General features: G+C 51.9%; 13 non-coding genes across 13 annotated transcripts; all 13 read left to right on the forward strand.

Moving 5' to 3' along the window:
- Positions 1–4,345: 4,345 nt before the first annotated feature.
- Positions 4,346–4,422, forward strand: TRNAN-GUU (transfer RNA asparagine (anticodon GUU)). The gene has a single exon. It is a non-coding gene; the product is annotated as a tRNA-Asn (tRNA).
- Positions 4,423–34,113: 29,691 nt separating this feature from the next.
- TRNAN-GUU (transfer RNA asparagine (anticodon GUU)) lies at positions 34,114–34,190 on the forward strand. The gene has a single exon. It is a non-coding gene; the product is annotated as a tRNA-Asn (tRNA).
- A 1,181-nt stretch (positions 34,191–35,371) lies between these two features.
- On the forward strand, positions 35,372–35,448 carry TRNAN-GUU (transfer RNA asparagine (anticodon GUU)). The gene has a single exon. It is a non-coding gene; the product is annotated as a tRNA-Asn (tRNA).
- A 1,980-nt stretch (positions 35,449–37,428) lies between these two features.
- Positions 37,429–37,505, forward strand: TRNAN-GUU (transfer RNA asparagine (anticodon GUU)). Its single transcript has one exon. It is a non-coding gene; the product is annotated as a tRNA-Asn (tRNA).
- A 1,842-nt stretch (positions 37,506–39,347) lies between these two features.
- On the forward strand, positions 39,348–39,424 carry TRNAN-GUU (transfer RNA asparagine (anticodon GUU)). Its single transcript has one exon. It is a non-coding gene; the product is annotated as a tRNA-Asn (tRNA).
- An 800-nt stretch (positions 39,425–40,224) lies between these two features.
- On the forward strand, positions 40,225–40,301 carry TRNAN-GUU (transfer RNA asparagine (anticodon GUU)). Its single transcript has one exon. It is a non-coding gene; the product is annotated as a tRNA-Asn (tRNA).
- A 1,980-nt stretch (positions 40,302–42,281) lies between these two features.
- Positions 42,282–42,358, forward strand: TRNAN-GUU (transfer RNA asparagine (anticodon GUU)). Its single transcript has one exon. It is a non-coding gene; the product is annotated as a tRNA-Asn (tRNA).
- A 1,842-nt stretch (positions 42,359–44,200) lies between these two features.
- On the forward strand, positions 44,201–44,277 carry TRNAN-GUU (transfer RNA asparagine (anticodon GUU)). Its single transcript has one exon. It is a non-coding gene; the product is annotated as a tRNA-Asn (tRNA).
- Positions 44,278–45,459: 1,182 nt separating this feature from the next.
- TRNAN-GUU (transfer RNA asparagine (anticodon GUU)) lies at positions 45,460–45,536 on the forward strand. Its single transcript has one exon. It is a non-coding gene; the product is annotated as a tRNA-Asn (tRNA).
- A 2,423-nt stretch (positions 45,537–47,959) lies between these two features.
- TRNAN-GUU (transfer RNA asparagine (anticodon GUU)) lies at positions 47,960–48,036 on the forward strand. Its single transcript has one exon. It is a non-coding gene; the product is annotated as a tRNA-Asn (tRNA).
- Positions 48,037–49,871: 1,835 nt separating this feature from the next.
- On the forward strand, positions 49,872–49,948 carry TRNAN-GUU (transfer RNA asparagine (anticodon GUU)). The gene has a single exon. It is a non-coding gene; the product is annotated as a tRNA-Asn (tRNA).
- A 2,420-nt stretch (positions 49,949–52,368) lies between these two features.
- TRNAN-GUU (transfer RNA asparagine (anticodon GUU)) lies at positions 52,369–52,445 on the forward strand. Its single transcript has one exon. It is a non-coding gene; the product is annotated as a tRNA-Asn (tRNA).
- Positions 52,446–59,879: 7,434 nt separating this feature from the next.
- On the forward strand, positions 59,880–59,956 carry TRNAN-GUU (transfer RNA asparagine (anticodon GUU)). Its single transcript has one exon. It is a non-coding gene; the product is annotated as a tRNA-Asn (tRNA).
- Positions 59,957–67,905: the final 7,949 nt, after the last annotated feature.

A 67,905-nucleotide genomic window follows, 5' to 3' on the forward strand; every position in this document is an offset into this window, starting at 1 on the left:
GGTACGAGCCCACCCGGTGGTGGTGCGGCGCTTTTTTCTTTGGGCTGATAGCTCTGAAGAAATGTTCTGACAGTGGTGTGAGTGGAGCACGACTGTCTCCGTGGCGCAATTGGCTAGCGCGATCGGCTGTTAACCGAAAGGTTGGAGGTTCGAGCCCTCCCGGGAGTGGTGTGTTGCTTTTTTTATTTTGGGCTGATAGCTTTGAAAATATGTTCTGATGGTGGTGAGTGTGGAGCAGGACTGTCTCCGTGGCGCGATTGGCTAGCGCGATCGGCTGTTAACCGAAAGGTCGGAGGTACGAGCCTACCCGGTGGAGGTGCGGCGCTTTTTTTTCTTTGGGCTGATAGCTTTGAAGCTATGTTCTGATGCTGGTGAGAGTGGAGCACGACTGTCTCCTTGGCGCAATTGGCTAGCGCGATCGGCTGTTAACCGAGAGGTTGGAGGTTGGAGCCCACCCGGTGGTGGTGCGGCGATTTTTTTCTTTTTGGCTGATAGCTCTGAAGAAATGTTCTGACGGTGGTGAGAGTGGAGCACGATTGTCTCCATGGCGCAATTGGCTATGCGATGGGCTGTTACCTGAAAGGTTGGAGATTCGAGCCCTCCCGGGAGTGGTGTGTTGCTTTTTTTTTGGGCTGATAGTTTTGAAGATATGTTCTGATGGTGGTGAGAGTGGAGAACGACTGTCTCCGTGGAGCAATTGGCTAGCGCGATCGGCTGTTAACCGAAAGGTTGGATGTTCGAGCCCACGCGGTGGTGGTGCGGTGGTTTTTTTTCTTTGGGCTGATAGCTTTAAAAATGTTCTGATGGTGGTGAGAGTGGAGCACGACTGTCTCCGTGGCGCAATTGGCTAGCGCGATCGGCTGTTAACCGAAAGGTTGGAGGTTCGAGCCCACCCGGTGGTGGTGCGGCGCTTTTTTTCCTTTGGGTTGATAGCTCTGAAGAAATGTTCTGACGGTGGTGAGAGTGGAGCACGACTGCTCTTCGTGGCGCAATTGGCTATGCAATCGGTTGTTAACTGAAAGGTTGGAGGTTCGAGCCCTCCCGGGAGTGGTGTGTTTCGTTTTTTTCTTTGGGCTGATAGCTTTGAAGGTAGGTTCTGATGGTGGTGAGAGTGAAGTAGGACTGTCTGCGTGGCGCAATTGGCTAGCGCGATCGGCTGTTAACCGAAAGGTTGGAGGTTCGACCCCACGCGGTGGTGGTGCAGTGCTTTTTTTCTTTTGGCTGATAGCTTTGAAGAAATGTTCTGATGGTGGTGAAAGTGGAGAACGACTGTCTCCGTGGCGCAATTGGCTATGCGATCGGCTGTTAACTGAAAGGTTGGAGGTTCGAGCCCTCCCGGGAGTGGTGTGTTGCTTTTTATTCTTTGGGCTGATAGCTTTGAAGATATGTTCTGATGGTGGTGAGAGTGGAGCACGACTGTCTCCGTGGCGCAATTGGCTAGCGCGATCTTCTGTCAACCGAAAGGTTAGAGGTACGAGCCCACCCGGTGGTGGTGCGGCGCTTTTTTTCTTTGGGCTGATAGCTCTGAAGAAATGTTCTGACAGTGGTGTGAGTAGAGCATGACTGTCTCCGTGGCGCAATTGGCTAGCGCGATCGGCTGTTAACCGAAAGGTTGGAGGTTCGAGCCCTCCCGGGAGTGGTGTGTTGCTTTTTTTATTTTGGGCTGATAGCTTTGAAAATATATTCTGATGGTGGTGAGAGCGGAGCAGGACTGTCTCCGTGGCGCAATTGGCTAGCGCGATTGGCTGTTAACCGAGAGGTTCGAGGTACGAGCCCAACCGGTGGTGGTGCGGCGCTTTTTTTGGGCTGATAGCTTTGAAGAAATGTTCTGATGGTGGAGAGAGTGGAGCACGACTGTCTGCGTGGCGCAATTGGCTAGCGCGATCGGCTGTTAACCGAAAGGTCGGAGGTTCGACCCCACGCGGTGGTGGTGCGGTGCTTTTTTTCTTTTGGCTGATAGCTTTGAAGAAATGTTCTGATGGTGGTGAAAGTGGAGAACGACTGTCTCCGTGGCGCAATTGGCTATGCGATCGGCTTTTAACTGAAAGGTTGGAGGTTCGAGCCCTCCCGGGAGTGGTGTGTTGCTTTTTATTCTTTGAACTGATAGCTTTGAAGATATGTTCTGATGGTGGTGAGAGTGGAGCACGACTGTCTCCGTGGCGCAATTGGCTAGCGCGATCTTCTGTCAACCGAAAGGTTAGAGGTACGAGCCCACCCGGTGGTGGTGCGGCGCTTTTTTTCTTTGGGCTGATAGCTCTGAAGAAATGTTCTGACAGTGGTGTGAGTAGAGCATGACTGTCTCCGTGGCGCAATTGGCTAGCGCGATCGGCTGTTAACCGAAAGGTTGGAGGTTCGAGCCCTCCCGAAGTGGTGTGTTGCTTTTTTTATTTTGGGCTGATAGCTTTGAAAATATATTCTGATGGTGGTGAGAGCGGAGCAGGACTGTCTCCGTGGCGCAATTGGCTGGCGCGATTGGCTGTTAACCGAGAGGTTCGAGGTACGAGCCCACCCGGTGGTGGTGCGGCGCTTTTTTTGGGCTGATAGCTTTGAAGAAATGTTCTGATGGTGGAGAGAGTGGAGCACGACTGTCTCCGTGGCGCGATTGGCTAGCGCAGTCGGCTGTTAACCGACAGGTCGGAGGTTCGAGCCCTCCCGGGAGTGGTGTGTTGCTTTTTTTATTTTGGGCTGATAGCTTTGAAAATATGCTTTGATGGTGGTGAGTGTGAAGCAGGACTGTCTCCGTGACGCAATTGGCTAGCGCGATCGGCTGTTAACCGAAAGGTTGGAGGTACGAGCCCACCCGGTGGAGGTGCGACGCTTTTTTTTCTTTGGCCTGATAGCTTTGAAGATATGTCCTGACGGTGGTGAGAGTGGAGCACGACTGTCTCCATGGCGCAAGTGGCTATGCGATCTGCTGTTAACTGAAAGGTTGGAGGTTCCAGCCCTCCCGGGAGTGGTGTGTTGCTTTTTTTGGGCTGATAGCTTAGAAGATATGTTCTGATGATGGTGAGAGTGGAGCACGACTGTCTCCGTGGTGCAATTTGCTATCGCAATCGGCTGTTAACCGAAAGGTTGGCGGTACGAGCCCACACGGTGGTGGTGCGGCACTTTTTTTCTTTGGGCTGATAGCTTTGAAGATATGTTTTGATGGTGGTGAGAGTGGAGCACGACTGTCTCCGTGGCGCAATAGACTAGCGCGATCGGCTGTTAACCGAAAGGTTGGAGGTACGAGCCCTCCCGGGAGTGGTGTGTTGCTTTTTATTCTTTGGGCTGATAGCTTTGAAGATATGTTCTGATGGTGGTGAGAGTGGAGCACGACTGTCTCCGTGGCGCAATTGGCTAGCGCGATCGGCTGTCAACCGAAAGGTTAGAGGTACGAGCCCACCCGGTGGTGGTGCGGCGCTTTTTTTCTTCGGGTTGATAGCTCTGAAGAAATGTTCTGACAGTGGTGTGAGTGGCGCACGACTGTCTCCGTGGCGCAATTGGCTAGCGCGATCGGCTGTTAACCGAAAGGTTGGAGGTTCGAACCCTCCCGGGAGTGGTGTGTTGCTTTTTTTATTTTGGGCTGATAGCTTTGATAATATATTCTGATGGTGGTGAGTGTGGAGCAGGACTGTCTCCGTGGCGCAATTGGCTAGCGCGATCGGCTGTTAACCGAAAGGTTGGAGGTACGAGCCTACCCGGTGGAGGTGCGGCGCTTTTTTTTCTTTGGGCTGATAGCTTTGAAGATATGTTCTGATGGTGGTGAGAGTGGAGCACGACTGTCTCCTTGGCGCAATTGGCTAGCGCGATCGGCTGTTAACCGAGAGGTTGGAGGTTGGAGCCCACCCGGTGGTGGTGCGGCGATTTTTTTCCTTTTGGCTGATAGCTCTGAAGAAATGTTCTGACGGTGGTGAGAGTGGAGCACGATTGTCTCCATGGCGCAATTGGCTATGCGATCGGCTGTTAACTGAAAGGTTGGAGGTTACAGTCCTCCCGGGAGTGGTGTATTGCTTTTTTTTCTTTGGGCTGATAGCTTTGAAGATATGTTCTGATGGTGGTGAGAGTGGAGCACGACTGTCTCCGTGGCGCAATTGGCTAGCGCGATCGGCTGTTAACCGAAAGGTTGGAGGTTCGAGCCCTCCCGGGAGTGGTGTGTTGCTTTTTTATTTTGGGCTGATAGCTTTGAAAATATATTCTGATGGTGGTGAGAGCGGAGCAGGACTGTCTCCGTGGCGCAATTGGCTAGCGCGATTGTCTGTTAACCGAGAGGTTCGACGTACGAGCCCACCCGGTGGTGGTTCGGCGCTTTTTTTGGGCTGATAGCTTTGAAGAAATGTTCTGATGGTGGAGAGAGTGGAGCACGACTGTCTCCGTGGCGCAATTGGCTAGCGCAGTCGGCTGTTAACCGACAGGTCGGAGGTTCGAGCCCTCCCGGGAGTGGTGTGTTGCTTTTTTTATTTTGGGCTGATAGCTTTGAAAATATGCTTTGATGGTGGTGAGTGTGAAGCAGGACTGTCTCCGTGACGCAATTGGCTAGCGCGATCGGCTGTTAACCGAAAGGTTGGAGGTACGAGCCCACCCGGTGGAGGTGCGACGCTTTTTTTTCTTTGGCCTGATAGCTTTGAAGATATGTCCTGACGGTGGTGAGAGTGGAGCACGACTGTCTCCATGGCGCAAGTGGCTATGCGATCGGCTGTTAACTGAAAGGTTGGAGGTTCCAGCCCTCCCGGGAGTGGTGTGTTGCTTTTTTTTGGGCTGATAGCTTAGAAGATATGTTCTGATGATGGTGAGAGTGGAGCACGACTGTCTCCGTGGTGCAATTTGCTATTGCAATCGGCTGTTAACCGAAAGGTTGGCGGTACGAGCCCACACGGTGGTGGTGCGGCACTTTTTTTCTTTGGGCTGATAGCTTTGAAGATATGTTTTGATGGTGCTGAGAGGGGAGCACGACTGTCTCCGTGGCGCAATAGACTAGCGCGATCGGCTGTTAACCGAAAGGTTGGAGGTACGAGCCCTCCCGGGAGTGGTGTGTTGCTTTTTATTCTTTGGGCTGATAGCTTTGAAGATATGTTCTGATGGTGGTGAGAGTGGAGCACGACTGTCTCCGTGGCGCAATTGGCTAGCGCGATCGGCTGTCAACCGAAAGGTTAGAGGTACGAGCCCACCCGGTGGTGGTGCGGCGCTTTTTTTCTTTGGGTTGATAGCTCTGAAGAAATGTTCTGACAGTGGTGTGAGTGGAGCACGACTGTCTCCGTGGCGCAATTGGCTAGCGCGATCGGCTGTTAACCGAAAGGTTGGAGGTTCGAGCCCTCCCGGGAGTGGTGTGTTGCTTTTTTTATTTTGGGCTGATATCTTTGATAATATATTCTGATGGTGGTGAGTGTGGAGCAGGACTGTCTCCGTGGCGCAATTGGCTAGCGCGATCAGCTGTTAACCGAAAGTTTGGAGGTACGAGCCCACCCGGTGGTGGTGTGGCGCTTTTTTTCGTTGGGCAGATAGCTCTGAAGAAATGTTCTGACGGTGGTGAGAGTGGAGCACGACTGTCTACGTGGCGCAATTGGCTATGCGATCGGCTGTTAACTGAAAGGTTGGAGGTTGGAGCCTTCCCGGGAGTGGTGTGTTGCTTTTTTTTCTTTGGGCTGATAGCTTTGAAGATATGTTCTCACGGTGGTGAGAGTGGAGCAGGACTGTCTCCGTGGCGCAATTGGCTAGCGCGATTGGCTGTTAACCGAGAGGTTGGAGGTACGAGCCCACCCGGTGGTGGTGCGGCGCTTTTTTTTCTTCTGCCTGATAGCTTTGAAGAAATGTTCTGATGGTGGTGAGAGTGGAGCACGGCTGTCTCCGTGGCGCAATTGGCTAGCGCGATCAGCTGTTAACCGAGAGGTTAGAAGTTCCAGCCCTCCCGGGAGTGGTGTGTTGCTTTTTTTGGGCTGATAGCTTAGAAGATATGTTCTGATGGTGGTGAGAGTGGAGCACGACTGTCTCCGTGGCGCAATTTGCTATCGCGATTGGCTGTTAACCGAAAGGTTGGAGGTACGAGCCCACACGGTGGTGGTGCGGCACTTTTTTTCTTTGGGCTGATAGCTCTGAAGAAATGTTCTGACGGTGGTGAGAGTGGAGCACGACTGTCTACGTGGCGCAATTGGCTATGCGAAAGGCTGTTAACCGGAAGGTTGGAGGTTCGAGCCCTCCCGGGAGTGGTGTGTTGCTTTTTTTTCTTTGGGCTGATAGCTTTGAAGGTATTTTCTCATGGTGGTGAGAGTGGAGCAGGACTGTCTCCGTGGCGCAATTGGCTAGCGCGATTGGCTGTTAACCGAGAGGTTGGAAGTACGAGCCCACCCGGTGGTGGTGCGGCGCTTTTTTTTCTTTGGGCTGATAGCTTTGAAGAAATGTTCTGATGGTGGTGAGAGTGGAGCACGACTGTCTCCGTGGTGCAATTGGCTAGTGCGGTCGGCTGTTAACCGACAGGTTGGAGGTTCGAGCCCTCCCGGGAGTGGTGTGTTGCTTTTTTTATTTTGGGCTGATAGCTTTGAAAATATGCTTTGATGGTGGTGAGTGTGAAGCAGGACTGTCTCCGTGACGCAATTGGCTAGCGCGATCGGCTGTTAACCGAAAGGTTGGAGGTACGAGCCCACCCGGTGGAGGTGCGGCGCTTTTTTTTCTTTGGCCTGATAGCTTTGAAGATATGTCCTGACGGTGGTGAGAGTGGAGCACGACTGTCTCCATGGCGCAAGTGGCTATGCGATCGGCTGTTAAGTGAAAGGTTGGAGGTTCCAGCCCTCCCGGGAGTGGTGTGTTGCTTTTTTTTGGCTGATAGCTTAGAAGATATGTTCTGATGGTGGTGAGAGTGGAGCACGACTGTCTCCGTGGCGCAATTTGCTATCGCGATCGGCTGTTAACCGAAAGGTTGGAGGTACGAGCCCACACGGTGGTGGTGCGGCACTTTTTTTTCTTTGGGCTGATAGCTCTGAAGAAATGTTCTGATGGTGGTGAGTGTGGAGCAGGACTGTGTCCGTGGCGCAATTGGCTAGCGCGATCGGCTGTTAACCGAAAGGTTGGAGGTACGAGCCTACCCGGTGGAAATGCGGCGCTTTTTTTCTTTGGGCTGATAGCTTTGAAGCTATGTTCTGATGTTGGTGAGAGTGGAGCACGACTGTCTCCTTGGCGCAATTGGCTAGCGCGATCGGCTGTTAACCGAGAGGTTGGAGGTTGGAGCCCACCCGGTGGTGGTGCGGCGATTTTTTTCCTTTTGGCTGATAGCTCTGAAGAAATGTTCTGACGGTGGTGAGAGTGGAGCACGATTGTCTGCATGGCGCAATTGGCTATGCGATCGGCTGTTAACTGAAAGGTTGGAGGTTACAGTCCTCCCGGGAGTGGTGTATTGCTTTTTTTCTTTGGGCTGATAGCATTGAAGATATGTTCTGATGGTGGTGAGAGTGGAGCACGACTGTCTTCGTGGCGCAATAGGCTAGCGCGATCAGCTGTTAACCGAAAGTTTGGAGGTACGAGCCCACCCGGTGGTGGTGTGGCGCTTTTTTTTCTTTGGGCTGATAGCTCTGAAGAAATGTTCTGACGGTGGTGAGAGTGGAGCACGACTGTCTTCGTGGCGCAATTGGCTATGCGATCGGCTGTTAACTGAAAGGTTGGAGGTTGGAGCCTTCCCGGGAGTGGTGTGTTGCTTTTTTTTCTTTGGGCTGATAGCTTTGAAGATATGTTCTCACGGTGGTGAGAGTGGAGCAGGACTGTCTCCGTGGCGCAATTGGCTAGCGCGATTGGCTGTTAATCGAGAGGTTGGAGGTACGAGCCCACCCGGTGGTGGTGCGACGCTTTTTTTTTCTTCTGGCTGATAGCTTTGAAGAAATGTGCTGATGGTGGTGAGAGTGGAGCACGGCTGTCTCCGTGGCGCAATTGGCTAGCGCGATCGGCTGTTAACCGAGAGGTAAGAGGTTCCAGCCCTCCCGGGAGTGGTGTGTTGCTTTTTTTATTTTGGGCTGATAGCTTTGAAAATATGTTTTGATGGTGGTGAGTGTGAAGCAGGATTGTCTCCGTGACGCAATTGGCTAGCGCGATCGGCTGTTAACCGAAAGGTTGGAGGTACGAGCCCACACGGTGGTGGTGCGGCGCTTTTCTTCTTTGGCCTGATAGCTTTGAGGATATGTCCTGATGGTGGTGAGAGTGGAGCACGACTATCTCCGTGGCGCAATTGGCTAGCGCGATCGGCTGTTAACCGAGAGGTTGGAGGTTCCAGCCCTCCCGGGAGTTGTGTGTTGCTTTTTTTGGGGGCTGATAGCTTAGAAGATATGTTCTGATGGTGGTGAGAGTGGAGCACGACTGTGTTCGTGGCGCAATTTGCTATCGCGAGCGGCTGTTAACCGAAAGGTTGGAGGTTCGAGCCCTCCCGGGAGTGGTGTGTTGCTTTTTTCTCTTTGGGCTGATAGCTTTGAAGGTATTTTCTCATGGTGGTGAGAGTGGAGCAGGACTGTCTCCGTGGCGCAATTGGCTAGCGCGATTGGCTGTTAACCGAGAGGTTCGAGGTACGAGCCCACCCGGTGGTGGTGCGGCGCTTTTTTTTGGGCTGATAGCTTTGAAGATATGTCCTGGCGGTGGTGAGTGTGGAGCACGACTGTGTCCATGGCGCAAGTGGCTATGCGATCGGCTGTTAACTGAAAGGTTGGAGGTTCCAGCCCTCCCGGGAGTGGTATGTTGCTTTTTTTTGGGCTGATAGCTTAGAAGTTATGTTCTGATGGTGGTGAGAGTGGAGCACGACTGTCTCCGTGGCGCAATTTGCTATCGCAATCGGCTGTTAACCGAAAGGTTGGCGGTACGAGCCCACGCGGTGGTGGTGCGGCTCTTTTTTTCTTTGGGCTGATAGCTTTGAAGATATGTTTTGATGGTGGTGAGAGTGGAGCACGACTGTCTCCGTGGCGCAATAGACTAGCGCGATCGGCTGTTTACCGAAAGGTTGGAGGTACGAGCCCACACGGTGGTGGTGCGGCACTTTTTTTTCTTTGGGCTGATAGCTCTGAAGAAATGTTCTGACGGTGGTGAGAGTGGAGCACGACTGTCTCCGTGGCGCAATTGGCTATGCGAAAGGCTGTTAACCGGAAGGTTGGAGGTTCGAGCCCTCCCGAGAGTGGTGTGTTGCTTTTTTTTCTTTGGGCTGATAGCTTTGAAAATATGCTTTGATGGTGGTGAGTGTGAAGCAGGACTGTCTCCGTGACGCAATTGGCTAGCGCGATCGGCTGTTAACCGAAAGGTTGGAGGTACGAGCCCACCCGGTGGAGGTGCGGCGCTTTTTTTTCTTTGGCCTGATAGCTTTGAAGATATGTCCTGACGGTGGTGAGAGTGGAGCACGACTGTCTCCATGGCGCAAGTGGCTATGCGATCGGCTGTTAAGTGAAAGGTTGGAGGTTCCAGCCCTCCCGGGAGTGGTGTGTTGCTTTTTTTTGGCTGATAGCTTAGAAGATATGTTCTGATGGTGGTGAGAGTGGAGCACGACTGTCTCCGTGGCGCAATTTGCTATCGCGATCGGCTGTTAACCGAAAGGTTGGAGGTACGAGCCCACACGGTGGTGGTGCGGCACTTTTTTTTCTTTGGGCTGATAGCTCTGAAGAAATGTTCTGACGGTGGTGAGAGTGGAGCACGACTGTATCCGTGGCGCAATTGGCTATGCGAAAGGCTGTTAACCGGAAGGTTGGAGGTTCGAGCCCTCCCGGGAGTGGTGTGTTGCTTTTTTTTTCTTTGGGCTGATAGCTTTGAAGATATGTTCTGATGGTGGTGAGAGTGGAGCAGGACTGTCTCCGTGGCGCAATTGGCTAGCGCGATCGGCTGTTAACCGAAAGGTTGGATGTACGAATCCACCTGGAGGTGGTGCGGCGCTTTTTTTTCTTTGGGCTGATAGCTTTGAAGATATGTTCTGATAGTGGTGAGAGTGGAGCAGCACGACTGTCTCCGTGGCGCAATAGGCTAGCGCGATCGGCTGTTAACCGAAAGGTTGGAGGTACGAGCCCTCCCGGGAGTGGTGTGTTGCTTTTTATTCTTTGGGCTGATAGCTTTGAAGATATGTTCTGATGGTGGTGAGAGTGGAGCACGACTGTCTCTGTGGCGCAATTGGCTAGCGCGATCGGCTGTCAACCGAAAGGTTAGAGGTACGAGCCCACCTGGTGGTGGTGCGGCGCTTTTTTTCCTTGGGCTGATAGCTCTGAAGAAATGTTCTGACAGTGGTGTGAGTGGAGCACGACTGTCTCCGTGGCGCAATTGGCTAGCGCGATCGGCTGTTAACCTAAATGTTGGAGGTTCGAGCCCTCCCGGGAGTGGTGTGTTGCTTTTTTTATTTTGGGCTGATAGCTTTGAAAATATGTTCTGATGGTGGTGAGTGTGGAGCAGGACTGTGTCCGTGGCGCAATTGGCTAGCGCGATCGGCTGTTAACCGAAAGGTTGGAGGTACGAGCCTACCCGGTGGAAATGCGGCGCTTTTTTTCTTTGGGCTGATAGCTTTGAAGCTATGTTCTGATGCTGGTGAGAGTGGAGCACGACTGTCTCCTTGGCGCAATTGGCTAGCGCGATCGGCTGTTAACCGAGAGTTTGGAGGTTGGAGCCCACCCGGTGGTGGTGCGGCGATTTTTTTCCTTTTGGCTGATAGCTCTGAAGAAATGTTCTGACGGTGGTGAGAGTGGAGCACGATTGTCTGCATGGCGCAATTGGCTATGCGATCGGCTGTTAACTGAAAGGTTGGAGGTTACAGTCCTCCCGGGAGTGGTGTATTGCTTTTTTTCTTTGGGCTGATAGCATTGAAGATATGTTCTGATGGTGGTGAGAGTGGAGCACGACTGTCTTCGTGGCGCAATAGGCTAGCGCGATCAGCTGTTAACCGAAAGTTTGGAGGTACGAGCCCACCCGGTGGTGGTGTGGCGCTTTTTTTTCTTTGGGCTGATAGCTCTGAAGAAATGTTCTGACGGTGGTGAGAGTGGAGCACGACTGTCTTCGTGGCGCAATTGGCTATGCGATCGGCTGTTAACTGAAAGGTTGGAGGTTGGAGCCTTCCCGGGAGTGGTGTGTTGCTTTTTTTTCTTTGGGCTGATAGCTTTGAAGATATGTTCTCACGGTGGTGAGAGTGGAGCAGGACTGTCTCCGTGGCGCAATTGGCTAGCGCGATTGGCTGTTAATCGAGAGGTTGGAGGTACGAGCCCACCCGGTGGTGGTGCGACGCTTTTTTTTTCTTCTGGCTGATAGCTTTGAAGAAATGTGCTGATGGTGGTGAGAGTGGAGCACGGCTGTCTCCGTGGCGCAATTGGCTAGCGCGATCGGCTGTTAACCGAGAGGTAAGAGGTTCCAGCCCTCCCGGGAGTGGTGTGTTGCTTTTTTTATTTTGGGCTGATAGCTTTGAAAATATGTTTTGATGGTGGTGAGTGTGAAGCAGGATTGTCTCCGTGACGCAATTGGCTAGCGCGATCGGCTGTTAACCGAAAGGTTGGAGGTACGAGCCCACACGGTGGTGGTGCGGCGCTTTTCTTCTTTGGCCTGATAGCTTTGAGGATATGTCCTGATGGTGGTGAGAGTGGAGCACGACTATCTCCGTGGCGCAATTGGCTAGCGCGATCGGCTGTTAACCGAGAGGTTGGAGGTTCCAGCCCTCCCGGGAGTTGTGTGTTGCTTTTTTTGGGGGCTGATAGCTTAGAAGATATGTTCTGATGGTGGTGAGAGTGGAGCACGACTGTGTTCGTGGCGCAATTTGCTATCGCGAGCGGCTGTTAACCGAAAGGTTGGAGGTTCGAGCCCTCCCGGGAGTGGTGTGTTGCTTTTTTCTCTTTGGGCTGATAGCTTTGAAGGTATTTTCTCATGGTGGTGAGAGTGGAGCAGGACTGTCTCCGTGGCGCAATTGGCTAGCGCGATTGGCTGTTAACCGAGAGGTTCGAGGTACGAGCCCACCCGGTGGTGGTGCGGCGCTTTTTTTTGGGCTGATAGCTTTGAAGATATGTCCTGGCGGTGGTGAGTGTGGAGCACGACTGTGTCCATGGCGCAAGTGGCTATGCGATCGGCTGTTAACTGAAAGGTTGGAGGTTCCAGCCCTCCCGGGAGTGGTATGTTGCTTTTTTTTGGGCTGATAGCTTAGAAGTTATGTTCTGATGGTGGTGAGAGTGGAGCACGACTGTCTCCGTGGCGCAATTTGCTATCGCAATCGGCTGTTAACCGAAAGGTTGGCGGTACGAGCCCACGCGGTGGTGGTGCGGCTCTTTTTTTCTTTGGGCTGATAGCTTTGAAGATATGTTTTGATGGTGGTGAGAGTGGAGCACGACTGTCTCCGTGGCGCAATAGACTAGCGCGATCGGCTGTTTACCGAAAGGTTGGAGGTACGAGCCCACACGGTGGTGGTGCGGCACTTTTTTTTCTTTGGGCTGATAGCTCTGAAGAAATGTTCTGACGGTGGTGAGAGTGGAGCACGACTGTCTCCGTGGCGCAATTGGCTATGCGAAAGGCTGTTAACCGGAAGGTTGGAGGTTCGAGCCCTCCCGAGAGTGGTGTGTTGCTTTTTTTTCTTTGGGCTGATAGCTTTGAAGGTATTTTCTCATGGTGATGAGAGTGGAGCAGGACTGTCTCCGTGGCGCAATTGGCTAGCGCGATTGGCTGTTAACCGAGAGGTTGGAAGTACGAGCCCACCCGGTGGTGGTGCGGCGCTTTTTTTTCTTTGGGCTGATAGCTTTGAAGAAATGTTCTGATGGTGGTGAGAGTGGAGCACGACTGTCTCCGTGGTGCAATTGGCTAGTGCGGTCGGCTGTTAACCGACAGGTTGGAGATTCGAGCCCTCCCGGGAGTGGTGTGTTGCTTTTTTTATTTTGGGCTGATAGCTTTGAAAATATGCTTTGATGGTGGTGAGTGTGAAGCAGGACTGTCTCCGTGACGCAATTGGCTAGCGCGATCGGCTGTTAACCGAAAGGTTGGAGGTACGAGCCCACCCGGTGGAGGTGTGGCGCTTTTTTTTCTTTGGCCTGATAGCTTTGAAGATATGTCCTGACGGTGGTGAGAGTGGAGCACGACTGTCTCCATGGCGCAAGTGGCTATGCGATCGGCTGTTAAGTGAAAGGTTGGAGGTTCCAGCCCTCCCGGGAGTGGTGTGTTGCTTTTTTTTGGCTGATAGCTTAGAAGATATGTTCTGATGGTGGTGAGAGTGGAGCACGACTGTCTCCGTGGCGCAATTTGCTATCGCGATCGGCTGTTAACCGAAAGGTTGGAGGTACGAGCCCACACGGTGGTGGTGCGGCACTTTTTTTTTCTTTGGGCTGATAGCTCTGAAGAAATGTTCTGACGGTGGTGAGAGTGGAGCACGACTGTATCCGTGGCGCAATTGGCTATGCGAAAGGCTGTTAACCGGAAGGTTGGAGGTTCGAGCCCTCCCGGGAGTGGTGTGTTGCTTTTTTTTTCTTTGGGCTGATAGCTTTGAAGATATGCTCTGATGGTGGTGAGGGTGGAGCAGGACTGTCTCCGTTGCGCAATTGGCTAGCGCGATCGGCTGTTAACCGAAAGGTTGGATGTACGAATCCACCTGGAGGTGGTGCGGCGCTTTTTTTTCTTTGGGCTGATAGCTTTGAAGATATGTTCTGATAGTGGTGAGAGTGGAGCAGCACGACTGTCTCCGTGGCGCAATAGGCTAGCGCGATCGGCTGTTAACCGAAAGGTTGGAGGTACGAGCCCTCCCGGGAGTGGTGTGTTGCTTTTTATTCTTTGGGCTGATAGCTTTGAAGATATGTTCTGATGGTGGTGAGAGTGGAGCACGACTGTCTCTGTGGCGCAATTGGCTAGCGCGATCGGCTGTCAACCGAAAGGTTAGAGGTACGAGCCCACCTGGTGGTGGTGCGGCGCTTTTTTTCCTTGGGCTGATAGCTCTGAAGAAATGTTCTGACAGTGGTGTGAGTGGAGCACGACTGTCTCCGTGGCGCAATTGGCTAGCGCGATCGGCTGTTAACCAAAAGGTTGGAGGTTCGAGCCCTCCCGGGAGTGGTGTGTTGCTTTTTTTATTTTGGGCTGATAGCTTTGAAAATATGTTCTGATGGTGGTGAGTGTGGAGCAGGACTGTGTCCGTGGCGCAATTGGCTAGCGCGATCGGCAGTTAACCGAAAGGTTGGAGGTACGAGCCTACCCGGTGGAAATGCGGCGCTTTTTTTTCTTTGGGCTGATAGCTTTGAAGCTATGTTCTGATGCTGGTGAGAGTGGAGCACGACTGTCTCCTTGGCGCAATTGGCTAGCGCGATCGGCTGTTAACCGAGAGGTTGGAGGTTGGAGCCCACCCGGTGGTGGTGCGGCGATTTTTTTCCTTTTGGCTGATAGCTCTGAAGAAATGTTCTGACGGTGGTGAGAGTGGAGCACGATTGTCTGCATGGCGCAATTGGCTATGCGATCGGCTGTTAACTGAAAGGTTGGAGGTTACAGTCCTCCCGGGAGTGGTGTATTGCTTTTTTTCTTTGGGCTGATAGCATTGAAGATATGTTCTGATGGTGGTGAGAGTGGAGCACGACTGTCTCCGTGGCGCAATTGGCTAGCGCGATTGGCTGTTAATCGAGAGGTTGGAGGTACGAGCCCACCCGGTGGTGGTGCGACGCTTTTTTTTCTTCTGGCTGATAGCTTTGAAGAAATGTGCTGATGGTGGTGAGAGTGGAGCACGGCTGTCTCCGTGGCGCAATTGGCTAGCGCGATCGGCTGTTAACCGAGAGGTAAGAGGTTCCAGCCCTCCCGGGAGTGGTGTGTTGCTTTTTTTATTTTGGGCTGATAGCTTTGAAAATATGTTTTGATGGTGGTGAGTGTGAAGCAGGATTGTCTCCGTGACGCAATTGGCTAGCGCGATCGGCTGTTAACCGAAAGGTTGGAGGTACGAGCCCACACGGTGGTGGTGCGGCGCTTTTCTTCTTTGGCCTGATAGCTTTGAGGATATGTCCTGATGGTGGTGAGAGTGGAGCACGCCTATCTCCGTGGCGCAATTGGCTAGCGCGATCGGCTGTTACCCGAGAGGGTGGAGGTTCCAGCCCTCCCGAGAGTTGTGTGTTGCTTTTTTTGGGGGCTGATAGCTTAGAAGATATGTTCTGATGGTGGTGAGAGTGGAGCACGACTGTGTTCGTGGCGCAATTTGCTATCGCGAGCGGCTGTTAACCGAAAGGTTGGAGGTTCGAGCCCTCCCGGGAGTGGTGTGTTGCTTTTTTTTCTTTGGGCTGATAGCTTTGAAGGTATTTTCTCATGGTGGTGAGAGTGGAGCAGGACTGTCTCCGTGGCGCAATTGGCTAGCGCGATTGGCTGTTAACCGAGAGGTTCGAGGTACGAGCCCACCCGGTGGTGGAGCGGCGCTTTTTTTTGGGCTGATAGCTTTGAAGATATGTCCTGGCGGTGGTGAGAGTGGAGCACGACTGTGTCCATGGCGCAAGTGGCTATGCGATCGGCTGTTAACTGAAAGGTTGGAGGTTCCAGCCCTCCCGGGAGTGGTGTGTTGCTTTTTTTTGGGCTGATAGCTTAGAAGTTATGTTCTGATGGTGGTGAAAGTGGAGCACGACTGTCTCCGTGGCGCAATTTGCTATCGCAATCGGCTGTTAACCGAAAGGTTGGCGGTACGAGCCCACGCGGTGGTGGTGCGGCACTTTTTTTCTTTGGGCTGATAGCTTTGAAGATATGTTTTGATGGTGGTGAGAGTGGAGCACGACTGTCTCCGTGGCGCAATAGACTAGCGCGATCGGCTGTTAACCGAAAGGTTGGAGGTACGAGCCCTCCCGGGAGTGGTGTGTTGCTTTTTATTCTTTGGGCTGATAGCTTTGAAGATATGTTCTGATGGTGGTGAGAGTGGAGCACGACTGTCTCCGTGGCGCAATTGGCTAGCGCGATCGGCTGTCAACCGAAAGGTTAGAGGTACGAGCCCACCCGGTAGTGGTGCGGCGCTTTTTTTCTTTGGGTTGATAGCTCTGAAGAAATGTTCTGACAGTGGTGTGAGTGGAGCACGACTGTCTCCGTGGCGCAATTGGCTAGCGCGATCGGCTGTTAACCGAAACGTTGGAGGTTCGAGCCCTCCCGGGAGTGGTGTGTTGCTTTTTTTATTTTGGGCTGATAGCTTTGAAAATATATTCTGATGGTGGTGAGTGTGGAGTAGGACTGTCTCCGTGGCGCAATTGGCTAGCGCGATCGGCTGTTAACCGAAAGGTTGGAGGTACGAGCCCACCCGGTGGTGGTGCGGCGATTTTTTTCCTTTTGGCTGATAGCTCTGAAGAAATGTTCTGACGGTGGTGAGAGTGGAGCACGATTGTCTCCATGGCGCAATTGGCTATGCGATTGGCTGTTAACTGAAAGGTTGGAGGTTACAGTCCTCCCGAGAGTGGTGTATTGCTTTTTTTTCTTTGGGCTGCTAGCTTTGAAGATATGTTCTGATGGTGGTGAGAGTGGAGCACGACTGTCTCCGTGGCGCAATTGGCTAGCGCGATCAGCTGTGAACCAAAAGTTTGGAGGTACGAGCCCACCCGGTGGTGGTGTGGCGCTTTTTTTTCTTTGGGCTGATAGCTCTGAATAAATGTTCTGACGGTGGTGAGAGTGGAGCACGACTGTCTACGTGGCGCAATTGGCTATGCGATCGGCTGTTAACTGAAAGGTTGGAGGTTGGAGCCTTCCCGGGAGTGGTGTGTTGCTTTTTATTCTTTGGGCTGATAGCTTTGAAGATATGTTCTCACGGTGGTGAGAGTGGAGCAGGACTGTCTCCGTGGCGCAATTGGCTAGCGCGATTGGCTGTTAACCGAGAGGTTGGAGGTACGAGCCCACCCGGTGGTGGTGCGGCGCTTTTTTTCTTCTGGCTGATAGCTTAGAAGATATGTTCTGATGGTGGTGAGAGTGGAGCACGACTGTCTCCGTGGCGCAATTTGCTATCGCGATCGGCTGTTAACCGAAAGGTTGGAGGTACGAGCCCACACGGTGGTGGTGCGGCACTTTTTTTTTCTTTGGGCTGATAGCTCTGAAGAAATGTTCTGACGGTGGTGAGAGTGGAGCACGACTGTCTCCGTGGCGCAATTGGCTATGCGAAAGGCTGTTAACCGGAAGGTTGGAGGTTCGAGCCCTCCCGGGAGTGGTGTGTTGCTTTTTTTTCTTTGGGCTGATAGCTTTGAAAATATGTTCTGATGGTGGTGAGTGTGGAGCAGGACTGTCTCCGTGGCGCAATTGGCTAGCGCGATCGGCTGTTAACCGAAAGGTCGGAGGTACGAGCCTACCCGGTGGAGGTGCGGCGCTTTTTTTTCTTTGGGCTGATAGCTTTGAAGCTATGTTCTGATGCTGGTGAGAGTGGAGCACGACTGTCTCCTTGGCGCAATTGGCTAGCGCGATCGGCTGTTAACCGAGAGGTTGGAGGTTGGAGCCCACCCGGTGGTGGTGCGGCGATTTTTTTCCTTTTGGCTGATAGCTCTGAAGAAATGTTCTGACGGTGGTGAGAGTGGAGCACGATTGTCTCCATGGCGCAATTGGCTATGCGATGGGCTGTTACCTGAAAGGTTGGAGATTCGAGCCCTCCCGGGAGTGGTGTGTTGCTTTTTTTTGGGCTGATAGTTTTGAAGATATGTTCTGATGGTGGTGAGAGTGGAGAACGACTGTCTCCGTGGCGCAATTGGCTAGCGCGATCGGCTGTTAACCGAAAGGTTGGATGTTCGAGCCCACGCGGTGGTGGTGCGGTGGTTTTTTTTCTTTGGGCTGATAGCTTTAAAAATGTTCTGATGGTGGTGAGAGTAGAGCACGACTGTCTCCGTGGCGCAATTGGCTAGCGCGATCGGCTGTTAACCGAAAGGTTGGAGGTTCGAGCCCACCCGGTGGTGGTGCGGCTTTTTTTTCCTTTGGGTTGATAGCTCTGAAGAAATGTTCTGACGGTGGTGAGAGTGGAGCACGACTGCTCTTCGTGGCGCAATTGGCTATGCAATCGGTTGTTAACTGAAAGGTTGGAGGTTCGAGCCCTCCCGGGAGTGGTGTGTTTCGTTTTTTTCTTTGGGCTGATAGCTTTGAAGGTAGGTTCTGATGGTGGTGAGAGTGAAGTAGGACTGTCTGCGTGGCGCAATTGGCTAGCGCGATCGGCTGTTAACCGAAAGGTTGGAGGTTCGACCCCACGCGGTGGTGGTGCGGTGCTTTTTTTCTTTTGGCTGATAGCTTTGAAGAAATGTTCTGATGGTGGTGAAAGTGGAGAACGACTGTCTCCGTGGCGCAATTGGCTATGCGATCGGCTGTTAACTGAAAGGTTGGAGGTTCGAGCCCTCCCGGGAGTGGTGTGTTGCTTTTTATTCTTTGGGCTGATAGCTTTGAAGATAGGTTCTGATGGTGGTGAGAGTGGAGCACGACTGTCTCCGTGGCGCAATTGGCTAGCGCAATCTTCTGTCAACCGAAAGGTTAGAGGTACGAGCCCACCCGGTGGTGGTGCGGCGCTTTTTTTCTTTGGGCTGATAGCTCTGAAGAAATGTTTTGACAGTGGTGTGAGTAGAGCATGACTGTCTCCGTGGCGCAATTGGCTAGCGCGATCGGCTGTTAACCGAAAGGTTGGAGGTTCGAGCCCTCCCGGGAGTGGTGTGTTGCTTTTTTTATTTTGGGCTGATAGCTTTGAAAATATATTCTGATGGTGGTGAGAGCGGAGCAGGACTGTCTCCGTGGCGCAATTGGCTAGCGCGATTGGCTGTTAACCGAAAGGTTCGAGGTACGAGCCCACCCGGTGGTGGTGCGGCGCTTTTTTGGGCTGATAGCTTTGAAGAAATGATCTGATGGTGGAGAGAGTGGAGCACGACTGTCTCCGCGGCGCAATTGGCTAGCGCAGTCGGCTGTTAACCGACAGGTCGGAGGTTCGAGCCCTCCCGGGAGTGGTGTGTTGCTTTTTTTATTTTGGGCTGATAGCTTTGAAAATATGCTTTGATGGTGGTGAGTGTGAAGCAGGACTGTCTCCGTGACGCAATTGGCTAGCGCGATCGGCTGTTAACCGAGAGGTTGGAGGTACGAGCCCACCCGGTGGAGGTGCGACGCTTTTTTTTCTTTGGCCTGATAGCTTTGAAGATATGTCCTGACGGTGGTGAGAGTGGAGCACGACTGTCTCCATGGCGCAAGTGACTATGCGATCGGCTGTTAACTGAAAGGTTGGAGGTTCCAGCCCTCCCGGGAGTGGTGTGTTGCTTTTTTTTGGGCTGATAGCTTAGAAGATATGTTCTGATGATGGTGAGAGTGGAGCACGACTGTCTCCGTGGTGCAATTTGCTATCGCAATCGGCTGTTAACCGAAAGGTTGGCGGTACGAGCCCACACGGTGGTGGTGCGGCACTTTTTTTCTTTGGGCTAATAGCTTTGAAGATATGTTTTGATGGTGGTGAGAGTGGAGCACGACTGTCTCCGTGGCGCAATAGACTAGCGCGATTGGCTGTTAACCGAAAGGTTGGAGGTACGAGCCCTCCCGGGAGTGGTGTGTTGCTTTTTATTCTTTGGGCTGATAGCTTTGAAGATATGTTCTGATGGTGGTGAGAGTGGAGCACGACTATCTCCGTGGCGCAATTGGCTAGCGCGATCGGCTGTCAACCGAAAGGTTAGAGGTACGAGCCCACCCGGTGGTGGTGCGGCGCTTTTTTTCTTTGGGTTGATAGCTCTGAAGAAATGTTCTGACAGTGGTGTGAGTGGAGCACGACTGTCTCCGTGGCGCAATTGGCTAGCGCGATCGGCTGTTAACCGAAAGGTTGGAGGTTCGAGCCCTCCCGGGAGTGGTGTGTTGCTTTTTTTATTTTGGGCTGATAGCTTTGATAATATATTCTGATGGCGGTGAGTGTGGAGCAGGACTGTCTCCGTGGCGCAATTGGCTAGCGCGATCGGCTGTTAACCGAAAGGTTGGAGGTACGAGCCTACCCGGTGGAGGTGCGGCGCTTTTTTTTCTTTGGGCTGATAGCTTTGAAGATATGTTCTGATGGTGGTGAGAGTGGAGCACGACTGTCTCCTTGGCGCAATTGGCTAGCGCGATCGGCTGTTAACCGAGAGGTTGAAGGTTGGAGCCCACCCGGTGGTGGTGTGGCGATTTTTTTCCTTTTGGCTGGTAGCTCTGAAGAAATGTTCTGACGGTGGTGAGAGTGGAGCACGATTGTCTCCATGGCGCAATTGGCTATGCGATCGGCTGTTAACTGAAAGGTTGGAGGTTACAGTCCTCCCGGGAGTGGTGTATTGCTTTTTTTTCTTTGGGCTGATAGCTTTGAAGATATGTTCTGATGGTGGTGAGAGTGGAGCACGACTGTCTCCGTGGCGCAATTGGCTAGCGCGATCAGCTGTTAACCGAAAGTTTGGAGGTACGAGCCCACCCGGTGGTGGTGTGGCGCTTTTTTTTCTTTGGGCTGATAGCTCTGAAGAAATGTTCTGACGGTGGTGAGAGTGGAGCACGACTGTCTACGTGGCGCAATTGGCTATGCGATCGGCTGTTAACTGAAAGGTTGGAGGTTGGAGCCTTCCCGGGAGTGGTGTGTTGCTTTTTTTTCTTTGGGCTGATAGCTTTGAAGATATGTTCTCACGGTGGTGAGAGTGGAGCAGGACTGTCTCCGTGGCGCAATTGGCTAGCGCGATTGGCTGTTAACCGAGAGGTTGGAGGTACGAGCCCACCCGGTGGTGGTGCGGCGCTTTTTTTTCTTCTGCCTGATAGCTTTGAAGAAATGTTCTGATGGTGGTGAGAGTGGAGCACGGCTGTCTCCGTGGCGCAATTGGCTAGCGCGATCGGCTGTTAACCGAGAGGTTAGAGGTTCCAGCCCTCCCGGGAGTGGTGTGTTGCTTTTTTTGGGCTGATAGCTTAGAAGATATGTTCTGTTGGTGGTGAGAGTGGAGCACGACTGTCTCCGTGGCGCAATTTGCTATCGCGATCGGCTGTTAACCGAAAGGTTGGAGGTACGAGCCCACACGGTGGTGGTGCGGCACTTTTTTTTTCTTTGGGCTGATAGCTCTGAAGAAATGTTCTGACGGTGGTGAGAGTGGAGCACGACTGTCTCCGTGGCGCAATTGGCTATGCGAAAGGCTGTTAACCGGAAGGTTGGAGGTTCGAGCCCTCTCGGGAGTGGTGTGTTGCTTTTTTTTCTTTGGGCTGATAGCCTTGAAGGTATTTTCTCATGGTGGTGAGAGTGGAGCAGGACTGTCTCCGTGGCGCAATTGGCTAGCGCGATTGGCTGTTAACCGAGAGGGTGGAAGTACGAGCCCACCCGGTGGTGGTGCGGCGCTTTTTTTTCTTTGGGCTGATAGCTTTGAAGAAATGTTCTGATGGTGGTGAGAGTGGAGCACGACTGTCTCCGTGGTGCAATTGGCTAGTGCGGTCGGCTGTTAACCGACAGGTTGGAGGTTCGAGCCCTCCCGGGAGTGGTGTGTTGCTTTTTTTATTTTGGGCTGATAGCTTTGAAAATATGCTTTGATGGTGGTGAGTGTGAAGCAGGACTGTCTCCGTGACGCAATTGGCTAGCGCGATCGGCTGTTAACCGAAAGGTTGGAGGTACGAGCCCACCCGGTGGAGGTGCGGCGCTTTTTTTTCTTTGGCCTGATAGCTTTGAAGATATGTCCTGACGGTGGTGAGAGTGGAGCACGACTGTGTCCATGGCGCAAGTGGCTATGCGATCGGCTGTTAAGTGAAAGGTTGGAGGTTCCAGCCCTCCCGAGAGTGGTGTGTTGCTTTTTTTTTGGCTGATAGCTTAGAAGATATGTTCTGATGGTGGTGAGAGTGGAGCACGACTGTCTCCGTGGCGCAATTTGCTATCGCGATCGGCTGTTAACCGAAAGGTTGGAGGTACGAGCCCACACGGTGGTGGTGCGGCACTTTTTTTTTCTTTGGGCTGATAGCTCTGAAGAAATGTTCTGACGGTGGTGAGAGTGGAGCACGACTGTATCCGTGGCGCAATTGGCTATGCGAAAGGCTGTTAACCGGAAGGTTGGAGGTTCGAGCCCTCCCGGGAGTGGTGTGTTGCTTTTTTTTCTTTGGGCTGATAGCTTTGAAGATATGTTCTGATGGTGGTGAGAGTGGAGCAGGACTGTCTCCGTGGCGCAACTGGCTAGCGCGATCGGCTGTTAACCGAAAGGTTGGAGGTACGAATCCACCTGGAGGTGGTGCGGCGCTTTTTTTTCTTTGGGCTGATAGCTTTGAAGATATGTTCTGATAGTGGTGAGAGTGGAGCAGCACGACTGTCTCCGTGGCGCAATAGGCTAGCGCGATCGGCTGTTAACCGAAAGGTTGGAGGTACGAGTCCTCCCGGGAGTGGTGTGTTGCTTTTTATTCTTTGGGCTGATAGCTTTGAAGATATGTTCTGATGGTGGTGAGTGTGGAGCAGGACTGTGTCCGTGGCGCAATTGGCTAGCGCGATCGGCTGTTAACCGAAAGGTTGGAGGTACGAGCCTACCCGGTGGAAATGTGGCGCTTTTTTTTCTTTGGGCTGATAGCTTTGAAGCTATGTTCTGATGCTGGTGAGAGTGGAGCACGACTGTCTCCTTGGCGCAATTGGCTAGCGCGATCGGCTGTTAACCGAGAGGTTGGAGGTTGGAGCCCACCCGGTGGTGGTGCGGCGATTTTTTTCCTTTTGGCTGATAGCTCTGAAGAAATGTTCTGACGGTGGTGAGAGTGGAGCACGATTGTCTGCATGGCGCAATTGGCTATGCGATCGGCTGTTAACTGAAAGGTTGGAGGTTACAGTCCTCCCGGGAGTGGTGTATTGCTTTTTTTTCTTTGGGCTGATAGCATTGAAGATATGTTCTGATGGTGGTGAGAGTGGAGCACGACTGTCTCCGTGGCGCAATTGGCTAGCGCGATCAGCTGTTAACCGAAAGTTTGGAGGTACGAGCCCACCCGGTGGTGGTGTGGCGCTTTTTTTTTGGGCTGATAGCTCTGAAGAAATGTTCTGACGGTGGTGAGAGTGGAGCACGACTGTCTTCGTGGCGCAATTGGCTATGCGATCGGCTGTTAACTGAAAGGTTGGAGGTTGGAGCCTTCCCGGGAGTGGTGTGTTGCTTTTTTTTCTTTGGGCTGATAGCTTTGAAGATATGTTCTCACGGTGGTGAGAGTGGAGCAGGACTGTCTCCGTGGCGCAATTGGCTAGCGCGATTGGCTGTTAATCGAGAGGTTGGAGGTACGAGCCCACCCGGTGGTGGTGCGACGCTTTTTTTTCTTCTGGCTGATAGCTTTGAAGAAATGTTCTGATGGTGGTGAGAGTGGAGCACGGCTGTCTCCGTGGCGCAATTGGCTAGCGCGATCAGCTGTTAACCGAAAGTTTGGAGGTACGAGCCCAGCCGGTGGTGGTGTGGCGCTTTTTTTTTTTGGGCTGATAGCTCTGAAGAAATGTTCTGACGGTGGTGAGAGTGGAGCACGACTGTCTTCGTGGCGCAATTGGCTATGCGATCGGCTGTTAACTGAAAGGTTGGAGGTTGGAGCCTTCGCGGGAGTGGTGTGTTGCTTTTTTTTCTTTGGGCTGATAGCTTTGAAGATATGTTCTCACGGTGGTGAGAGTGGAGCAGGACTGTCTCCGTGGCGCAATTGGCTAGCGCGATTGGCTGTTAATCGAGAGGTTGGAGGTACGAGCCCACCCGGTGGTGGTGCGACGCTTTTTTTTCTTCTGGCTGATAGCTTTGAAGAAATGTTCTGATGGTGGTGAGAGTGGAGCACGGCTGTCTCCGTGGCGCAATTGGCTAGCGCGATCGGCTGTTAACCGAGAGGTAAGAGGTTCCAGCCCTCCCGGGAGTGGTGTGTTGCTTTTTTTATTTTGGGCTGATAGCTTTGAAAATATGTTTTGATGGTGGAGAGTGTGAAGCAGGATTGTCTCCGTGACGCAATTGGCTAGCGCGATCGGCTGTTAACCGAAAGGTTGGAGGTACGAGCCCACACGGTGGTGGTGTGGCGCTTTTCTTCTTTGGTCTGATAGCTTTGAGGATATGTCCTGATGGTGGTGAGAGTGGAGCACGACTATCTCCGTGGCGCAATTGGCTAGCGCGATCGGCTGTTAACCGAGAGGTTGGAGGTTCCAGCCCTCCCGGGAGTGGTGTGTTGCTTTTTTTGGGGCTGATAGCTTAGAAGATATGTTCTGATGGTGGTGAGAGTGGAGCACGACTGTGTTCGTGGCGCAATTTGCTATCGCGATCGGCTGTTAACCGAAAGGTTGGAGGTACGAGCCCACACGGTGGTGGTGCGGCACTTTTTTTTCTTTGGGCTGATAGCTCTGAAGAAATGTTCTGACGGTGGTGAGAGTGGAGCACGACTGTCTCCGTGGCGCAATTGGCTATGCGAAAGGCTGTTAACCGGAAGGTTGGAGGTTCGAGCCGTCCCGGGAGTTGTGTGTTGCTTTTTTTTATTTGGGCTGATAGCTTTGAAGGTATTTTCTCATGGTGGTGAGAGTGGAGCAGGACTGTCTCCGTGGCGCAATTGGCTAGCGCGATCGGCTGTTAACCGAGAGGTTCGAGGTACGAGCCCACACGGTGGTGGTGCGGCACTTTTTTTTTCTTTGGGCTGATAGCTCTGAAGAAATGTTCTGACGGTGGTGAGAGTGGAGCACGACTGTCTCCGTGGCGCAATTGGCTATGCGAAAGGCTGTTAACCGGAAGGTTGGAGGTTCGAGCCGTCCCGGGAGTTGTGTGTTGCTTTTTTTTATTTGGGCTGATAGCTTTGAAGTTATTTTCTCATGGTGGTGAGAGTGGAGCAGGACTGTCTCCGTGGCGCAATTGGCTAGCGCGATTGGCTGTTAACCGAGAGGTTCGAGGTACGAGCCCACCCGGTGGTGGTGCGGCGCTTTTTTTTGGGCTGATAGCTTTGAAGATATGTCCTGGCGGTGGTGAGGGTGGAACACGACTGTGTCCATGGCGCAAGTGGCTATGCGATCGGCTGTTAACTGAAAGGTTGGAGGTTCCAGCCCTCCCGGGAGTGGTGTGTTGCTTTTTTTTGGGCTGATAGCTTAGAAGTTATGTTCTGATGGTGGTGAGAGTGGAGCACGACTGTCTCCGTGGCGCAATTTGCTATCGCAATCGGCTGTTAACCGAAAGTTTAGCGGTACGAGCCCACACGGTGGTGGTGCGGCACTTTTTTTCTTTGGGCTGATAGCTTTGAAGATATGTTTTGATGGTGGTGAGAGTGGAGCACGACTGTCTCCGTGGCGCAATAGACTAGCGCGATCGGCTGTTAACCGAAAGGTTGGAGGTACGAGCCCTCCCGGGAGTGGTGTGTTGCTTTTTATTCTTTGGGCTGATAGCTTTGAAGATATGTTCTGATGGTGGTGAGAGTGGAGCACGACTGTCTCTGTGGCGCAATTGGCTAGCGCGATCGGCTGTCAACCGAAAGGTTAGAGGTACGAGCCCACCCGGTGGTGGTGCGGCGCTTTTTTTCTTTGGGTTGATAGCTCTGAAGAAATGTTCTGACAGTAGTGTGAGTGGAGCACGACTGTCTCCATGGCGCAATTGGCTAGCGCGATCGGCTGTTAACCGAAACGTTGGAGGTTCGAGCCCTCCCGGGAGAGGTGTGTTGCTTTTTTTATTTTGGGCTGATAGCTTTGAAAATATATTCTGATGGTGGTGAGTGTGGAGTAGGACTGTCTCCGTGGCGCAATTGGCTAGCGCGATCGGCTGTTAACCGAAAGGTTGGAGGTACGAGCCCACCCGGTGGTGGTGCGGCGATTTTTTTCCTTTTGGCTTATAGCTCTGAAGAAATGTTCTGACGGTGGTGAGAGTGGAGCACGATTGTCTCCATGGCGCAATTGGCTATGCGATTGGCTGTTAACCGAAAGGTTGGAGGTTACAGTCCTCCCGGGAGTGGTGTATTGCTTTTTTTTCTTTGGGCTGCTAGCTTTGAAGATATGTTCTGATGGTGGTGAGAGTGGAGCACGACTGTCTCCGTGGCACAATTGGCTAGCGCGATCAGCTGTGAACCGAAAGTTTGGAGGTACGAGCCCACCCGGTGGTGGTGTGGCGCTTTTTTTTCTTTGGGCTGATAGCTCTGAAGAAATGTTCTGACGGTGGTGAGAGTGGAGCACGACTGTCTCCGTGGCGCAATTGGCTAGCGCGATCGGCTGTTAACCGAAAGGTTGGAGGTTCGAGCCCTCCCGGGAGTGGTGTGTTGCTTTTTTTATTTTGGGCTGATAGCTTTGAAAATATGTTCTGATGGTGGTGAGTGTGGAGCAGGACTGTCTCCGTGGCGCAATTGGCTAGCGCGATCGGCTGTTAACCGAAAGGTTGGAGGTACGAGCCTATCCGGTGGAGGTGCGGCGCTTTTTTTTCTTTGGGCTGATAGCTTTGAAGCTATGTTCTGATGCTGGTGAGAGTGGAGCACGACTGTCTCCTTGGCGCAATTGGCTAGCGCGATCGGCTGTTAACCGAGAGGTTGGAGGTTGGAGCCCACCCGGTGGTGGTGCGGCGATTTTTTTCCTTTTGGCTGATAGCTCTGAAGAAATGTTCTGACGGTGGTGAGAGTGGAGCACGATTGTCTCCATGGCGCAATTGGCTATGCGATCGGCTGTTAACTGAAAGGTTGGAGGTTCGAGTCCTCCCGAGAGTGGTGTATTGGTTTTTTTCTTTGGGCTGATAGCTTTGAAGATATGTTCTGATGGTGGTGAGAGTGGAGCACGACTGTCTCCGTGGCGCATTTGGCTAGCGCGATCAGCTGTTAACCGACAGGTTGGAGGTTCGAGCCCTCCCGGAAGTGGTGTGTGGCTTTTTTTATTTTGGGCTGATAGCTTTGAAAATATGTTTTGATGGTGGTGAGTGTGAAGCAGGACTGTCTCCGTGACGCAATTGGCTAGCGCGATTGGCTGTTAACCGAAAGGTTGGAGGTTCGAGCCCTCCCGGGAGTGGTGTGTTGCTTTTTTTATTTTGGGCTGATAGCTTTGAAAATATGTTTTGATGGTGGTGAGTGTGGAGCAAGACTGTCTCCGTGACGCATTTGGCTAGCGCGATCGGCTGTTAACCAAAAGGTTGGAGGTACGAGCCCACCCGGTGGAGGTGCGGCGCTTTTTTTCTTTGGACTGATAGCTTTGAAGATATGTCCTGATGGAGGTGAGAGTGGAGCACGACTGTCTCCGTGGCGCAATTGGCTAGCGCGATCGGCTGTTAACCGAGAGGTTGGAGGTTCCAGCCCTCCCGGGAGTGGTGTGTTGCTTTTTTTGGGCTGATAGCTTAGAAGATATGTTCTGATTGTGGTGAGAGTGGAGCACGACTGTCTCCGTGGCGCTATTTGCTATCGCGATCGGCTGTTAACCGAAAGGTTGGAGGTACGAGCCCACACGGTGGTGGTGCGGCACTTTTTTTTTCTTTGGGCTGATAGCTCTGAAGAAATGTTCTGACGGTGGTGAGAGTGGAGCACGACTGTGTCGGTGGCGCAATTGGCTATGCGAAAGGCTGTTAAGCGGAATGTTGGAGGTTCGAGCCCTCCCGGGAGTGGTGTGTTGCTTTTTTTCTTTGGGCTGATAGCTCTGAAGATATGTTCTCATGGTGGTGAGAGTGGAGCAGGACTGTCTCCGTGGCGCAATCGGCTAGCGCGATTAGCTGTTAACCGAGAGGTTTGAGGTACGAGCCCACCCGGTGGAGGTGTGGCGCTTTTTTTTCTTTGGCCTGATAGCTTTGAAGATATGTCCTGACGGTGGTGAGAGTGGAGCACGACTGTCTCCATGGCGCAAGTGGCTATGCGATTGGCTGTTAAGTGAAAGGTTGGAGGTTCCAGCCCTCCCGGGAGTGGTGTGTTGCTTTTTTTCGGTAGATAGCTTAGAAGATATGTTCTGATGGTGGTGAGAGTGGAGCACGACTGTCTCCGTGGCGCAATTTGCTATCGCGATCGGCTGTTAACCAAAAGGTTGGAGGTACGAGCCCACACGGTGGTGGTGCGGCACTTTTTTTTTCTTTGGGCTGATAGCTCTGAAGAAATGTTCTGACGGTGGTGAGAGTGGAGCACGACTGTATCCGTGGCGCAATTGGCTATGCGAAAGGCTGTTAACCGGAAGGTTGGAGGTTCGAGCCCTCCCGGGAGTGGTGTGTTGCTTTTTTTTCTTTGGGCTGATAGCTTTGAAGATATCAAGATGGCTTACGAGCTTCGCTTTCACGTTATACAGGTTGGTGAAATCGATTCATTACATGCTAAGAAGACAAGTAACCGTTGTTTACTGCTGCTTCCACGCCCACAGGTGTTATACGTCTTGTCGCGAGAGTGTACTAACGCCCTTTGCTCGCTACTCTTGTGTTGCGGTGACGTTGAAGCAAACCCAGGGCCTCCAAAAAAGACCCCTGGGCCACAAGATGATGTCGAGAACAACACAGCTTCTTCTGATGCGCGTCATAAAGAAGTTATGGCAATGCTTTCTAAGATAAGCGCCCGCTGTGATTCATCTGCCGTTGAGCAGTCCAATTTGGCAAAGGCGATCGGCGAGGTGAAAGCCAACCAGCAACTTGTGGCGAGCAAATTATGCGAGATTGAAAGGCGGCTTTCGACGGTTGAACTGCGGACTAACTCGGTTGCGGACATTGAGAAGGAATTGCAGGTCGCGAATGAAGCTATCGGCAGCATCACTCAAACAAACGACGCATTGGTGTCCCGTCTAAACGACCTCGAGGACAGAGCCCGAAGGTGCAACTTAGTGTTTTTCGGTATGCCCGATAAAAATGAGACCTGGCAAGCTACTGAAGAGGCACTTACGAACTTGCTCTCTAGTAGCCTAGGCGCCGAGTTCGACCCGAATGCAGTAGAAAAGGCCCATCGTTTAGGTGGTCCATATATACGCGAGAAAACTCGACCAGTGATAGTAAAATTTGCAAGCCTTAAAGCAAAAGAACTTGTGATGGCACGTCGATCGAAGCTGAGAAGTCATAAAGTCTCTGTATCGGAGGACTACTGTCAGGCTACAAGAACAGCGCGCAAGATGCTGCACAATTATGCAAAATCATTGCCTGGCCGACCCGCTTTTCAGCTTCGTTACGACAAGCTCGTTGTTAACCACAGAAACTATTGTTATGATGCTTCCGCGGGCATTGTTCGCGAGACTACTGCGCATTCTCGCAGTAATGGCAGCGAATCCCGCATCGAAAATGGGGCGCACTCAACTTCTGATCACAGCCATGACCTTCACGCACGTTTATTGCCTGATGCCGCACTTTTGTCCCGTGCGCGGACATCTAATGCCTCCTCATAACAATCAGCAAGGGGAAGTGGCAGTATCGTATCACGTCCTATTTCGGTGCTCTACACGAACATCCGTAGTATAATGGGAAAGCGGGACGCTTTTGACGCTTTTATCGATTCTTGTGAAGCCGACGTGATTGCCGTGACCGAGACTTGGTTGAATGCTCATGTTTGCGATAAGGAAATTTTTACTACTTCCAAATCGTTGAACATTTACCGCCGCGATAGAGATGGAAGACAGGGTGGTGGCACTTTGCTTGCCATTTCGAAGCGTTTCAAGTCCTTTCTTATAAACGTGACGTCTACATTGGAAGTGATATGGTGCGGGTTGGTTGTGAATAATAAAACGCTTGTTCTTGGCGTCTGTTACCGCCCTCCAGATACAGACATCAGCTTTGTTCAGGAGTTTCACGATAACAATAATGAAATTACAATGCGGTACCCATCTTCTTCGATAACTATTCTCGGTGACTTCAACTATCCTACCATAATGTGGGCGTCATCGTTACCAGAAGTCGTACCATTTTCTTCAAATGGCCAATGTTTTCTCGATACTTGCAACCTGTTTAATTTTACGCAGATGGTGAATAACCCAACTCGCGTCACCAATTCTTCATCGCACATTCTTGACTTGATTCTTACAACAATGCCCGACAACATTCATGCACTAAACTCACTTCCTGGTCTCAGCGATCACTGTCTGCTACATTTTTACATACGCAACAGCATGCCAACTGCTACTAAGAAACGCAAGGTTATCTATAACTACAATGCTGCAAACTTTGAGACAATCAACAACGAACTCTCTCTATTTTACGACACTTATTTACATGACTTTGATAATAGAACCGTGCAGGAAAACTGGGATCTGTTTGTTAACAAAATCTACGAACTTACTCGTACCTTTGTTCCCTTAAAGTCTATACCTGTGAGCTCTTGCTCACCCTGGTACAATACATACCTAAAGCGACTTTCTAACAAAAAGAAACGCTTGTTTCGTGCTGCGAAACTCCAGAGTACGGAGAAACGCTGGCGCTCCTACGAGAGTGCTGCGCGAGTTTACTCGTCAGCAGTTTCGGATGCTAAGGCTAACTTTCTATCTAACACTCTGCCATCAATGCTTGTAAGCAACCCTAGAAAGTTTTGGAAAACTATTACAAATACCAACGACAGTGAAATCGTACTTGTTGACTCGGACGGCCTTCCCGTATCTTCCGAGATGTGTGCAGCACGCCTGAACGAAAATTTTGTCCGGAACTTTTCAGGGTCGTCCACTTCTGCTACCGTCTCTTTACCAGCGCGCAACTATCCAACAACGTCTGTTATAGTGACTGAGGCCCATGGAATTGTAAAACTAATTGAATCGCTCAGAATATCCTCTGCTTGTGGTGTTGACAACATAAACGCAAGAGTCCTTAAAGAAACTAAGCATGCCTCATCTATGTTCCTGTGTAAAATATTCCAACAGTCTTTGAATGAAGGTGTGGTGCCACGCGTTTGGAAAGAGGCAAAGGTGGTTCCGCTACACAAATCAGGAAACAAGCATTCTGTTACTAATTACCGACCTATTTCACTTACTTCTATACCATGCAAACTTTTGGAGCACATAATTTTCTCTTACTTGGTCAATTTTCTAGAATCAAAATCGTTCTTTAGCACGTCACAGCATGGATTTAGGAAGTCATTCTCATGTGAAACACAGTTGCTTTGTTTTACCCATTCGTTACATATCATTCTAGATCGGAGTTCACTGGTCGACTGCATCTTTTTAGACTTTTCGAAGGCTTTCGACAAGATTAATCATCACCTACTACTATATAAGCTTAGGACCCTTAATATTGATGGCGGCATTCTTGCTTGGATCGAGTTTTTCTTAATTAATCGCTCACAATTCGTTGTTGCTAACAACTACAGCTCACCCTCTTCTCCCGTTACTTCTGGTGTGCCCCAGGGTTCTGTGTTGGGCCCTTTACTATTCCTTATTTATATTAACGACTTACCCGATGTTGTAACTTCTTCGATTCACCTTTTCGCCGATGACTGCGTTGTTTACCGAGAAATCTCATCTAACTCTGACGCTACTTCTTTGCAAAGTGACATTAATAATATTGCCAGCTGGTGTAGAACTTGGCACATGGATCTCAACACTAACAAATGTAAAGTTTTACGTATCTCACGAACTACCGGACCCCCTGTTAACAACATCTTAAATGACGTTGATCTAGAGTCTGTAACTTCGTATAAATACTTGGGGATTCATATAACATCTGACTTGAACTGGAAACATCATATTACCTATGTTATTAACAATAGCGACCGTATGCTAGGGTACCTACGACGCAACTTTAGCCGTGCCCCTCAAGCCGTGAAACTAACCATGTATAAAACACTAGTTCGTCCAAAACTTGAATATGCATGCTCCATTTGGGATCCTTTTCAACTGAACTTGACTCACTCGCTTGAAATGGTACAGAATAACGCAGCACGCTTCATTCTATCTAACTACCATCGCACTAGCAGTATTACGTCAATGAAACAGAGCCTTTCACTACAGTCACTTGAATCACGTCGCAAAGCATCTCGTCTCATACTTTTTCATAAGATAATCAATCATCCACTTTTGAAAGCTCAGTTCATTACCACTCCTGCCTATTGCTCAGCTCGTTTAGATCATCAACATAAGGTACACGTCATTAGCTGCCGCACTAACACTTTTCATCATTCCTTCGTCCCACGCACATCCAGCGACTGGAACCACCTTCCCTCAGACATGGTTTCCATTTCAAGTCACGACTTGTTCTCATCTACAGTGCAGAATTACTTACGTGATGACACGTGAAGTGTATATTGTACATATATATTTTTGTACTCTGTTTGCCCCATTCTGATGATACTTACACGCACATTCATTGTACTGCTTAACATCAAATTTTCATGTTTTGTAATTTTTATTATTTTGATGTTACTATGTTTGCTCTTGGTTATAGTTTTTTTTCTGTACCCCACTCCCCTCTGTAAAGCTATGTGCGATTGAGGGTAAAATAAATGAAATGAAATGAAATGAAATGAAATATGTTCTGATGGTGGTGAGAGTGGAGCAGGACTGTCTCCGTGGCGCAATTGGCTAGCGCGATCGGCTGTTAACCGAAAGGTTGGAGGTACGAATCCACCCGGAGGTGGTGCGGCGCTTTTTTTTCTTTGGGCTGATAGCTTTGAAGATATGTTCTGATAGTGGTGAGAGTGGAGCAGCACGACTGTCTCCGTGGCGCAATAGGCTAGCGCGATCGGCTGTTAACCGAAAGGTTGGAGGTACGAGCCCTCCCGGGAGTGGTGTGTTGCTTTTTATTCTTTGGGCTGATAGCTTTGAAGATATGTTCTGATGGTGGTGAGAGTGGAGCACGACTGTCTCCGTGGCGCAATTGGCTAGCGCGATCGGCTGTCAACCGAAAGGTTAGAGGTACGAGCCCATCCGGTGGTGGTGCGGCGCTTTTTTTCTTTGGGCTGATAGCTCTGAAGAAATGTTCTGACAGTGGTGTGAGTGGAGCACGACTGTCTCCGTGGCGCGATTGGCTAGCACGATCGGCTGTTAACCGAAAGGTTGGAGGTTCGAGCCCTCCCGGGAGTGGTGTGTTGCTTTTTTTATTTTGGGCTGATAGCTTTGAAAATATGTTCTGATGGTGGTGAGTGTGGAGCAGGACTGTCTCCGTGGCGCAATTGGCTAGCGCGATCGGCTGTTAACCGAAAGGTTGGAGGTACGAGCCTACCCGGTGGAGGTGCGGCGCTTTTTTTTCTTTGGGCTGATAGCTTTGAAGCTATGTTCTGATGCTGGTGAGAGTGGAGCACGACTGTCTCCTTGGCGCAATTGGCTAGCGCGTTCGGCTGTTAACCGAGAGGTTGGAGGTTGGAGCCCACCCGGTGGTGGTGCGGCGATTTTTTTCCTTTTGGCTGATAGCTCTGAAGAAATGTTCTGACGGTGGTGAGAGTGGAGCACGATTGTCTCCATGGCGCAATTGGCTATGCGATCGGCTGTTAACTGAAAGGTTGGAGGTTCGAGTCCTCCCGGGAGTGGTGTATTGCTTTTTTTCTTTGGGCTGATAGCTTTGAAGATATGTTCTGATGGTGGTGAGAGTGGAGCACGACTGTCTCCGTGGCGCAATTGGCTAGCGCGATCAGCTGTTAACCGACAGGTTGGAGGTTCGAGCCCTCCCGGGAGTGGTGTGTTGCTTTTTTTATTTTGGGCTGATAGCTTTGAAAATATGTTTTGATGGTGGTGAGTGTGAAGCAGGACTGTCTCCGTGACGCAATTGGCTAGCGCGATTGGCTGTTAACGGAAAGGTTGGAGGTATGAGCCCACCCGGTGGAGGTGCGGCGCTTTTTTTTCTTTGGCCTGATAGCTTTGAAGATATGTCCTGATGGTGGTGAGTGTGGAGCACGACTGTCTCCGTTGCGCAATTGGCTAGCGCGGTCGGCTTTTAACCGAAAGGTTGGAGGTTCGAGCCCTCCCGGGAGTGGTCTGTTGCTTTTTTTATTTTGGGCTGATAGCTTTGAAAATATGTTTTGATGGTGGTGAGTGTGGAGCAGGACTGTCTCCGTGACGCATTTGGCTAGCGCGATCGACTGTTAACCAAAAGGTTGGAGGTACGAGCCCACCCGGTGGAGGTGCGGCGCTTTTTTTTCTTTGGACTGATAGCTTTGAAGATATGTCCTGATGGAGGTGAGAGTGGAGCACGACTTTCTCCGTGTCGCAATTGGCTATGCGATCGGCTGTTAACCGAAAGGTTGGAGGTTGGAGCCCTCCCGGGAGTGGTGTGTTGCTTTTTTTTCTTTGGGCTGATAGCTTTGAAGATATGTTCTCATGGTGGTGAGAGTGGAGCAGGACTGTCGCCGTGGCGCAATTGGCAAGCGCGATTGGCTGTTAACCGAGAGGTTGGAGGTACGAGCCCACCCGGTGGTGGTGCGGCGCTTTTTTTTCTTTGGGCTGATAGCTTTGAAGAAATGTTCTGATGGTGGTGAGAGTGGAGCACGACTGTCTCCGTGGCGCAATTGGCTAGCGCGGTCGGCTGTTAACCGACAGGTTGGAGGTTCGAGCCCTCCCGGGAGTGGTGTGTTGCTTTTTTTATTTTGGGCTGATAGCTTTGAAAATATGTTTTGATGGTGGTGAGTGTGAAGCAGGACTGTCTCCGTGACGCAATTGGATAGCGCGATCGGCTGCTGATAGCTTTGAAAATATGTTTTGATGGTGGTGAGTGTGAAGCAGGACTGTCTCCGTGACGCAATTGGCTAGTGTGATCGGCTGTTAACCGAAAGGTTGGAGGTACGAGCCCACCCGGTTGAGGTGCGGCGCTTTTTTTTCTTTGGCCTGATAGCTTTGAAGAAATGTTCTGATGGTGGTGAGAGTGGAGCACGGCTGTCTCCGTGGCGCAATTGGCTAGCGCGATCGGCTGGTAACCGAGAGGTTAGAGGTTCCAGCCCTCCCGGGAGTGGTGTGTTGCTTTTTTTATTTTGGGCTGATAGCTTTGAAAATATGTTTTGATGGTGGTGAGTGTGAAACAGGATTGTCTCCGTGACGCAATTGGCTAGCGCGATCGGCTGTTAACCGAAAGGTTGGAGGTACGAGCCCACACGGTGGTGGTGCGGCGCTTTTTTGTTTGGCCTGATAGCTTTGAGGATATGTCCTGATGGTGGTGAGAGTGGAGCACGACTGTGTCCGTGGCGCAATTGGCTAGCGCGATCGGCTGTTAACCGAGAGGTTGGAGTTTCCAGCCCTCCCGGCAGTTGTGTGTTGCTTTTTTTTGGGCTGATAGCTTAGAAGATATGTTCTGATGGTGGTGAGAGTGGAGCACGACTGTGTCCGTGGCGCAATGTGCTATCGCGATCGGCTGTTAACCGAAAGGTTGGAGGTACGAGCCCACACGGTGGTGGTGCGGCACTTTTTTTTTCTTTGGGCTGATAGCTCTGAAGAAATGTTCTGACGGTGGTGAGAGTGGAGCACGACTGTCTCCGTGGCGCAATTGGCTATGCGAAAGGCTGTTAACCGGAAGGTTGGAGGTTCGAGCCCTCCCGGGAGTGGTGTGTTGCTTTTTTTTCTTTGGGCTGATAGCTTTGAAGGTATTTTCTCATGGTGGTGAGAGTAGAGCAGGACTGTCTCCGTGGCGCAATTGTCTAGCGCGATTGGCTATTAACCGAGAGGTTCGAGGTACGAGCCCACCCAGTGGTGGTGCGGCGCTTTTTTTCGGCTGATAGCTTTGAAAAAATGTTCTGATGGTGGTGAGAGTGGAGCACGACTGTCTCCGTGGCGCAATTGGCTAGCGCGGTCGGCTGTTAACCGACAGGTCGGAGGTTCGAGCCCTCCCGGGAGTGGTGTGTTGCTTTTTTTATTTTGGGCTGATAGCTTTGAAAATATGCTTTGATGGTGGTGAGTGTGAAGCAGGACTGTCTCCGTGACGCAATTGGCTAGCGCGATCGGCTGTTAACCGAAAGGTTGGAAGTACGAGCCCACCCGGTGGAGGAGCGACGCTTTTTTTTCTTTGGCCTGATAGCTTTGAAGATATGTCCTGACGATGGTGAGAGTGGAGCACGACTGTCTCCATGGGGCAAGTGGCTATGCGATCGGCTGTTAACTGAAAGGTTGGAGGTTCCAGCCCTCCCGGGAGTGGTGTGTTGCTTTTTTTGGGCTGATAGCTTAGAAGATATGTTCTGATGATGGTGAGAGTGGAGCACGACTGTCTCCGTGGTGCAATTTGCTATCGCAATCGGCTGTTAACCGAAAGGTTGGCGGTACGAGCCCACACGGTGGTGGTGCGGCACTTTTTTTCTTTGGGCTGATAGCTTTGAAGATATGTTTTGATGGTGGTGAGAGTGGAGCACGACTGTCTCCGTGGCGCAATAGACTAGCGCGATCGGCTGTTAACCGAAAGGTTGGAGGTACGAGCCCTCCCAGGAGTGGTGTGTTGCTTTTTATTCTTTGGGCTGATAGCTTTGAAGATATGTTCTGATGGTGGTGAGAGTGGAGCACGACTGTCTCCTTGGCGCAATTGGCTAGCGCGATCGGCTGTTAACCGAGAGGTTGGAGGTTGGAGCCCACCCGGTGGTGGTGCGGCGATTTTTTTCCTTTTGGCTGATAGCTCTGAAGAAATGTTCTGACGGTGGTGAGAGTGGAGCACGATTGTCTCCATGGCGCAATTGGCTATGCGATCGGCTGTTAACTGAAAGGTTGGAGGTTACAGTCCTCCCGGGAGTGGTGTATTGCTTTTTTTTCTTTGGGCTGATAGCTTTGAAGATATGTTCTGATGGTGGTGAGAGTGGAGCACGACTGTCTCCGTGGCGCAATTGGCTAGCGCGATCAGCTGTTAACCGAAAGTTTGGAGGTACGAGCCCACCCGGTGGTGGTGTGGCGCTTTTTTTTCTTTGGGCTGATAGCTCTGAAAAAATGTTCTGACGGTGGTGAGAGTGGAGCACGACTGTCTACGTGGCGCAATTGGCTATGCGATCGGCTGTTAACTGAAAGGTTGGAGGTTGGAGCCTTCCCGGGAGTGGTGTGTTGCTTTTTTTTCTTTGGGCTGATAGCTTTGAAGATATGTTCTCACGGTGGTGAGAGTGGAGCAGGACTGTCTCCGTGGCGCAATTGGCTAGCGCGATTGGCTGTTAACCGAGAGGTTGGAGGTACGAGCCCACCCGGTGGTGGTGCGGCGCTTTTTTTTCTTCTGCCTGATAGCTTTGAAGAAATGTTCTGATGGTGGTGAGAGTGGAGCACGGCTGTCTCCGCGGCGCAATTGGTTAGCGCGATCGGCTGTTAACCGAGAGGTTAGAGGTTCCAGCCCTCCCGGGAGTGGTGTGTTGCTTTTTTTGGGCTGAAAGCTTAGAAGATATGTTTTGATGGTGGTGAGAGTGGAGCACGACTGTCTCCGTGGCGCAATTTGCTATCGCGATCGGCTGTTAACCGAAAGGTTGGAGGTACGAGCCCACACGGTGGTGGTGCGGCACTTTTTTTTTCTTTGGGCTGATAGCTCTGAAGAAATGTTCTGACGGTGGTGAGAGTGGAGCACGACTGTCTCCGTGGCGCAATTGGCTATGCGAAAGGCTGTTAACCGGAAGGTTGGAGGTTCGAGCCCTCCCGGGAGTGGTGTGTTGCTTTTTTTTCTTTGGGCTGATAGCTTTGAAGGTATTTTCTCATGGTGGTGAGAGTGGAGCAGGACTGTCTCCGTGGCGCAATTGGCTAGCGCGATTGGCTGTTAACCAAGAGGTTGGAAGTACGAGCCCACCCGGTGGTGGTGCGGCGCTTTTTTTCTTTGGGCTGATAGCTTTGAAGAAATGTTCTGATGGTGGTGAGAGTGGAGCACGACTGTCTCCGTGGCGCAATTGGCTAGCGCGGTCGGCTGTTAACCGACAGGTTGGAGGTTCGAGCCCTCCCGGGAGTGGTGTGTTGCTTTTTTTATTTTGGGCTGATAGCTTTGAAAATATGCTTTGATGGTGGTGAGAGTGGAGCACGACTGTCTCCGTGGCGCAATTGGCTATGCGAAAGGCTGTTAACCGGAAGGTTGGAGGTTCGAGCCCTCCCGGGAGTGGTGTGTTGCTTTTTATTCTTTGGGCTGATAGCTTTGAAGATATGTTCTGATGGTGGTGAGAGTGGAGCACGACTGTCTCCGTGGCGCAATTGGCTAGCGCGATCGGCTGTCAACCGAAAGGTTAGAGGTACGAGCCCATCCGGTGGTGGTGCGGCGCTTTTTTTCTTTGGGCTGATAGCTCTGAAGAAATGTTCTGACAGTGGTGTGAGTGGAGCACGACTGTCTCCGTGGCGCGATTGGCTAGCACGATCGGCTGTTAACCGAAAGGTTGGAGGTTCGAGCCCTCCCGGGAGTGGTGTGTTGCTTTTTTTATTTTGGGCTGATAGCTTTGAAAATATGTTCTGATGGTGGTGAGTGTGGAGCAGGACTGTCTCCGTGGCGCAATTGGCTAGCGCGATCGGCTGTTAACCGAAAGGTTGGAGGTACGAGCCTACCCGGTGGAGGTGCGGCGATTTTTTTTCTTTGGGCTGATAGCTTTGAAGCTATGTTCTGATGCTGGTGAGAGTGGAGCACGACTGTCTCCTTGGCGCAATTGGCTAGCGCGTTCGGCTGTTAACCGAGAGGTTGGAGGTTGGAGCCCACCCGGTGGTGGTGCGGCGATTTTTTTCCTTTTGGCTGATAGCTCTGAAGAAATGTTCTGACGGTGGTGAGAGTGGAGCACGATTGTCTCCATGGCGCAATTGGCTATGCGATCGGCTGTTAACTGAAAGGTTGGAGGTTCGAGTCCTCCCGGGAGTGGTGTATTGCTTTTTTTCTTTGGGCAGATAGCTTTGAAGATATGTTCTGATGGTGGTGAGAGTGGAGCACGACTGTCTCCGTGGCGCAATTGGCTAGCGCGATCAGCTGTTAACCGACAGGTTGGAGGTTCGAGCCCTCCCGGGAGTGGTGTGTTCCTTTTTTTATTTTGGGCTGATAGCTTTGAAAATATGTTTTGATGGTGGTGAGTGTGAAGCAGGACTGTCTCCGTGACGCAATTGGCTAGCGCGATTGGCTGTTAACGGAAAGGTTGGAGGTATGAGCCCACCCGGTGGAGGTGCGGCGCTTTTTTTTCTTTGGCCTGATAGCTTTGAAGATATGTCCTGATGGTGGTGAGTGTAGAGCACGACTGTCTCCGTTGCGCAATTGGCTAGCGCGGTCGGCTTTTAACCGAAAGGTTGGAGGTTCGAGCCCTCCCGGGAGTGGTGTGTTGCTTTTTTTATTTTGGGCTGATAGCTTTGAAAATATGTTTTGATGGTGGTGAGTGTGGAGCAGGACTGTCTCCGTGACGCATTTGGCTAGCGCGATCGACTGTTAACCAAAAGGTTGGAGGTACGAGCCCACCCGGTGGAGGTGCGGCGCTTTTTTTTCTTTGGACTGATAGCTTTGAAGATATGTCCTGATGGAGGTGAGAGTGGAGCACGACTGTCTCCGTGGCGCAATTGGCTATGCGATCGGCTGTTAACCGAAAGGTTGGAGGTTGGAGCCCTCCCGGGAGTGGTGTGTTGCTTTTTTTTCTTTGGGCTGATAGCTTTGAAGATATGTTCTCATGGTGGTGAGAGTGGAGCAGGACTGTCTCCGTGGCGCAATTGGCAAGCGCGATTGGCTGTTAACCGAGAGGTTGGAGGTACGAGCCCACCCGGTGGTGGTGCGGCGCTTTTTTTTCTTTGGGCTGATAGCTTTGAAGAAATGTTCTGATGGTGGTGAGAGTGGAGCACGACTGTCTCCGTGGCGCAATTGGCTAGCGCGGTCGGCTGTTAACCGACAGGTTGGAGGTTCGAGCCCTCCCGGGAGTGGTGTGTTGCTTTTTTTATTTTGGGCTGATAGCTTTGAAAATATGTTTTGATGGTGGTGAGTGTGGAACAGGATTGTCTCCGTGACGCAATTGGCTAGCGCGATCGGCTGTTAACCGAAAGGTTGGAGGTACGAGCCCACACGGTGGTGGTGCGGCGCTTTTTTGTTTGGCCTGATAGCTTTGAGGATATGTCCTGATGGTGGTGAGAGTGGAGCACGACTGTGTCCGTGGCGCAATTGGCTAGCGCGATCGGCTGTTAACCGAGAGGTTGGAGTTTCCAGCCCTCCCGGCAGTTGTGTGTTGCTTTTTTTTGGGCTGATAGCTTAGAAGATATGTTCTGATGGTGGTGAGAGTGGAGCACGACTGTGTCCGTGGCGCAATGTGCTATCGCGATCGGCTGTTAACCGAAAGGTTGGAGGTACGAGCCCACACGGTGGTGGTGCGGCACTTTTTTTTTCTTTGGGCTGATAGCTCTGAAGAAATGTTCTGACGGTGGTGAGAGTGGAGCACGACTGTCTCCGTGGCGCAATTGGCTATGCGAAAGGCTGTTAACCGGAAGGTTGGAGGTTCGAGCCCTCCCGGGAGTGGTGTGTTGCTTTTTTTTCTTTGGGCTGATAGCTTTGAAGGTATTTTCTCATGGTGGTGAGAGTAGAGCAGGACTGTCTCCGTGGCGCAATTGTCTAGCGCGATTGGCTATTAACCGAGAGGTTCGAGGTACGAGCCCACCCAGTGGTGGTGCGGCGCTTTTTTTGGGCTGATAGCTTTGAAAAAATGTTCTGATGGTGGTGAGAGTGGAGCACGACTGTCTCCGTGGCGCAATTGGCTAGCGCGGTCGGCTGTTAACCGACAGGTCGGAGGTTCGAGCCCTCCCGGGAGTGGTGTGTTGCTTTTTTTATTTTGGGCTGATAGCTTTGAAAATATGCTTTGATGGTGGTGAGTGTGAAGCAGGACTGTCTCCGTGACGCAATTGGCTAGCGCGATCGGCTGTTAACCGAAAGGTTGGAAGTACGAGCCCACCCGGTGGAGGAGCGACGCTTTTTTTTCTTTGGCCTGATAGCTTTGAAGATATGTCCTGACGGTGGTGAGAGTGGAGCACGACTGTCTCCATGGGGCAAGTGGCTATGCGATCGGCTGTTAACTGAAAGGTTGGAGGTTCCAGCCCTCCCGGGAGTGGTGTGTTGCTTTTTTTGGGCTGATAGCTTAGAAGATATGTTCTGATGATGGTGAGAGTGGAGCACGACTGTCTCCGTGGTGCAATTTGCTATCGCAATCGGCTGTTAACCGAAAGGTTGGCGGTACGAGCCCACACGGTGGTGGTGCGGCACTTTTTTTCTTTGGGCTGATAGCTTTGAAGATATGTTTTGATGGTGGTGAGAGTGGAGCACGACTGTCTCCGTGGCGCAATAGACTAGCGCGATCGGCTGTTAACCGAAAGGTTGGAGGTACGAGCCCTCCCAGGAGTGGTGTGTTGCTTTTTATTCTTTGGGCTGATAGCTTTGAAGATATGTTCTGATGGTGGTGAGAGTGGAGCACGACTGTCTCCTTGGCGCAATTGGCTAGCGCGATCGGCTGTTAACCGAGAGGTTGGAGGTTGGAGCCCACCCGGTGGTGGTGCGGCGATTTTTTTCCTTTTGGCTGATAGCTCTGAAGAAATGTTCTGACGGTGGTGAGAGTGGAGCACGATTGTCTCCATGGCGCAATTGGCTATGCGATCGGCTGTTAACTGAAAGGTTGGAGGTTACAGTCCTCCCGGGAGTGGTGTATTGCTTTTTTTTCTTTGGGCTGATAGCTTTGAAGATATGTTCTGATGGTGGTGAGAGTGGAGCACGACTGTCTCCGTGGCGCAATTGGCTAGCGCGATCAGCTGTTAACCGAAAGTTTGGAGGTACGAGCCCACCCGGTGGTGGTGTGGCGCTTTTTTTTCTTTGGGCTGATAGCTCTGAAAAAATGTTCTGACGGTGGTGAGAGTGGAGCACGACTGTCTACGTGGCGCAATTGGCTATGCGATCGGCTGTTAACTGAAAGGTTGGAGGTTGGAGCCTTCCCGGGAGTGGTGTGTTGCTTTTTTTTCTTTGGGCTGATAGCTTTGAAGATATGTTCTCACGGTGGTGAGAGTGGAGCAGGACTGTCTCCGTGGCGCAATTGGCTAGCGCGATTGGCTGTTAACCGAGAGGTTGGAGGTACGAGCCCACCCGGTGGTGGTGCGGCGCTTTTTTTTCTTCTGCCTGATAGCTTTGAAGAAATGTTCTGATGGTGGTGAGAGTGGAGCACGGCTGTCTCCGCGGCGCAATTGGTTAGCGCGATCGGCTGTTAACCGAGAGGTTAGAGGTTCCAGCCCTCCCGGGAGTGGTGTGTTGCTTTTTTTGGGCTGAAAGCTTAGAAGATATGTTTTGATGGTGGTGAGAGTGGAGCACGACTGTCTCCGTGGCGCAATTTGCTATCGCGATCGGCTGTTAACCGAAAGGTTGGAGGTACGAGCCCACACGGTGGTGGTGCGGCACTTTTTTTTTCTTTGGGCTGATAGCTCTGAAGAAATGTTCTGACGGTGGTGAGAGTGGAGCACGACTGTCTCCGTGGCGCAATTGGCTATGCGAAAGGCTGTTAACCGGAAGGTTGGAGGTTCGAGCCCTCCCGGGAGTGGTGTGTTGCTTTTTTTTCTTTGGGCTGATAGCTTTGAAGGTATTTTCTCATGGTGGTGAGAGTGGAGCAGGACTGTCTCCGTGGCGCAATTGGCTAGCGCGATTGGCTGTTAACCAAGAGGTTGGAAGTACGAGCCCACCCGGTGGTGGTGCGGCGCTTTTTTTCTTTGGGCTGATAGCTTTGAAGAAATGTTCTGATGGTGGTGAGAGTGGAGCACGACTGTCTCCGTGGCGCAATTGGCTAGCGCGGTCGGCTGTTAACCGACAGGTTGGAGGTTCGAGCCCTCCCGGGAGTGGTGTGTTGCTTTTTTTATTTTGGGCTGATAGCTTTGAAAATATGCTTTGATGGTGGTGAGAGTGGAGCACGACTGTCTCCGTGGCGCAATTGGCTATGCGAAAGGCTGTTAACCGGAAGGTTGGAGGTTCGAGCCCTCCCGGGAGTGGTGTGTTGCTTTTTATTCTTTGGGCTGATAGCTTTGAAGATATGTTCTGATGGTGGTGAGAGTGGAGCACGACTGTCTCCGTGGCGCAATTGGCTAGCGCGATCGGCTGTCAACCGAAAGGTTAGAGGTACGAGCCCATCCGGTGGTGGTGCGGCGCTTTTTTTCTTTGGGCTGATAGCTCTGAAGAAATGTTCTGACAGTGGTGTGAGTGGAGCACGACTGTCTCCGTGGCGCGATTGGCTAGCACGATCGGCTGTTAACCGAAAGGTTGGAGGTTCGAGCCCTCCCGGGAGTGGTGTGTTGCTTTTTTTATTTTGGGCTGATAGCTTTGAAAATATGTTCTGATGGTGGTGAGTGTGGAGCAGGACTGTCTCCGTGGCGCAATTGGCTAGCGCGATCGGCTGTTAACCGAAAGGTTGGAGGTACGAGCCTACCCGGTGGAGGTGCGGCGATTTTTTTTCTTTGGGCTGATAGCTTTGAAGCTATGTTCTGATGCTGGTGAGAGTGGAGCACGACTGTCTCCTTGGCGCAATTGGCTAGCGCGTTCGGCTGTTAACCGAGAGGTTGGAGGTTGGAGCCCACCCGGTGGTGGTGCGGCGATTTTTTTCCTTTTGGCTGATAGCTCTGAAGAAATGTTCTGACGGTGGTGAGAGTGGAGCACGATTGTCTCCATGGCGCAATTGGCTATGCGATCGGCTGTTAACTGAAAGGTTGGAGGTTCGAGTCCTCCCGGGAGTGGTGTATTGCTTTTTTTCTTTGGGCAGATAGCTTTGAAGATATGTTCTGATGGTGGTGAGAGTGGAGCACGACTGTCTCCGTGGCGCAATTGGCTAGCGCGATCAGCTGTTAACCGACAGGTTGGAGGTTCGAGCCCTCCCGGGAGTGGTGTGTTCCTTTTTTTATTTTGGGCTGATAGCTTTGAAAATATGTTTTGATGGTGGTGAGTGTGAAGCAGGACTGTCTCCGTGACGCAATTGGCTAGCGCGATTGGCTGTTAACGGAAAGGTTGGAGGTATGAGCCCACCCGGTGGAGGTGCGGCGCTTTTTTTTCTTTGGCCTGATAGCTTTGAAGATATGTCCTGATGGTGGTGAGTGTAGAGCACGACTGTCTCCGTTGCGCAATTGGCTAGCGCGGTCGGCTTTTAACCGAAAGGTTGGAGGTTCGAGCCCTCCCGGGAGTGGTGTGTTGCTTTTTTTATTTTGGGCTGATAGCTTTGAAAATATGTTTTGATGGTGGTGAGTGTGGAGCAGGACTGTCTCCGTGACGCATTTGGCTAGCGCGATCGACTGTTAACCAAAAGGTTGGAGGTACGAGCCCACCCGGTGGAGGTGCGGCGCTTTTTTTTCTTTGGACTGATAGCTTTGAAGATATGTCCTGATGGAGGTGAGAGTGGAGCACGACTGTCTCCGTGGCGCAATTGGCTATGCGATCGGCTGTTAACCGAAAGGTTGGAGGTTGGAGCCCTCCCGGGAGTGGTGTGTTGCTTTTTTTTCTTTGGGCTGATAGCTTTGAAGATATGTTCTCATGGTGGTGAGAGTGGAGCAGGACTGTCTCCGTGGCGCAATTGGCAAGCGCGATTGGCTGTTAACCGAGAGGTTGGAGGTACGAGCCCACCCGGTGGTGGTGCGGCGCTTTTTTTTCTTTGGGCTGATAGCTTTGAAGAAATGTTCTGATGGTGGTGAGAGTGGAGCACGACTGTCTCCGTGGCGCAATTGGCTAGCGCGGTCGGCTGTTAACCGACAGGTTGGAGGTTCGAGCCCTCCCGGGAGTGGTGTGTTGCTTTTTTTATTTTGGGCTGATAGCTTTGAAAATATGTTTTGATGGTGGTGAGTGTGAAGCAGGACTGTCTCCGTGACGCAATTGGATAGCGCGATCGGCTGCTGATAGCTTTGAAAATATGTTTTGATGGTGGTGAGTGTGAAGCAGGACTGTCTCCGTGACGCAATTGGCTAGTGTGATCGGCTGTTAACCGAAAGGTTGGAGGTACGAGCCCACCCGGTTGAGGTGCGGCGCTTTTTTTTCTTTGGCCTGATAGCTTTGAAGAAATGTTCTGATGGTGGTGAGAGTGGAGCACGGCTGTCTCCGTGGCGCAATTGGCTAGCGCGATCGGCTGGTAACCGAGAGGTTAGAGGTTCCAGCCCTCCCGGGAGTGGTGTGTTGCTTTTTTTATTTTGGGCTGATAGCTTTGAAAATATGTTTTGATGGTGGTGAGTGTGGAACAGGATTGTCTCCGTGACGCAATTGGCTAGCGCGATCGGCTGTTAACCGAAAGGTTGGAGGTACGAGCCCACACGGTGGTGGTGCGGCGCTTTTTTCTTTGGCCTGATAGCTTTGAGGATATGTCCTGATGGTGGTGAGAGTGGAGCACGACTGTGTCCGTGGCGCAATTGGCTAGCGCGATCGGCTGTTAACCGAGAGGTTGGAGTTTCCAGCCCTCCCGGCAGTTGTGTGTTGCTTTTTTTTGGGCTGATAGCTTAGAAGATATGTTCTGATGGTGGTGAGAGTGGAGCACGACTGTGTCCGTGGCGCAATGTGCTCTCGCGATCGGCTGTTAACCGAAAGGTTGGAGGTACGAGCCCACACGGTGGTGGTGCAGCACTTTTTTTTTTCTTTGGGCTGATAACTCTGAAGAAATGTTTTGACGGTGGTGAGAGTGGAGCACGACTGTCTCCGTGGCGCAATTGGCTATGCGAAAGGCTGTTAACCGGAAGGTTGGAGGTTCGAGCCCTCCCGGGAGTGGTGTTTTGCTTTTTTTTCTTTGGGCTGATAGCTTTGAAGGTATTTTCTCATGGTGGTGAGAGTAGAGCAGGACTGTCTCCGTAGCGCAATTGGCTAGCGCGATTGGCTGTTAACCGAGAGGTTCGAGGTACGAGCCCACCCGGTGGTGGTGCGGCGCTTTTTTTGGGCTGATAGCTTTGAAAAAATGTTCTGATGGTGGTGAGAGTGGAGCACGACTGTCTCCGTGGCGCAATTGGCTAGCGCGGTCGGCTGTTAACCGACAGGTCGGAGGTTCGAGCCCTCCCGGGAGTGGTGTGTTGCTTTTTTTATTTTGGGCTGATAGCTTTGAAAATATGCTTTGATGGTGGTGAGTGTGAAGCAGGACTGTCTCCGTGACGCAATTGGCTAGCGCGATCGGCTGTTAACCGAAAGGTTGGAGGTACGAGCCCACCCGGTGGAGGAGCGACGCTTTTTTTTTCTTTGGCCTGATAGCTTTGAAGATATGTCCTGACGGTGGTGAGAGTGGAGCACGACTGTCTCCATGGCGCAAGTGGCTATGCGATCGGCTGTTAACTGAAAGGTTGGAGGTTCCAGCCCTCCCGGGAGTGGTGTGTTGCTTTTTTTGGGCTGATAGCTTAGAAGATATGTTCTGATGATGGTGAGAGTGGAGCACGACTGTCTCCGTGGTGCAATTTGCTATCGCAATCGGCTGTTAACCGAAAGGTTGGCGGTACGAGCCCACACGGTGGTGGTGCGGCACTTTTTTTCTTTGGGCTGATAGCTTTGAAGATATGTTTTGATGGTGGTGAGAGTGGAGCACGACTGTCTCCGTGGCGCAATAGACTAGCGCGATCGGCTGTTAACCGAAAGGTTGGAGGTACGAGCCCTCCCGGGAGTGGTGTGTTGCTTTTTATTCTTTGGGCTGATAGCTTTGAAGATATGTTCTGATGGTGGTGAGAGTGGAGCACGACTGTCTCCGTGGCGCAATTGACTAGCGCGATCGGCTGTCAACCGAAAGGTTAGAGGTACGAGCCCACCCGGTGGTGGTGCGGCGCTTTTTTTCTTTGGGTTGATAGCTTTGAAGATATGTTCTGACAGTGGTGTGAGTGGAGCACGACTGTCTCCGTGGCGCAATTGGCTAGCGCGATCGGCTGTTAACCGAAATGTTGGAGGTTCGAGCCCTCCCGGGAGTGGTGTGTTGCTTTTTTATTTTGGGCTGATAGCTTTGATAATATATTCTGATGGTGGTGAGTGTGGAGCAGGACTGTCTCCGTGGCGCAATTGGCTAGCGCGATCGGCTGTTAACCGAAAGGTTGGAGGTACGAGCCTACCCGGTGGAGGTGCGGCGCTTTTTTTTCTTTGGGCTGATAGCTTTGAAGATATGTTCTGATGGTGGTGAGAGTGGAGCACGACTGTCTCCTTGGCGCAATTGGCTAGCGCGATCGGCTGTTAACCGAGAGGTTGGAGGTTGAAGCCCACCCGGTGGTGGTGCGGCGATTTTTTTCCTTTTGGCTGATAGCTCTGAAGAAATGTTCTGACGGTGGTGAGAGTGGAGCACGATTGTCTCCATGGCGCAATTGGCTATGCGATCGGCTGTTAACTGAAAGGTTGGAGGTTACAGTCCTCCCGGGAGTGGTGTATTCCTTTTTTTTCTTTGGGCTGATAGCTTTGAAGATATGTTCTGATGGTGGTGAGAGTGGAGCACGACTGTCTCCGTGGCGCAATTGGCTAGCGCGATCAGCTGTTAACCGAAAGTTTGGAGGTACGAGCCCACCCGGTGGTGGTGTGGCGCTTTTTTTTCTTTGGGCTGATAGCTCTGAAGAAATGTTCTGACGGTGGTGAGAGTGGAGCACGACTGTCTACGTGGCGCAATTGGCTATGCGATCGGCTGTTAACTGAAAGGTTGGAGGTTGGAGCCTTCCCGGGAGTGGTGTGTTGCTTTTTTTTCTTTGGGCTGATAGCTTTGAAGATATGTTCTCACGGTGGTGAGAGTGGAGCAGGACTGTCTCCGTGGCGCAATTGGCTAGCGCGATTGGCTGTTAACCGAGAGGTTGGAGGTACGAGCCCACCCGGTGGTGGTGCGGCGCTTTTTTTTCTTCTGCCTGATAGCTTTGAAGAAATGTTCTGATGGTGGTGAGAGTGGAGCACGGCTGTCTCCGCGGCGCAATTGGTTAGCGCGATCGGCTGTTAACCGAGAGGTTAGAGGTTCCAGCCCTCCCGGGAGTGGTGTGTTGCTTTTTTGGGCTGAAAGCTTAGAAGATATGTTTTGATGGTGGTGAGAGTGGAGCACGACTGTCTCCGTGGCGCAATTTGCTATCGCGATCGGCTGTTAACCGAAAGGTTGGAGGTACGAGCCCACACGGTGGTGGTGCGGCACTTTTTTTTTTCTTTGGGCTGATAGCTCTGAAGAAATGTTCTGACGGTGGTGAGAGTGGAGCACGACTGTCTCCGTGGCGCAATTGGCTATGCGAAAGGCTGTTAATCGGAAGGTTGGAGGTTCGAGCCCTCCCGGGAGTGGTGTGTTGCTTTTTTTTCTTTGGGCTGATAGCTTTGAAGGTATTTTCTCATGGTGGTGAGAGTGGAGCAGGACTGTCTCCGTGGCGCAATTGGCTAGCGCGATTGGCTGTTAACCAAGAGGTTGGAAGTACGAGCCCACCCGGTGGTGGTGCGGCGCTTTTTTTCTTTGGGCTGATAGCTTTGAAGAAATGTTCTGATGGTGGTGAGAGTGGAGCACGACTGTCTCCGTGGCGCAATTGGCTAGCGCGGTCGGCTGTTAACCGACAGGTTGGAGGTTCGAGCCCTCCCGGGAGTGGTGTGTTGCTTTTTTTATTTTGGGCTGATAGCTTTGAAAATATGCTTTGATGGTGGTGAGAGTGGAGCACGACTGTCTCCGTGGCGCAATTGGCTATGCGAAAGGCTGTTAACCGGAAGGTTGGAGGTTCGAGCCCTCCCGGGAGTGGTGTGTTGCTTTTTTTTCTTTGGGCTGATAGCTTTGAAGGTATTTTCTCATGGTGGTGAGAGTGGAGCAGGACTGTCTCCGTGATGCAATTGGCTAGCGCGATCGGCTGTTAACCGAAAGGTTGGAGGTACGAGCCCATCCGGTGGCGGTGCGGCGCTTTTTTTCTTTGGCCTGATAGCTTTGAAGATATGTCCTGACGGTGGTGAGAGTGGAGCACGACTGTATCCGTGGCGCCATTGGCTATGCGAAAGGCTGTTAACCGGAAGGTTGGAGGTTCGAGCCCTCCCGGGAGTGGTGTGTTGCTTTTTTTTTCTTTGGGCTGATAGCTTTGAAGATATGTTCTGATGGTGGTGAGAGTGGAGCAGGACTGTCTCCGTGGCGCAATTGGCTAGCGCGATCGGCTGTTAACCGAAAGGTTGGAGGTACTAATCCACCCGGAGGTGGTGCGGCGCTTTTTTTTGGGCTGATAGCTTTGAAGATATGTTCTGATAGTGGTGAGAATGGAGCAGCACGACTGTCTCCGTGGCGCAATAGGCTAGCGCGATTGGCTGTTAACCGAAAGGTTGGAGGTACGAGCCCTCCAGGGAGTGGTGTGTTGCTTTTTATTCTTTGGGCTGATAGCTTTGAAGATATGTTCTGATGGTGGTGAGAGTGGAGCACGACTGTCTCTGTGGCGCAATCGGCTAGCGCGATCGGCTGTCAACCGAAAGGTTAGAGGTACGAGCCCACCTGGTGGTGGTGCGGCGCTTTTTTTCTTTGGGCTGATAGCTCTGAAGAAATGTTCTGACAGTGGTGTGAGTGGAGCACGACTGTCTCCGTGGCGCAATTGGCTAGCGCGATCGGCTGTTAACCGACAGGTTGGAGGTTCGAGCCCTCCCGGGAGTGGTGTGTTGCTTTTTTTATTTTGGGCTGATAGCTTTGAAAATATGTTTTGATGGTGGTGAGTGTGAAACAGGATTGTCTCCGTGACGCAATTGGCTAGCGCGATCGGCTGTTAGCCGAAAGGTTGGAGGTACGAGCCCACACGGTGGTGGTGCGGCGCTTTTTTCTTTGGCCTGATAGCTTTGAGGATATGTCCTGATGGTGGTGAGAGTGGAGCACGACTGTGTCCGTGGCGCAATTGGCTAGCGCGATCGGCTGGTAACCGAGAGGTTAGAGGTTCCAGCCCTCCCGGGAGTGGTGTGTTGCTTTTTTTATTTTGGGCTGATAGCTTTGAAAATATGTTTTGATGGTGGTGAGTGTGAAACAGGATTGTCTCCGTGACGCAATTGGCTAGCGCGATCGGCTGTTAACCGAAAGGTTGGAGGTACGAGCCCACACGGTGGTGGTGCGGCACTTTTTTTTTCTTTGGGCTGATAGCTCTGAAGAAATGTTCTGACGGTGGTGAGAGTGGAGCACGACTGTCTCCGTGACGCAATTGGCTATGCGAAAGGCTGTTAACCGGAAGGTTGGAGGTTCGAGCCCTCCTGGGAGTGGTGTGTTGCTTTTTTTCTTTGGGCTGATAGCTTTGAAGGTATTTTCTCATGGTGGTGAGAGTAGAGCAGGACTGTCTCCGTGGCGCAATTGGCTAGCGCGATTGGCTGTTAACCGAGAGGTTCGAGGTACGAGCCTACCCGGTGGTGGTGCGGCGCTTTTTTTGGGCTGATAGCTTTTAAAAAATGTTCTGATGGTGGTGAGAGTGGAGCACGACTGTCTCCGTGGCGCAATTGGCTAGCGCGGTCGGCTGTTAACCGACAGGCCGGAGGTTCGAGCCCTCCCGGGAGTGGTGTGTTGCTTTTTTTATTTTCTGCTGATAGCTTTGAAAATATGCTTTGATGGTGGTGAGTGTGAAGCAGGACTGTCTCCGTGACGCAATTGGCTAGCGCGATCGGCTGTTAACCGAAAGGTTGGAGGTACGAGCCCACCCGGTGGAGGAGCGACGCTTTTTTTTCTTTGGCCTGATAGCTTTGAAGATATGTCCTGACGGTGGTGAGAGTGGAGCACGACTGTCTCCATGGCGCAAGTGGCTATGCGATCGGCTGTTAACTGAAAGGTTGGAGGTTCCAGCCCTCCCGGGAGTGGTGTGTTGCTTTTTTTGGGCTGATAGCTTAGAAGATATGTTCTGATGATGGTGAGAGTAGAGCACGACTGTCTCCGTGGTGCAATTTGCTATCGCAATCGGCTGTTAACCGAAAGGTTGGCGGTACGAGCCCACACGGTGGTGGTGCGGCACTTTTTTTCTTTGGGCTGATAGCTTTGAAGATATGTTTTGATGGTGGTGAGAGTGGAGCACGACTGTCTCCGTGGCGCAATAGACTAGCGCGATCGGCTGTTAACCGAAAGGTTGGAGGTACGAGCCCTCCCGGGAGTGGTGTGTTGCTTTTTATTCTTTGGGCTGATAGCTTTGAAGATATGTTCTGATGGTGGTGAGAGTGGAGCACGACTGTCTCCGTGGCGCAATTGGCTAGCGCGATCGGCTGTCAACCGAAAGGTTAGAGGTACGAGCCCACCCGGTGGTGGTGCGGCGCTTTTTTTCTTTGGGTTGATAGCTCTGAAGAAATGTTCTGACAGTGGTGTGAGTGGAGCACGACTGTCTCCGTGGCGCAATTGGCTAGCGCGATCGGCTGTTAACCGAAATGTTGGAGGTTCGAGCCCTCCCGGGAGTGGTGTGTTGGTTTTTTATTTTGGGCTGATAGCTTTGATAATATATTCTGATGGTGGTGAGTGTGGAGCAGGACTGTCTCCGTGGCGCAATTGGCTAGCGCGATCGGCTGTTAACCGAAAGGTTGGAGGTACGAGCCTACCCGGTGGAGGTGCGGCGCTTTTTTTTCTTTGGGCTGATAGCTTTGAAGATATGTTCTGATGGTGGTGAGAGTGGAGCACGACTGTCTCCTTGGCGCAATTGGCTAGCGCAATCGGCTGTTCACCGAGAGGTTGGAGGTTGGAGCCCACCCGGTGGTGGTGCGGCGATTTTTTTCCTTTTGGCTGATAGCTCTGAAGAAATGTTCTGACGGTGGTGAGAGTGGAGCACGATTGTCTCCATGGCGCAATTGGCTATGCGATCGGCTGTTAACTGAAAGGTTGGAGGTTACAGTCCTCCCGGGAGTGGTGTATTGCTTTTTTTTCTTTGGGCTGATAGCTTTGAAGATATGTTCTGATGGTGGTGAGAGTGGAGCACGACTGTCTCCGTGGCGCAATTGGCTAGCGCGATCAGCTGTTAACCGAAAGTTTGGAGGTACGAGCCCACCCGGTGGTGGTGTGGCGCTTTTTTTTCTTTGGGCTGATAGCTCTGAAGAAATGTTCTGACGGTGGTGAGAGTGGAGCACGACTGTCTACGTGGCGCAATTGGCTATGCGATCGGCTGTTAACTGAAAGGTTGGAGGTTGGAGCCTTCCCGGGAGTGGTGTGTTGCTTTTTTTTCTTTGGGCTGATAGCTTTGAAGATATGTTCTCACGGTGGTGAGAGTGGAGCAGGACTGTCTCCGTGGCGCAATTGGCTAGCGCGATTGGCTGTTAACCGATAGGTTGGAGGTACGAGCCCACCCGGTGGTGGTGCGGCGCTTTTTTTTCTTCTGCCTGATAGCTTTGAAGAAATGTTCTGATGGTGGTGAGAGTGGAGCACGGCTGTCTCCGCGGCGCAATTGGTTAGCGCGATCGGCTGTTAACTGAGAGGTTAGAGGTTCCAGCCCTCCCGGGAGTGGTGTGTTGCTTTTTTTGGGCTGAAAGCTTAGAAGATATGTTTTGATGGTGGTGAGAGTGGAGCACGACTGTCTCCGTGGCGCAATTTGCTATCGCGATCGGCTGTTAACCGAAAGGTTGGAGGTACGAGCCCACACGGTGGTGGTGCGGCTCTTTTTTTTTCTTTGGGCTGATAGCTCTGAAGAAATGTTCTGACGGTGGTGAGAGTGGAGCACGACTGTCTCCGTGGCGCAATTGGCTATGCGAAAGGCTGTTAACCGGAAGGTTGGAGGTTCGAGCCCTCCCGGGAGTGGTGTGTTGCTTTTTTTTCTTTGGGCTGATAGCTTTGAAGGTATTTTCTCATGGTGGTGAGAGTGGAGCAGGACTGTCTCCGTGGCGCAATTGGCTAGCGCGATTGGCTGTTAACCAAGAGGTTGGAAGTACGAGCCCACCCGGTGGTGGTGTGGCGCTTTTTTTTTGGGCTGATAGCTTTGAAGAAATGTTCTGATGGTGGTGAGAGTGGAGCACGACTGTCTCCGTGGCGCAATTGGCTAGCGCGGTCGGCTGTTAACCGACAGGTTGGAGGTTCGAGCCCTCCCGGGAGTGGTGTGTTGCTTTTTTTATTTTGGGCTGATAGCTTTGAAAATATGCTTTGATGGTGGTGAGAGTGGAGCACGACTGTCTCCGTGGCGCAATTGGCTATGCGAAAGGCTGTTAACCGGAAGGTTAGAGGTTCGAGCCCTCCCGGGAGTGGTGTGTTGCTTTTTTTTCTTTGGGCTGATAGCTTTGAAGGTATTTTCTCATGGTGGTGAGAGTGGAGCAGGACTGTCTCCGTGATGCAATTGGCTAGCGCGATCGGCTGTTAACCGAAAGGTTGGAGGTACGAGCCCACCCGGTGGCGGTGCGGCGCTTTTTTTCTTTGGCCTGATAGCTTTGAAGATATGTCCTGACGGTGGTGAGAGTAGAGCACGACTGTCTCCATGGCGCAAGTGGCTATGCGATTGGCTGTTAAGTGAAAGGTTGGAGGTTCCAGCCCTCCCGGGAGTGGTGTGTTGCTTTTTTTGGGCTGATAGCTTAGAATATATGTTCTGATGGTGGTGAGAGTGGAGCACGACTGTCTCCGTGGCGCAATTTGCTATCGCGATCGGCTGTTAACCGAAAGGTTGGAGGTACGAGCCCACACGGTGGTGGTGCGGCACTTTTTTTTTCTTTGGGCTGATAGCTCTGAAGAAATGTTCTGACGGTGGTGAGAGTGGAGCACGACTGTATCCGTGGCGCAATTGGCTATGCGAAAGGCTGTTAACCGGAAGGTTGGAGGTTCGAGCCCTCCCGGGAGTGGTGTGTTGCTTTTTTTTTCTTTGGGCTGATAGCTTTGAAGATATGTTCTGATGGTGGTGAGAGTGGAGCAGAACTGTCTCCGTGGCGCAATTGGCTAGCGCGATCGGCTGTTAACCGAAAGGTTGGAGGTACTAATCCACCCGGAGGTGGTGCGGCGCTTTTTTTGGGCTGATAGCTTTGAAGATATGTTCTGATAGTGGTGAGAGTGGAGCAGCACGACTGTCTCCGTGGCGCAATAGGCTAGCACGATCGGCTGTTAACCGAAAGGTTGGAGGTACGAGCCCTCCCGGGAGTGGTGTGTTGCTTTTTATTCTTTGGGCTGATAGCTTTGAAGATATGTTCTGATGGTGGTGAGAGTGGAGCACGACTGTCTCTGTGGCGCAATTGGCTAGCGCGATCGGCTGTCAACCGAAAGGTTAGAGGTACGAGCCCACCTGGTGGTGGTGCGGCGCTTTTTTTCTTTGGGCTGATAGCTCTGAAGAAATGTTCTGACAGTGGTGTGAGTGGAGCACGACTGTCTCCGTGGCGCAATTGGCTAGCGCGATCGGCTGTTAACCGAAAGGTTGGAGGTTCGAGCCCTCCCGGGAGTGGTGTGTTGCTTTTTTTATTTTGGGCTGATAGCTTTGAAAATATGTTCTGATGGTGGTGAGTGTGGAGCAGGACTGTGTCCGTGGCGCAATTGGCTAGCGCGATCGGCTGTTAACCGAAAGGTTGGAGGTACGAGCCTACCCGGTGGAAGTGCGGCGCTTTTTTTTCTTTGGGCTGATAGCTTTGAAGCTATGTTCTGATGCTGGTGAGAGTGGAGCACGACTGTCTCCTTGGCACAATTGGCTAGCGTGATCGGCTGTTAACCGAGAGGTTGGAGGTTGGAGCCCACCCGGTGGTGGTGCGGCGATTTTTTTCCTTTTGGCTGATAGCTCTGAAGAAATGTTCTGACGGTGGTGAGAGTGGAGCACGATTGTCTGCATGGCGCAATTGGCTATGCGATCGGCTGTTAACTGAAAGGTTGGAGGTTACAGTCCTCCCGGGAGTGGTGTATTGCTTTTTTTTCTTTGGGCTGATAGCATTGAAGATATGTTCTGATGGTGGTGAGAGTGGAGCACGACTGTCTCCGTGGCGCAATTGGCTAGCGCGATCAGCTGTTAACCGAAAGTTTGGAGGTACTAATCCACCCGGAGGTGGTGCGGCGCTTTTTTTTTCTTTGGGCTGATAGCTCTGAAGAAATGTTCTGACGGTGGTGAGAGTGGAGCACGACTGTCTTCGTGGCGCAATTGGCTATGCGATCGGCTGTTAACTGAAAGGTTGGAGGTTGGAGCCTTCCCGGGAGTGGTGTGTTGCTTTTTTTTTCTTTGGGCTGATAGCTTTGAAAATATGTTCTCACGGTGGTGAGAGTGGAGCAGGACTGTCTCCGTGGCGCAATTGGCTAGCGCGATTGGCCCTTAACCGAGAGGTTGGAGGTACGAGCCCACCCGGTGGTGGTGCGACGCTTTTTTTTCTTCTGGCTGATAGCTTTGAAGAAATGTTCTGATGGTGGTGAGAGTGGAGCACGGCTGTCTCCGTGGCGCAATTGGCTAGCGCGATTGGCTGTTAACCGAGAGGTTAGAGGTTCCAGCCCTCCCGGGAGTGGTGTGTTGCTTTTTTTATTTTGGGCTGATAGCTTTGAAAATATGTTTTGATGGTGGTGAGTGTGAAGCAGGATTGTCTCCGTGACGCAATTGGCTAGTGCGATCGGCTGTTAACCGAAAGGTTGGAGGTACGAGCCCACACGGTGGTGGTGTGGCGCTTTTCTTCTTTGGCCTGATAGCTTTGAGGATATGTCCTGATGGTGGTGAGAGTGGAGCACGACTGTCTCCGTGGCGCAATTGGCTAGCGCGATCGGCTGTTAACCGAGAGGTTGGAGGTTCCAGCCCTCCCGGGAGTTGTGTGTTGCTTTTTTTGGGCTGATAGCTTAGAAGATATGTTCTGATGGTGGTGAGAGTGGAGCACGACTGTGTCCGTGGCGCAATTTGCTATCGCGATCGGCTGTTAACCGAAAGGTTGGAGGTACGAGCCCACACGGTGGTGGTGCGGCACTTTTTTTTCTTTGGGCTGATAGCTCTGAAGAAATGTTCTGACGGTGGTGAGAGTGGAGCACGACTGTCTCCGTGGCGCAATTGGCTATGCGAAAGGCTGTTAACCGGAAGGTTGGAGGTTCGAGCCCTCCCGGGAGTGGTGTGTTGCTTTTTTTTCTTTGGGCTGATAGCTTTGAAGGTATTTTCTCATGCTGGTGAGAGTGGAGCAGGACTGTCTCCGTGGCGCAATTGGCTAGCGCGATCAGCTGTTAACCGAAAGTTTGGAGGTACGAGCCCACCCGGTGGTGGTGTGCGCTTTTTTTTTCTTTGGGCTGATAGCTCTGAAGAAATGTTCTGACGGTGGTGAGAGTGGAGCACGACTGTCTTCGTGGCGCAATTGGCTATGCGATCGGCTGTTAACTGAAAGGTTGGAGGTTGGAGCCTTCCCGGGAGTGGTGTGTTGCTTTTTTTTTCTTTGGGCTGATAGCTTTGAAAATATGTTCTCACGGTGGTGAGAGTGGAGCAGGACTGTCTCCGTGGCGCAATTGGCTAGCGCGATTGGCCCTTAACCGAGAGGTTGGAGGTACGAGCCCACCCGGTGGTGGTGCGACGCTTTTTTTTCTTCTGGCTGATAGCTTTGAAGAAATGTTCTGATGGTGGTGAGAGTGGAGCACGGCTGTCTCCGTGGCGCAATTGGCTAGCGCGATTGGCTGTTAACCGAGAGGTTAGAGGTTCCAGCCCTCCCGGGAGTGGTGTGTTGCTTTTTTTATTTTGGGCTGATAGCTTTGAAAATATGTTTTGATGGTGGTGAGTGTGAAGCAGGATTGTCTCCGTGACGCAATTGGCTAGTGCGATCGGCTGTTAACCGAAAGGTTGGAGGTACGAGCCCACACGGTGGTGGTGTGGCGCTTTTCTTCTTTGGCCTGATAGCTTTGAGGATATGTCCTGATGGTGGTGAGAGTGGAGCACGACTGTCTCCGTGGCGCAATTGGCTAGCGCGATCGGCTGTTAACCGAGAGGTTGGAGGTTCCAGCCCTCCCGGGAGTTGTGTGTTGCTTTTTTTGGGCTGATAGCTTAGAAGATATGTTCTGATGGTGGTGAGAGTGGAGCACGACTGTGTCCGTGGCGCAATTTGCTATCGCGATCGGCTGTTAACCAAAAGGTTGGAGGTACGAGCCCACACGGTGGTGGTGCGGCACTTTTTTTTCTTTGGGCTGATAGCTCTGAAGAAATGTTCTGACGGTGGTGAGAGTGGAGCACGACTGTCTCCGTGGCGCAATTGGCTATGCGAAAGGCTGTTAACCGGAAGGTTGGAGGTTCGAGCCCTCCCGGGAGTGGTGTGTTGCTCTTTTTTCTTTGGGCTGATAGCTTTGAAGGTATTTTCTCATGGTGGTGAGAGTGGAGCAGGACTGTCTCCGTGGCGCAATTGGCTAGCGCGATTGGCTGTTAACCGAAAGGTTGGAGGTACGAGCCCACCCGGTGGAGGTGCGGCGCTTTTTTTTCTTTGGCCTGATAGCTTTGAAGATATGTCCTGACGGTGGTGAGAGTGGAGCACGACTGTCTCCATGGCGCAAGTGGCTATGCGATCGGCTGTTAAGTGAAAGGTTGGAGGTTCCAGCCCTCCCGGGAGTGGTTTGTTGCTTTTTTTTGGGCTGATAGCTTAGAAGATATGTTCTGATGGTGGTGAGAGTGGAGCACGACTGTCTCCGTGGCGCAATTTGCTATCACGATCGGCTGTTAACCGAAAGGTTGGAGGTACGAGCCCACACGGTGGTGGTGCGGCACTTTTTTTTTCTTTGGGCTGATAGCTCTGAAGAAATGTTCTGACGGTGGTGAGAGTGGAGCACGACTGTATCCGTGGCGCAATTGGCTATGCGAAAGGCTGTTAACCGGAAGGTTGGAGGTTCGAGCCCTCCCGGGAGTGGTGTGTTGCTTTTTTTTTCTTTGGGCTGATAGCTTTGAAGATATGTTCTGATGGTGGTGAGAGTGGAGCAGGACTGTCTCCGTGGCGCAATTGGCTAGCGCGATCGGCTGTTAACCGAAAGATTGGAGGTACGAATCCACCCGGAGGTGGTGCGGCGCTTTTTTTTCTTTGGACTGATAGCTTTGAAGATATGTTCTGATAGTGGTGAGAGTGGAGCAGCACGACTGTCTCCGTGGCGCAATAGGCTAGCGCGATCGGCTGTTAACCGAAAGGTTGGAGGTACGAGCCCTCCCGGGAGTGGTGTGTTGCTTTTTATTCTTTGGGCTGATAGCTTTGAAGATATGTTCTGATGGTGGTGAGAGTGGAGCACGACAGTCTCTGTGGCGCAATTGGCTAGCGCGATCGGCTGTCAACCGAAAGGTTAGAGGTACGAGCCCACCTGGTGGTGGTGCGGCGCTTTTTTTCTTTGGGCTGATAGCTCTGAAGAAATGTTCTGACAGTGGTGTGAGTGGAGCACGACTGTCTCCATGGCGCAATTGGCTAGCGCGATCGGCTGTTAACCGAAAGGTTGGAGGTTCGAGCCCTCCCGGGAGTGGTGTGTTGCTTTTTTTATTTTGGGCTGATAGCTTTGAAAATATGTTCTGATGGTGGTGAGTGTGGAGCAGGACTGTGTCCGTGGCGCAATTGGCTAGCGCGATCGGCTGTTAACCGAAAGGTTGGAGGTACGAGCCTACCCGGTGGAAGTGCGACGCTTTTTTTTCTTTGGGCTGATAGCTTTGAAGAAATGTTCTGATGGTGGTGAGAGTGGAGCACGGCTGTCTCCGTGGCGCAATTGGCTAGCGCGATCGGCTGTTAACCGAGAGGTTAGAGGTTCCAGCCCTCCCGGGAGTGGTGTGTTGCTTTTTTTGGGGCTGATAGCTTAGAAGATATGTTCTGATGGTGGTGAGAGTGGAGCACGACTGTCTCCGTGGCGCAATTTTGCTATCGCGATCGGCTGTTAACCGAAAGGTTGGAGGTACGAGCCCACGCGGTGGTGGTGCGGTGGTTTTTTTTCTTTGGGCTGATAGCTTTAAAAATGTTCTGATGGTGGTGAGAGTGGAGCACGACTGTCTCCGTGGCGCAATTGGCTAGCGCGATCGGCTGTTAACCGAAAGGTTGGAGGTTCGAGCCCACCCGGTGGTGGTGCGGCGCTTTTTTTCCTTTGGGTTGATAGCTCTGAAGAAATGTTCTGACGGTGGTGAGAGTGGAGCACGACTGTCTTCGTGGCGCAATTGGCTATGCAATCGGTTGTTAACTGAAAGGTTGGAGGTTCGAGCCCTCCCGGGAGTGGTGTGTTTCGTTTTTTTCTTTGGGCTGATAGCTTTGAAGGTAGGTTCTGATGCTGGTGAGAGTGGAGCACGACTGTCTCCTTGGCGCAATTGGCTAGCGCGATCGGCTGTTAACCGAGAGGTTGCAGGTTGGAGCCCACCCGGTGGTGGTGCGGCGATTTTTTTCCTTTTGGCTGATAGCTCTGAAGAAATGTTCTGATGGTGGTGAGAGTGGAGCACGATTGTCTGCATGGCGCAATTGGCTATGCGATCGGCTGTTAACTGAAAGGTTGGAGGTTACAGTCCTCCCGGGAGTGGTGTATTGCTTTTTTTCTTTGGGCTGATAGCATTGAAGATATGTTCTGATGGTGGTGAGAGTGGAGCACGACTGTCTCCGTGGCACAATTGGCTAGCGCGATCAGCTGTTAACCGAAAGTTTGGAGGTACGAGCCCACCCGGTGGTGGTGTGGCGCTTTTTTTTCTTTGGGCTGATAGCTCTGAAGAAATGTTCTGACGGTGGTGAGAGTGGAGCACGACTGTCTTCATGGCGCAATTGGCTATGCGATCGACTGTTAACTGAAAGGTTGTAGGTTGGAGCCTTCCCGGGAGTGGTGTGTTGCTTTTTTTTCTTTGGGCTGATAGCTTTGAAGATATGTTCTCACGGTGGTGAGAGTGGAGCAGGACTGTCTCCGTGGCGCAATTGGCTAGCGCGATTGGCTGTTAACCGAGAGGTTGGAGGTACGAGCCCACCCGGTGGTGGTGCGACGCTTTTTTTTCTTCTGGCTGATAGCTTTGAAGAAATGTTCTGATGGTGGTGAGAGTGGAGCACGGCTGTCTCCGTGGCGCAATTGGCTAGCGCGATCGGCTGTTAACCGAGAGGTTAGAGGTTCCAGCCCTCCCGGGAGTTGTGTGTTGCTTTTTTTTTGGGCTGATAGCTTAGAAGATATGTTCTGATGGTGGTGAGAGTGGAGCACGACTGTGTCCGTGGCGCAATTTGCTATCGCGATCGGCTGTTAACCGAAAGGTTGGAGGTACGAGCCCACACGGTGGTGGTGCGGCACTTTTTTTTTCTTTGGGCTGATAGCTCTGAAGAAATGTTCTGACGGTGGTGAGAGTGGAGCACGACTGTCTCCGTGGCGCAATTGGCTATGCGAAAGGCTGTTAACCGGAAGGTTGGAGGTTCGAGCCCTCCCGGGAGTGGTGTGTTGCTTTTTTTTTCTTTGGGCTGATAGCTTTGAAGGTATTTTCTCATGGTGGTGAGAGTGGAGCAGGACTGTCTCCGTGGCGCAATTGGCTAGGGCGATTGGCTGTTAACCGAGAGGTTGGAAGTACGAGCCCACCCGGTGGTGGTGCGGCGCTTTTTTTTCTTTGGGCCGATAGCTTTGAAGAAATGTTCTGATGGTGGTGAGAGTGGAGCACGACTGTCTCCGTGGCGCAATTGGCTAGCGCGGTCGGCTGTTAACCGACAGGTTGGAGGTTCGAGCCCTCCCGGGAGTGGTGTGTTGCTTTTTTTATTTTGGGCTGATAGCTTTGAAAATATGCTTTGATGGTGGTGAGTGTGAAGCAGGACTGTCTCCGTGACGCAATTGGCTAGCGCGATCGGCTGTTAACCGAAAGGTTGGAGGTACGAGCCCACCCGGTGGAGGTGCGGCGCTTTTTTTTCTTTGGCCTGATAGCTTTGAAGATATGTCCTGACGGTGGTGAGAGTGGAGCACGACTGTCTCCATGGCGCAAGTGGCTATGCGATCGGCTGTTGAGTGAAAGGTTGGAGGTTCCAGCCCTCCCGGGAGTGGTTTGTTGCTTTTTTTTGGGCTGATAGCTTAGAAGATATGTTCTGATGGTGGTGAGAGTGGAGCACAACTGTCTCCGTGGCGCAATTTGCTATCGCGATCGGCTGTTAACCGAAAGGTTGGAGGTACGAGCCCACACGGTGGTGGTGCGGCACTTTTTTTTTCTTTGGGCTGATAGCTCTGAAGAAATGTTCTGACGGTGGTGAGAGTGGAGCACGACTGTATCCGTGGCGCAATTGGCTATGCGAAAGGCTGTTAACCGGAAGGTTGGAGGTTCGAGCCCTCCCGGGAGTGGTGTGTTGCTTTTTCTTTCTTTGGGCTGATAGCTTTGAAGATATGTTCTGATGGTGGTGAGAGTGGAGCAGGACTGTCTCCGTGGCGCAATTGGCTAGCGCGATCGGCTGTTAACCGAAAGATTGGAGGTACGAATCCACCCGGAGGTGGTGCGGCGCTTTTTTTTCTTTGGGCTGATAGCTTTGAAGATATGTTCTGATGGTGGTGAGAGTGGAGCACGACTGTCTCTGTGGCGCAATCGGCTAGCGCGATCGGCTGTCAACCGAAAGGTTAGAGGTACGAGCCCACCTGGTGGTGGTGCGGCGCTTTTTTTCTTTGGGCTGATAGCTCTGAAGAAATGTTCTGACAGTGGTGTGAGTGGAGCACGACTGTCTCCGTGGCGCAATTGGCTAGCGCGATCGGCTGTTAACCGAAAGGTTGGAGGTTCGAGCCCTCCCAGGAGTGGTGTGTTGCTTTTTTTATTTTGGGCTGATAGCTTTGAAAATATGTTCTGATGGTGGTGAGTGTGGAGCAGGACTGTGTCCGTGGCGCAATTGGCTAGCGCGATCGGCTGTTAACCGAAAGGTTGGAGGTACGAGCCTACCCGGTGGAAGTGCGGCGCTTTTTTTTCTTTGGGCTGATAGCTTTGAAGCTATGTTCTGATGCTGGTGAGAGTGGAGCACGACTGTCTCCTTGGCGCAATTGGCTAGCGCGATCGGCTGTTAACCGAGAGGTTGGAGGTTGGAGCCCACCCGGTGGTGGTGCGGCGATTTTTTTCCTTTTGGCTGATAGCTCTGAAGAAATGTTCTGACGGTGGTGAGAGTGGAGCACGATTGTCTGCATGGCGCAATTGGCTATGCGATCGGCTGTTAACTGAAAGGTTGGAGGTTACAGTCCTCCCGGGAGTGGTGTATTGCTTTTTTTTCTTTGGGCTGATAGCATTGAAGATATGTTCTGATGGTGGTGAGAGTGGAGCACGACTGTCTCCGTGGCGCAATTGGCTAGCGCGATCAGCTGTTAACCGAAAGTTTGGAGGTACGAGCCCACCCGGTGGTGGTGTGGCGCTTTTTTTTCTTTGGGCTGATAGCTCTGAAGAAATGTTCTGACGGTGGTGAGAGTGGAGCACGACTGTCTTCGTGGCGCAATTGGCTATGCGATCGGCTGTTAACTGAAAGGTTGGAGGTTGGAGCCTTCCCGGGAGTGGTGTGTTGCTTTTTTTTCTTTGGGCTGATAGCTTTGAAGATATGTTCTCACGGTGGTGAGAGTGGAGCAGGACTGTCTCCGTGGCGCAATTGGCTAGCGCGATTGGCTGTTAACCGAGAGGTTGGAGGTACGAGCCCACCCGGTGGTGGTGCGACGCTTTTATTTCTTCTGGCTGATAGCTTTGAAGAAATGTTCTGATGGTGGTGAGAGTGGAGCACGGCTGTCTCCGTGGCGCAATTGGATAGCGCGATCGGCTGTTAACCGAGAGGTTAGAGGTTCCAGCCCTCCCGGGAGTGGTGTGTTGCTTTTTTTTATTTTGGGCTGATAGCTTTGAAAATATGTTTTGATGGTGGTGAGTGTGAAGCAGGATTGTCTCCGTGACGCAATTGGCTAGCGCGATCGGCTGTTAACCGAAAGGTTGGAGCTTCGAGCCCACACGGTGGTGGTGCGGCGCTTTTCTTCTTTGGCCTGATAGCTTTGAGGATATGTCCTGATGGTGGTGAGAGTGGAGCACGACTGTCTCCGTGGCGCAATTGGCTAGCGCGATCGGCTGTTAACCGAGAGGTTGGAGGTTCCAGCCCTCCCGGGAGTTGTGTGTTGCTTTTTTTGGGCTGATAGCTTAGAAGATATGTTCTGATGGTGGTGAGAGTGGAGCACGACTGTGTCCGTGGCGCAATTTGCTATCGCGATCGGCTGTTAACCGAAAGGTTGGAGGTACGAGCCCACACGGTGGTGGTGCGGCACTTTTTTTTTCTTTGGGCTGATAGCTCTGAAGAAATGTTCTGACGGTGGTGAGAGTGGAGCACGACTGTCTCCGTGGCGCAATTGGCTATGCGAAAGGCTGTTAACCGGAAGATTGGAGGTTCGAGCCCTCCCGGGAGTGGTGTGTTGCTTTTTTTTCTTTGGGCTGATAGCTTTGAAGGTATTTTCTCATGGTGGTGAGAGTGGAGCAGGACTGTCTCCGTGGCGCAATTGGCTAGCGCGATTGGCTGTTAACCGAGAGGTTCGAGGTACGAGCCCACCCGGTGGTGGTGCGGCGCTTTTTTTGGGCTGATAGCTTTGAAGAAATGTTCTGATGGTGGTGAGAGTGGAGCACGACCGTCTCCGTGGCGCAATTGGCTAGCGTGGTCGGCTGTTAACCGACAGGTTGGAGGTTCGAGCCCTCCCGGGAGTGGTGTGTTGCTTTTTTTATTTTGGGCTGATAGCTTTGAAAATATGCTTTGATGGTGGTGAGGGTGAAGCAGGACTGTCTCCGTGACGCAATTGGCTAGCGCGATCGGCTGTTAACCGAAAGGTTGGAGGTACGAGCCCACCCAGTGGAGGTGCGACGCTTTTTTTTCTTTGGCCTGATAGCTTTGAAGATATGTCCTGGCGGTGGTGAGAGTGGAGCACGACTGTGTCCATGGCGCAAGTGGCTATGCGATCGGCTGTTAACTGAAAGGTTGGAGGTTCTAGCCCTCCCGGGAGTGGTGTGTTGCTTTTTTTTGGGCTGATAGCTTAGAAGTTATGTTCTGATGGTGGTGAGAGTGGAGCACGACTGTCTCCGTGGCACAATTTGCTATCGCAATCGGCTGTTAACCGAAAGGTTGGCGGTACGAGCCCACACGGTGGTGGTGCGGCACTTTTTTCTTTGGGCTGATAGCTTTGAAGATATGTTTTGATGGTGGTGAGAGTGGAGCACGACTGTCTCCGTGGCGCAATAGACTAGCGCGATCGGCTGTTAACCGAAAGGTTGGAGGTACGAGCCCTCCCGGGAGTGGTGTGTTGCTTTTTATTCTTTGGGCTGATAGCTTTGAAGATATGTTCTGATGGTGGTGAGAGTGGAGCACGACTGTTTCCGTGGCGCAATTGGCTAGCGCGATCGGCTGTCAACCGAAAGGTTAGAGGTACGAGCCCACCGGGTGGTGGTGCGGCGCTTTTTTTCTTTGGGTTGATAGCTCTGAAGAAATGTTCTGACAGTGGTGTGAGTGGAGCACGACTGTCTCCGTGGCGCAATTGGCTAGCGTGATCGGCTGTTAACCGAAACGTTGGAGGTTCGAGCCCTCCCGTGAGTGGTGTGTTGCTTTTTTTATTTTGGGCTGATAGCTTTGAAAATATATTCTGATGGTGGTGAGTGTGGAGTAGGACTGTCTCCGTGGCGCAATTGGCTAGCGCGATCGGCTGTTAACCGAAAGGTTGGAGGTACGAGCCCACCCGGTGGTGGTGCGGCGATTTTTTTCCTTTTGGCTGATAGCTCAGAAGAAATGTTCTGACGGTGGTGAGAGTGGAGCACGATTGTCTCCATGGCGCAATTGGCTATGCGATCGGCTGTTAACTGAAAGGTTGGAGGTTACAGTCCTCCCGGGAGTGGTGTATTGCTTTTTTTTCTTTGGGCTGATAGCTTTGAAGATATGTTCTGATGGTGGTGAGAGTGGAGCACGACTGTCTCCGTGGCGCAATTGGCTAGCGCGATCAGCTGTTAACCGAAAGTTTGGAGGTACGAGCCCACCCGGTGGTGGTGTGGCGCTTTTTTTTCTTTGGGCTGATAGCTCTGAAGAAATGTTCTGACGGTGGTGAGAGTGGAGCACGACTGTCTACGTGGCGCAGTTGGCTATGCGATCGGCTGTTAACTGAAAGGTTGGAGGTTGGAGCCTTCCCGGGAGTGGTGTGTTGCTTTTTATTCTTTGGGCTGATGGCTTTGAAGATATGTTCTCACGGTGGTGAGAGTGGAGCAGGACTGTCTCCGTGGCGCAATTGGCTAGCGCGATTGGCTGTTAACCGAGAGGTTGGAGGTACGAGCCCACCCGGTGGTGGTGCGGCGCTTTTTTTTCTTCTGGCTGATAGCTTTGAAGAAATGTTCTGATGGTGGTGAGAGTGGAGCACGGCTGTCTCCGTGGCGCAATTGGCTAGCGCGATCGGCTGTTAACCGAGAGGTTAGAGGTTCCAGCCCTCCCGGGAGTGGTGTGTTGCTTTTTTTATTTTGGGCTGATAGCTTTGAAAATATGCTTTGATGGTGGTGAGTGTGAAGCAGGACTGTCTCCGTGACGCAATTGGCTAGCGCGATCGGCTGTTAACCGAAAGGTTAGAGGTACGAGCCCACCCGGTGGAGGTGCGGCGCTTTTTTTCTTTGGCCTGATAGCTTTGAAGATATGTCCTGACGGTAGTGAGAGTGGAGCACGACTGTCTCCATGGCGCAAGTGGCTATGCGATCGGCTGTTAAGTGAAAGGTTGGAGGTTCCAGCCCTCCCGGGAGTGGTGTGTTGCTTTTTTTTGGGCTGATAGCTTAGAAGATATGTTCTGATGGTGGTGAGAGTGGAGCACGACTGTCTCCGTGGCGCAATTTGCTATCGCGATCGGCTGTTAACCGAAAGGTTGGAGGTACGAGCCCACACGGTGGTAATGTGGCACTTTTTTTTTCTTTGGGCTGATAGCTCTGAAGAAATGTTCTGACGGTGGTGAGAGTGGAGCACGATTGTCTGCATGGCGCAATTGGCTATGCGATCGGCTGTTAACTGAAAGGTTGGAGGTTACAGTCCTCCCGGGAGTGGTGTATTGCTTTTTTTTCTTTGGGCTGATAGCTTTGAAGATATGTTCTGATGGTGGTGAGAGTGGAGCACGACTGTCTCCGTGGCGCAATTGGCTAGCGCGATCAGCTGTTAACCGACAGGTTGGAGGTTCGAGCCCTCCCGGAAGTGGTGTGTGGCTTTTTTTATTTTGGGCTGATAGCTTTGAAAATATGTTTTGATGGTGGTGAGTGTGAAGCAGGACTGTCTCCGTGACGCAATTGGCTAGCGCGTTCGGCTGTTAACCGAAAGGTTGGAGGTTCGAGCCCTCCCGGGAGTGGTGTGTTGCTTTTTTTATTTTGGGCTGATAGGTTTGAAAATATGTTTTGATGGTGGTGAGTGTGGAGCAGGACTGTCTCCGTGACGCATTTGGCTAGCGCGATCGGCTGTTAACCAAAAGGTTGGAGATACGAGCCCACCCGGTGGAGGTGCGGCGCTTTTTTTTCTTTGGACTGATAGCTTTGAAGATATGTCCTGATGGAGGTGAGAGTGGAGCACGACTGTCTCCGTGGCGCAATTGGCTAGCGCGATCGGCTGTTAACCGAGAGGTTGGAGGTTCCAGCCCTCCCGGGAGTGGTGTGTTGCTTTTTTTGGGCTGATAGCTTAGAAGATAGGTTCTGATTGTGGTGAGAGTGGAGCACGACTGTCTCCGTGGCGCAATTTGCTATCGCGATCGGCTTGTAACCGAAAGGTTGGATGTACGAGCCCACACGGTGGTGGTGCGGCACTTTTTTTTTCTTTGGGCTGATAGCTCTGAAGAAATGTTCTGACGGTGGTGAGAGTGGAGCACGACTGTCTCCGTGGCGCATTTGGCTATGCGAAAGGCTGTTAAGCGGAAGGTTGGAGGTTCGAGCCCTCCCGGGAGTGGTGTGTTGCTTTTTTTCTTTGGGCTGATAGCTCTGAAGATATGTTCTCATGGTGGTGAGAGTGGAGCAGGACTGTCTCCGTGGCGCAATCGGCTAGCGCGATTAGCTGTTAACCGAGAGGTTGGAGGTACGAGCCCACCCGGTGGAGGTGCGGCGCTTTTTTTTCTTTGGCCTGATAGCTTTGAAGATATGTCCTGATGGTGGTGAGAGTGGAGCACGACTGTCTCCGTTGCGCAATTGGCTAGCGCGGTCGGCTTTTAACCGAAAGGTTGGAGGTTCGAGCCCTCCCGGGAGTGGTGTGTTGCTTTTTTTATTTTGGGCTGATAGCTTTGAAAATATGTTTTGATGGTGGTGAGTGTGAAGCAGGACTGTCTCCGTGACGCAATTGGATGGCGCGAGCGGCTGCTGATAGCTTTGAAAATATGTTTTGATGGTGGTGAGTGTGAAGCAGGACTGTCTCCGTGGCGCAATTGGCTAGCGCGATCGGCTGTTAACCGAGAGGTTGGAGGTTGGAGCCCACCCGGTGGTGGTGCGGCGATTTTTTTCCTTTTGGCTGATAGCTCTGAAGAAATGTTCTGACGGTGGTGAGAGTGGAGCACGATTGTCTCCATGGCGCAATTGGCTATGCGATCGGCTGTTAACTGAAAGGTTGGAGGTTCGAGTCCTCCCGGGAGTGGTGTATTGCTTTTTTTCTTTGGGCTGATAGCTTTGAAGATATGTTCTGATGGTGTTGAGAGTGGAGCACGACTGTCTCCGTGGCGCAATTGGCTAGCGCGATCAGCTGTTAACCGACAGGTTGGAGGTTCGAGCCCTCCCGGAAGTGGTGTGTGGCTTTTTTTATTTTGGGCTGATAGCTTTGAAAATATGTTTTGATGGTGGTGAGTGTGAAGCAGGACTGTCTCCGTGACGCAATTGGCTAGCGCGTTCGGCTGTTAACCGAAAGGTTGGAGGTTCGAGCCCTCCCGGGAGTGGTGTGTTGCTTTTTTTATTTTGGGCTGATAGGTTTGAAAATATGTTTTGATGGTGGTGAGTGTGGAGCAGGACTGTCTCCGTGACGCATTTGGCTAGCGCGATCGGCTGTTAACCAAAAGGTTGGAGGTACGAGCCCACCCGGTGGAGGTGCGGCGCTTTTTTTTCTTTGGACTGATAGCTTTGAAGATATGTCCTGATGGAGGTGAGAGTGGAGCACGACTGTCTCCGTGGCGCAATTGGCTAGCGCGATCAGCTGTTAACCGAGAGGTTGGAGGTTCCAGCCCTCCCGGGAGTGGTGTGTTGCTTTTTTTGGGCTGATAGCTTAGAAGATAGGTTCTGATTGTGGTGAGAGTGGAGCACGACTGTCTCCGTGGCGCAATTTGCTATCGCGATCGGCTGTTAACCGAAAGGTTGGATGTACGAGCCCACACGGTGGTGGTGCGGCACTTTTTTTTTCTTTGGGCTGATAGCTCTGAAGAAATGTTCTGACGGTGGTGAGAGTGGAGCACGACTGTCTCCGTGGCGCATTTGGCTATGCGAAAGGCTGTTAAGCGGAAGGTTGGAGGTTCGAGCCCTCCCGGGAGTGGTGTGTTGCTTTTTTTCTTTGGGCTGATAGCTCTGAAGATATGTTCTCATGGTGGTGAGAGTGGAGCAGGACTGTCTCCGTGGCGCAATCGGCTAGCGCGATTAGCTGTTAACCGAGAGGTTGGAGGTACGAGCCCACCCGGTGGAGGTGCGGCGCTTTTTTTTCTTTGGCCTGATAGCTTTGAAGATATGTCCTGATGGTGGTGAGAGTGGAG

Source organism: Rhipicephalus microplus, unplaced genomic scaffold (assembly GCF_043290135.1).
Source record: "Rhipicephalus microplus isolate Deutch F79 unplaced genomic scaffold, USDA_Rmic scaffold_13, whole genome shotgun sequence".
NCBI classification, from domain to species: Eukaryota; Metazoa; Arthropoda; class Arachnida; order Ixodida; family Ixodidae; genus Rhipicephalus; species Rhipicephalus microplus.